The sequence below is a fragment of the Pseudopipra pipra genome, chromosome 3 (genome assembly GCF_036250125.1).
Source record: "Pseudopipra pipra isolate bDixPip1 chromosome 3, bDixPip1.hap1, whole genome shotgun sequence".
In the NCBI taxonomy this organism is placed as follows: Eukaryota; Metazoa; Chordata; class Aves; order Passeriformes; family Pipridae; genus Pseudopipra; species Pseudopipra pipra.
In genome coordinates this window covers 16505246-16567952 of record NC_087551.1, presented here as the reverse complement: position 1 = coordinate 16567952, position 62707 = coordinate 16505246, and the positions used below count along the sequence as shown (strand labels likewise).

At 43.7% G+C, this 62707-nt stretch overlaps 2 protein-coding genes and 1 long non-coding RNA gene across 7 annotated transcripts; 1 reads left to right on the top strand and 2 right to left on the bottom strand.

Moving 5' to 3' along the window:
- Window positions 1–4201: 4201 nt before the first annotated feature.
- Window positions 4202–55537, bottom strand: LOC135410984 (uncharacterized). 2 transcript variants are annotated; one of them, XR_010428956.1, is made up of 3 exons: window positions 55210–55537; window positions 5552–5822; window positions 4202–5270 (listed from the first exon to the last, which is right to left on the bottom strand). It is a non-coding gene; the product is annotated as an uncharacterized LOC135410984 (long non-coding RNA). The 2 variants fall into 2 exon arrangements; XR_010428955.1 differs by having other exon boundaries at window positions 4202–5822.
- On the top strand, window positions 10357–61101 carry CAPN13 (calpain 13). Of its 4 annotated transcripts, none has more exons than XM_064648029.1 (22): window positions 10358–10674; window positions 15266–15514; window positions 25100–25169; window positions 26047–26165; window positions 29933–30066; window positions 31893–32067; window positions 32953–33024; window positions 34763–34848; window positions 36204–36278; window positions 37690–37856; window positions 39356–39501; window positions 42548–42708; window positions 44309–44345; window positions 45916–45978; window positions 47018–47075; window positions 47633–47700; window positions 49283–49351; window positions 50444–50522; window positions 53305–53421; window positions 56366–56421; window positions 57437–57482; window positions 59372–61097. In XM_064648029.1, the coding sequence occupies exons 2-21, from the start codon at window positions 15278–15280 to the stop codon at window positions 57461–57463; spliced, it is 2016 nt and encodes a 671-aa protein (XP_064504099.1). In that variant the 5' UTR covers window positions 10358–10674; window positions 15266–15277; the 3' UTR covers window positions 57464–57482; window positions 59372–61097. The 4 variants fall into 4 exon arrangements, 3 of the variants coding, with proteins under 3 accessions (XP_064504099.1, XP_064504098.1, XP_064504100.1); XM_064648028.1 differs by having other exon boundaries at window positions 10359–10674; window positions 39353–39501; XR_010428954.1 differs by lacking the exon at window positions 50444–50522 and having other exon boundaries at window positions 10357–10674; window positions 39353–39501; window positions 59372–61101.
- Window positions 15509–17430, bottom strand: LOC135412455 (heat shock transcription factor, Y-linked-like; the record flags this gene model as incomplete). The annotated part of the gene is made up of 3 exons (XM_064651253.1): window positions 15509–16952; window positions 17132–17151; window positions 17292–17430. Coding segments are annotated over 3 exons (1002 nt in total), but the record flags the coding sequence as incomplete, so codon positions are not given.
- Window positions 61102–62707: the final 1606 nt, after the last annotated feature.

Here is a 62707-nt window from a genome sequence, read left to right as displayed (position 1 = left end):
GCCAGTGAAAGGAAACAGGAAAAGGTTCAGGCATATGGGCTTTTCTTCAGGTTTGAAACTAACTGAAAAAGATTGGTTTTGCTGGCTAGCAAAGAAGCACTATTATTTACCAGATGGCAGTTTGCATATGCTGATCTCTTGCCAGCCTGGATCTGACTGCCTTCTTTAGGGCAGAAAGTAAGTTCCTGGTAGGGGCAAATGCCTCTTGGCCCTAATGCCAGACTTAGGCCATTGGCACCTCCTGTGGTATTTAAGAGTAGGAATGTGTTTGTGGCTCATTCATGATGTGGCCATTGACCCCAGGCAGGGCTAGGGTGCTGCTGTCTTGTCCCAAAAGATGTGCTCCAAGATACATTGAAGTTGTTAAATTGTTCTATCAAAGTCAGTGGCCTTTGGGTTAGACTGTGAAGCCAGCAAGCACTTCTGCATGGTTTTATTTGGAAATCTAGGTTTTGAGCTAGTCCCTGGTTAGAGAAACAAGATTTTCAGGTATATTTCTGAGATAGGCTCTTGATTTATAAATAGGAATTAATTTTCCAACTAAATGGTTTCTGATTTTGCTTTAGATTGTCTCTCTGTGAATGTTTCATCAGTAAAATTTTCTCTCTGGAATTGAGAAAAACAAAGAGGGGTATAAAGCACATAGCTCAAAATCCTTGCAGTGCCAGGGTGACAAATGGTGGGGCACAGTCCTGGCAGTCCCAGACACTAACTACAGCCCTGTCCACTGTGAGTAGTGGTAAGAGGGTGTTGATCTCTTGCTCTTCTCTTACTGCTCAGTGTTGAAGGGGCAAGGTCCAACCTGCCTCTAAACTGCCACCAGTGGTAGTGGCAAAAATGGTGCAGGGTATGTATTTGAAAGGAGGGTGAGTTAAAAGTGACGGTGTATCCTCACTGGAGCTCTGTGGCCTGTGTTGCAAGCCTAGTAACACAGCAAGTAGGACAAAGGCATAGAAATCTTCATAAAACTTAATTTTTATTATAATCACTTGGCTTTTCCACAGCTCATAACTGTATTCATTAACAAAATGTCCAGAGATTTATGAAGTCAGATAAAAATAAAAATTGAAGATTAACTATTCTGAAACTTCCTTGTGTTTTTATATACCCAACTGTTAAAACACAGTAAAATGTTTTTAATCATTCATCATTCTGACATGAAGTAATTGTTTGTTCTTACTGTTTGGATTACAGAGGTCTTCGAAGATCCAGTCAGGGATCAAAGTCTTACCATATGAGGCACTGTACACATATAATAAATCTGTGGCCCTAAAGAAGCAGGGGTATTTTGTCTCCCAGCAATGCAGTGATCTCTTTTCCCTCTCCCTCTCTCTCTGACAGCCCAGTTATTTAGTACGAAACCCATCTTTGTGATTTCCTCCTACGATGCTGCAATGCTCTCTGTAGCCCATAGTTAATAGGACCATCCCCAGTGGTGTGGCAGGAGGATATAAAGGGAGTGGAGAAGAGGAAGGTAATTCTTTGTCCTAGGAATCTGATCCATCACAACCTGCAGAATTTCTTCCTCAATACCATTCTCTGTCACTCACTAGGGCATATATTGGGTCAAACACATTACAGTGTGATTCTCCAGCTAATGGCTACTGAGGCCTGGTCTCAGTACGCTGCAACAAGCACAGTAATTGAAATTCAGACTGCAGGAGAGAAAAAGCTTAGTCTTCATTTCAGCACATCACCCACTTGCTTATACAAAGTTTTCTTCTCCTGGATGCAGTAAACAAGGGACTTGATTCAGTAATGCCTTGAAGTCTTACCTCATATTAGTGAAAAAAAAAAAAAATGACAGTGCATAGAGGCCCCAGCACTTTGTTTTTAAGTTCAAGGTGCCTCATCTTCTTCCTTCAGAGAGCAAACTTTTGATGGTTCACCGTGGCAGTCAAAATTCCTGATTTGTTCTTGGGAGTTGCTAGATTCGTGTTGCCTTTTCTTTTCCATTAGTGAGTCAGGAGAGCTGATTCACTGAGCTCTGCTCTATTCTCACTCCCTTTCTTCATCTCTGCATGGCTCACCAGCATCAGAGTAGCTGGAGGAAATCAGATGTCTGGGAGAGGGATGAAATCTTTCTCATCAGGGCTGAGTGGGATGTGAGAGCTTCTCATCCAGCTCTTGCTCAGTCTTAAACCCTCTCCTATACTAATTCTGGTATAGTGAGATTAGTGATTTGGTCTATGATTTTCTAATAAGCTCACCAGATTTAAAATTAACATGCTCTGTTTCAAAAATGTTAAAACTAATGCACCAGCAATGGAGGCAGTATCACATTGTTTTCCAGTTTATTTTCAGACTCTCCTGGGTGCTTCCCAGTCTGGTATTGTACCAGTTTTTCTCACCTCAGTGGGAAGCAACCGTTTCCAAGGCCATCTCACCCTGCAGCCAGTCTTGCTGAGCCTTGTCCACTCCTAGAGTTCCTCTTCCTTGTCAGGCATTACCTTGCATTTTACACTTTTTTACTGGATGGAATAATGTTCACAGAAGTCATCCTCTGTAAAGTACCTGAGACTTTGCCCTTCTATTTACAGTTTTGTTCTGTATTTTGGCCCTGTTTCTATCCTGGTTCATGACGTTACCCATAGCCTCCTGTGCTTGACTATAGAAGTTTTATAGTGTTTACTTCTTCCCTCCCTCCGCCCCCAAAAAGAAGGAAGTGTTTAGAAATATAGTGCAGTTTGGCTGTAAAAGTTAAAGGCAATATCTGATGTGCTTCCTTAATGCATTGTAGAATATAGATAATCAGGGAAGAACATTAGTTGAAATGTCAATGAAAAGTGACAGAAACATTCACTGGGGACCATATGCTGTCCTCTGTACTGGCATCTCGCTCTCCCTACGTGGCACTGAGCTCTAACCAAGTGCCTTATCTAGCTATTTAAGGTATTTAATTAATAGCTCAGATATAGTACCAATACTCATTTTTCCATGTACTGATAGAGCAGAGGCAAGAGAGCAGACCTGTGTTATCAAAGCATGCTGTGCAGCTCTGGGAGGAGCCTTTCATTCTGAAAAAAGAGCTCAGGGCTGGAGCTGCTCTGAAGCTGCTCATGCACGTAATAGGAGCCTGCTGCCAACACAGTGTGGGGAAAGAGGTTACAGTAAAGGGTCAGCCTAGGAAACGACGTGCCAGCCAGTGTGCCTGCGTAACACAGGCGTGTGGCAACAAGGTGGAAAATGAGAGCAGAACACATAAACTCTTTCTTTTCAAGGGTGCTGCTGCGACACGTGCTGGTCTACTTGTCCATGCAGGTCACAGCTGGCCCTTCGCAGTTCTTGGGAAGCAGAATTTGGGGAGGACAGTTTTCTCCATCGGGCATTTGTCTGTTTGAACCTAGGCTGAGTCCTGATGCTGCGCTGCTCAGGATGATGCCCAGGGAGGGCACCACTGGGCTCTGTGCCTTAAATTCTCCATTTGTTCTCTAGACCTTCACCACTTGGTTCTTGCTTCCCTTTCAGTGTGTCTTTCATGTGCCCTAGGGACTAGAGCACCCATCAGAGCCACACTGCAAAGGAACAAATATAGTACAGGTATTAAAAGTTCATCCAGGTAAATTCCTAAACTCTTTCTGTACAAAATCATCTTGTTGCTCCTTTCCTCCTCTCTTGACTGCAGGCATCAGCTGCAAGACTGTCTCTATTACCTGAGGAGCTCACTTCTGTTTGGAGCTTTTCTCTATGGATTTTGCCACCCTTCCTATGCCTTTCAAATAAGGTCATATTCTCATTTGGTTTGAGCTGAATAGGTGTAGCCTCAATATTAAGCTGAGCTGCCTTCTTTATGGGCAGTGTTTTGCTTTTTACTTGCTGTCAGCCAGATCAGCAAGCTGTAATGTATCTGGCATTAGGGCTTGCATTTTTCTCACCAGGATGAGGAAACTCAGGCTGGTAATGTTTTAGGTTGTTGTGTTTTTTTTTTAACTCTCCAACCCTGTGATGTTGGCAAATGCTGATGTTGTTACAAAACCTGTGAGATGACTCTTCTCTTGGCCAAAATAATACTTAGAGAGAGACCAAATGGGTCTCTAGTGAGTGGGGTACAAAGTGTGGACTGCTTTTTTTCGGAGAAGGCTCTAGCAGCAGCTTAATGCAGGGCAATGTCAGAAGCCACATTCCATCCTGTGCTGTGGTTCATCTTAGTTGAGCAGGAGACACTGTGGAATGGGAGTGAGTGTGGTCTCAGCATAGGTGAGAGGAAGTGTGGAGTGTTGGTTATCGAGCGCACTGGATGATAACTCCAGGCTGCAGTGGGGCATTTATCCACATGCTATGAACACCTGTTTTAGGCACCCTGTGTATTCCAGGGAAGCACAGCATGATCCTGAGAGCCTTACACCCATGTTCCCTGGGACTGGAAGGAGAGCTGTCTGCTGTCTCGTCCTGAAGGCAGGAAGACCTGTACCTCTCTTGCCTAGCATGGTAACTGAGATGAACATTATTTTTTACCATCAGGTTTCTGCCTTTAGGCATGCTCACCATCCTCTTTCAAGATAGTCTTTCTTTCTAAACTGCTATGTATGTATTTTTGGGTATTATTGCTTCAGATGAGGTCACTTGAGTTGGATCAAGGGAAGATGAACCCAGAGTTACCCAAAGTATCTGATGGCTGTTTTTTTAAGTCTTTTAAATTTCCAGGAATTTGATGATGGGATTGTTAGTGTGAGAAATTAATTCAATAATTTCTCCTTCTATCCCATTATTTGCTTTTCATGGAACCAATATATTCGAACAATGACCAACACTATCAGCACCCTTACTGCGTGGTGGAGAAGCTACATAAGCACTTCTCAGAGGACAAGTCTAGAAGTTATGTCTGTGACTTCCAGCCACCTCATGGTCTTAATTCCACTGTGACATCTTTAGGGTTTGCCATAATTAGCTTCAAATCCCTCTTCTGCCCTTGGCCTGATTTGGATAGTGACTCCATTTTCAGGTTTTGAGTATATGCTGAAGAACATGGAGTACCAGAACAGCTATCTGGCTTGCCTCAGGTTGCAGCCCTTCCTCTCTCTAGGTGTTAGATGTCTTGTGGGAGCAAGGAGGAAAGGTGGAGAGCAAGTTGCCTATCTGACTGGAATACCAGCAGTGTACCCTTGTTGGCACCTTACAAATGGCAAGATGTCAAGGAAGAAGAAGCTGTACTGTGCAGTATGTGCCACTAGTCAGCAAAGGCTGAGGTGAGGACTGTGGACTGCAAATGTTTTTACTACTGAATGATCTGCAGGCCAAGGATTCTTCATCAGAGGATGGCGGGAATGTTTCTGGAAAACAAACTAATGTGAGGCTGTTGCAATCTGTTCGCACCGAGACAAAAACAAAACAAAAAAGCGTGAAATAAATTTTGTCATACCCACAGGGCATTGACAAGGCTGGACGCAGAAATGCCAAACAGGGACTAATGTGCTGGTGAAAACAAGAATTTCATTTTGATGTGCCCTCCACAAAGGTCTGTCTCTGGCATTTCATGGTGCCCAGTAACTGTTCATGAAGAGGTAGATAAGGGACACCGAGAGAGGGGTAAAAGTGCTCCTTCCTTACTTACCTTTCTGAGCAGTTGCTAGCAAAGTTTGGTAAAGCAAAACAGCAGTGCTATGACCAGATGAAATGGTGTCCATGTCACTTGCCAGGACAATGTTGTGACAGCTCTGTTTAAAATATGCTTTGGTGTTACTCTTGATGATGGGATGGACTCATTCTCAAAGAGAGTTTCAGTGCTATCTGCTGTGGGGACAAACTTTTGTAGAGGTTGAGTACATTCAAAATGCTTTCATATTCTGTCCCTCATTCAAATGAAAAACAAAGTCCAGAATTTCCTGGGAAACCACATTAGGAAAAATAATGTCAGACCAAATGCAGTGAGCTATTGCAATAACACTTGAAATCTTTTTTACATTGAAATGTTAAACCTTTTGGATAATACAGAGAGGATCCTGAAGTGACAGGTTTTTCATAAGCAAAAAATGCAACTGTTGCAAAATCGGAATGGAGCCCAGTGGCATTATTGAAATGTATTGTGTCTTTCTCATGGTGAAAATTCATTGTTAGTGGCTTTCATGTTTGACAGAATTGCATTTTTCTGAAGGAAAAATATTCCACTGGGAAATGCTAGTGCTAATATGGGTGTCAGTAACAGGCTGCCTGTTTTTTTATTTTTATTTTTATTCTTGAAGAAATCCCACTGTAGTTCTGAAGTCGGTGGATATTTCTTCTGAAAATAGGGCTCTGGAGAGATTTATTTTTCACACCAAATCCCCCCTCCCTCAAGTGGCAGTAGGACCTAGCTATGTGGATTCATTATGTACTGTTAAGCAGCTGCCACATTTCACTCAGGCAACAGTTGTACTTCATTTATGAGCAAAATGATTCATATGTGAATACAGTGAAAGTGCTGCAGCTCATGGTGAATTTGCACTGAGGGGCAGCTCGTGGGTGAGGATTGGGAAAAAACAGATGCTGAAGAAGGACTTTGTTATTTGCCTGATAGTTTATACAATCATAAAAGTTGTGCTTTAGAAGAGCAGGTCCTGCCAGAAATAGGAGTGCATAAGCACAGAGAAAAGAAGATTGTTTATGAGTAATATATTTATAGCTTCCCTGCATCTTGTGTAAGAGAAGCAAATAAATGGTAATACTTGACCTATATACAAAATTCTGAATGAGAAAATGAAATGGATTGATAGTATTCTTCCATTAGTCAGATAATAAAAAACCAGTGGGACACCCAATTATTGCAGCAAATGTGACAATGACTGACGGAAGATTCCTCTTTTACACAAAATGTAGTTGTGTTCACTACCCTGGACATTTTCCCAGCCTATTACTTTTGTTTACCATGGTCTAAATTAGGAGTATTTCTACTAAAAAGAGTGTGATCTTCACAGGGGTAAAGGCAGCGGAAGTAAGAAATGAAGGCATATGTCTGAAACATTGTAAAAAATAACAGTCTTAATACTTCAGCACAGAAGCTCTGTGGGTGTAGTGAGGAGAGTCCCCTTTCTTAAGGCCAAGGCTTCCACTAGTATTTGGGCATAATTATGCAGTTCCTCCCCACACACCCTTGAAAGATGATACAAAATTCCTTGCTTCAGAGATGCTGCTGGCTACTGTGCTGGTTTTAGCTGGGGTAGAGTTAATTTTCTTTACAGTAGCTGGTATGGAGCTATGCTGGATTTGTGCTGAAGACAGGGTTGATAATACAGAGATGTTTTAGTCATTGCTGAGCAGTGCTTGCACAGAGTCAAGGCCTTTTCTGCTCCTCACCCCACCCCACCAGAGTGGGCTGGGGGTGCACAAGGAGTTGGGAGGGGACACGACCAGGCCAGCTGGCCCCCACTGACCAAAGGGACATTCCATACCATACAGCATCATGCTCAACATGGAAGAAGGAGGAAGGAAAGGACATTTGGAGTTACTGTTTTTCACAGTAATTATGTTGTGTGATAGAGCCCTATTTCCCTGAAAATGGTGGAACACCTGCCTGCCCATGGGAAGCAGAGGATTAATTCCTTGTTTTGCCTGGCTTGTGTACACAGCTTTTGCTTTACCTATTAAAGTGTCTTTATCTCAACCTAGGAGTTTTCTCACTTTTACTCTTCCTGATCCCAGTGGTGGGGGAGTGAGTGAGTGGCTATGTGCTGCCAGTTGGGGTTAAACTATGACAGTTATGCAGACCTAGAGTCTACCCTCAGGAAAGCTAGGAAAAGAGAAGATATATATGTTTAGCTTAAAGTCTCTTTTAAAAGAACCCCTGTGTTGTGCATTCTTTGGTGTATTTTTATTCCAGGGCAGAGAGGAATAAAGGTTCTTTAAATTCAAAAAATATGTGATGCCAAAAATCCGTGGTGCCAGCTGAGACCCCACAAGCCATTCTAACTTCACAGAAAACCTGGAATTAACAGCACTTCATGATATTTGCCCTTTGGTGCCAGTACCCTCTAGACCAGAGGGAGGAACACATTGCAGCTGTTGGTCCTAAGCATAGGGGCCCTCCTTTATTTGTGCTTTTAACAGCCCTGAGGTGGTAACTTACAGTGTAGAAGTAGTTTTGAGTTTCCAGTGATCCCTCAGCATCTTTTACTCATGAGTGGGTCAAACTGCACAGTTGCTCTAAGGTGGATTAATGTCCCTGCTCTGCAGAAGCAAACCTCAAGCCAGGGCAATGTTGCACCTGCCAAAATGTCACAGGGTACCACTGGCAGAAAACACCCCTGCTCTCCCCATGCACAGCCCTGTGTTTCTTACTGAAATTACTCTTTTTTTTTTTTTTTCTCACAGGATTCCACAGATACTTAGGATAGCAAATAATCCAAAGGCTCATTACTGCACATAAATCCCTCAGCCTTCTGGGTTTCCTTCTCTGGAGCCACTGTGAAAATGGACACATCAATACAGCCTTCTGCAGAAAAGCTGACAATCTCAAAATGGGTTCATGCTGCAATAACTGAAATCTCCTGCCAGGTTGGTGATGGTGCTTTCTAATCAACTTTGCAATGAATATTTCTTAAATCATGTTAATCCCCCATTTAAGCAGAGATATCTGTTCCAGACAATGAATCACCATACCTGGAGGGGAATATACCTGCCGTTTCCCCAGAGAGGAGGCGATTAACAGCACGCGTGCTGTCAGATGAGCCAGCAGCACTGGCATTTATCACCTCAGAGCTCCTTTCCTGCAATGAAGGAAATCTTTGCTCCCTGCTTCTGGTGCAATCAGCTTTTATTTATGTAGTGGTTATGGAAAACAGCTCTTAAAGAAAAACTGCACCTGTTTTGCTCTCTGGGGCAGGTTTTGCTCTAATTTACATGGATGTATTTCCTATTAGAGTTTGCTAAATGTTGGGATCTCATGAGGAAATGAAAGCCCTAAAATGTGAGCAGGCAGGGTGCAGTACACTGCTTTTAGACCCACAGAGCTATACTAAACATTGATGAAGAAGCTGAACTGTCTTTTTCATGAGCTCTTTTATGTTCTCATCTCCCATAGCTCCTAGGGAGCAGCTGCTATGCGAGCTGCTAGCATCTCAACTCAAAGAGACTGCAGCCCAAGTAGAAAGCCTTGTTCTGAGGAAATTCCTGAGCCTAGGTGATTGTATGATTACTTTGGGTAAGTAAAGAACTATGCTTTGGTAAGTTTTGTTGTGAATCCCCAAGATAAACTTCACAAACCTTCCCTGCAGAGTGACTTTTCTTTTGATGAACAAGCTGTGATAGCTTGAAAAAGAGAGGGTAGTTTCTTGGGTCTTTGAGTCACGCTCAAAGCAGGTTGACTTCTGAGTTAGGTGATGTTGCTTATATCCTTGTCCAAGTGAGTGTCTCCAAGGGTGGAGGTGCTCCAGGCTCTCTGGGCATTTGTGCCTGGGCTGAACCACTCTAAAGAATTTTTTTCTCTCCAACCCCATGTAATTTTCATTGCTGCTCCTCATGCCTGTTGGCTCTGCCCATCTTGCTGTGCACCTTCAAGAAGAGTCTGGCTTCACCCTCTCTGTAACTGCCTTTTGGATAGTGGGAGACTGCAATTAGGTCTCCCTCCCGACTGAGTGGACAAACTCTCTCAGTCTCCTCTCTCACACTATATCCTCCAGCCCCCTGACCTTCCTGGTGGGTTTCTACTGAACTTGCTGCACTTTCAGTGCCCCTCTTACACTGGGCAGCCCAAAACTGGATACAGGACTGCAGATACCATCTCAGAAGTACTGTGCAAAGAAGATGGATTCCCTGCCTTGACCTGCTGCCAGTGCTGCAGCTTGTGCAGCCCAGGATGCTGTTGATTTGCTTTATTGCAAGGGTGCACAGTTGTCTCTTGTTCAGGTTGCTGCCCACCAGAACACCAAGGGTCTTTTCTTCAAACACACATTTACAGGCTATAGGAATACACTTAGGATTGCTGCCAGGAAATGTGTCCCTGAGAATGTGCTGCACACATTCCCTTGAATTTTGGCCTCTTCAGGCTATCTCAGTTCGGTTTCCCGAAAATGAATATTCCCATATTTTTGCTAGATACTTTTTTTATTCTTTGGCTTTGGGCTTTAGGATAATGGAGACCAGTCCCCTTCTAAATATGTGGATGACCCCTGCTTCCACAGGCAGTCCTGGAGGAAATGATTTGCCCAAGTAAGTGAACTGATGTGGAATTTAAGTAAGAGCCCGGTGTAAATGCTAACAGGCATTGGCCTGAAAAGTACCTGCTGCTTTTAGTGCTGCAGAAAGAATGACACGCACCACTGATAACTTACGTAGTGAGTCCTGCCATGCTGTGCCTGGATCCAGGATGATTGCTGCATTTCCTGGTGATAGGGGGAGGAAAAGATTATATGAAAGGGTGGGAGGTACAAAGAAACCTATTTCTTTTATAAGAATTACTGCAACTGAAGCCCCAATTAGCCACAGGAAACTGCCAACAAACATAGGTCTACAGACAATTCATTGTGCATGACTAATAGAAGTCTGTGTGTGTATAGATCTATCTATATATATACTGTGTGGTACCTGTATGAAACTATTACGCCCAAGCCAGAGTGGTTGCTTTTGGCCTTGAACTTGACTTCAACTTGGCTATGTTTACTTAAGGCGTGGCAAAAGTTGCCCTATAAAGGAGAACAGGCATAGTTCCAGCCTGCCTGTTTCTCTGTTGGTGTTGGCTGGAGAGTTACACCGGAGGCACTGCAGGTAAAACATCCCTTTGCTGTTTTATTTAGTACAAAATGAAGCAGGTGAAATATAAGTAATATAAGTAATAGGGCTGGAAAAGCACCACAGACACATTGAGAGGGGTTTGCCTTGGAGAGACAGAATAAATGAGAGTCCCTGTCCTTAATGTTACCTGGAGGGAAAGAAAAGACAAATTTGCCATCCTAGAAAGAGCCTCATAGTAAAATGGTAAGTTGTCAAAAGTAATTGGATCAAGTGGGAGTAGAGATTCTAAGATGAGGAGGACTCTATAGTTACTGTAGGCTGCTGTTAAATGAGGTAGAAAAAAGGTATCTGGAACTGTCCAATGCTATGTATGCAAAACAAGGAGAAAATTGACTTAATAAATAGCCAAGAGGGAGTACTTCACAGACTGTTTGGATCAGAAGGTTGTGCAAGATGCCACTGGGAAAGTAATCTCCTGGAGGGTTGCCAGAGTGCCTGGCTTTGGTTTTGATTTTCTGTGGTACTCAAGGCTTTCACACATTGTATGTACAAGGAGCTGTTGTCCATCTGGGGTTTGGGATGCCCGTGTTCTGGTCCCTGCTCTGCCTCTTGTGCTTTCCAGCACTGCAGGAAGCTACTGAAAAGCAACACTCTTGTTTGTTTTTAATTTGAATGCAAGGAGAGCTAATAAACTCACACTTTCCTTCATTATAAAATAATTCTGGAACTGAGTTTCTGAAGTTTTTACAATACTTCAAATATGTGAATGAGGGGATCTTAGAGGAAAGAATACTTGTGTAACTGTAGCATATATTGAGTATTATAGGGAGATGAAACATAGCTTAGGAGTTGAGTGTTTGAGAGGAAACAGGGGTAGAAAGGCTGCTGGCTTATTGACTTTTCCGGTATTCTTTGTAGGGTTTGAGAAAATTCAGTTGCTCTTTCTGAAGTACAGAAACTCAGCTAAGCCAACATATAATGGAAATGTTTTGATAAAATCAGTGGAGAGAAGGTTTGGCTATGAAGTAGACACATTTTCTAATTGCTTATTTCTACTTTCTCCACAGTGAAAAATATCAGAAGCTATTGAAGGAAATTATGTCTGTACCCTGACATAAATCTTTATGCAAAGTGTAATTAGCTGTCAGTAGCATTTGCCACCATTGAGTACCTGATTACAGTAGTGGCTTGACATCTTTTGTGAATGACTGCTGGAGGGAGACACAACCCTTCACTGCTGCCTTTTAAGCTGTTCAATGCAGAAAATGGTCTGTTTGGTGTTCCCCCAATAATTGCTGCAGGAGTCACCAATCTTTTTTGCTCTGCTATCCTCAGAGACTCGTCTTTCTTTCTCATCCTTTCCAACTGTCACACCTGACCTCTTTTGATCCTTCTCTCCCTCTCTCCCACTGCTTACCTTCTCTCCCTCCTTCTTTGTTCTTTTCTCTGGGAAAGAATTTCTCCCTCTGCCCAGAAGGAAGAGGAACCAAAAAAGAGCAGCAGATACAAAGTTGGGCGTGATTCCCTTCTCTATTTCAGATAAGTAAATATGTTGAAGGAGATTCCAGGACTAAGTAAATGTTTGTTTAACCCCTTCTGAATAATAATTTCCTTGCTTAGTTGAGAGGCAGACTCTTTTTTTTTCTTTAGAGTCTGACAGTATGTATGAACGAACTTTTGTGAGTGTTTGAAATCCCTCCCTCTCTCATTGCATCTTGTGGCAGGGAACAGTCCAAGGGCAATGCCTCCAATACCCATTCCATTATAACTCTGTCCCTTGAAAGTCTTTCTGACATGTGGGTTCAGCAACAGGTAAGAAGCTCCCCAACCAAGCAGGCAATATTCTGCTTTAACAGCTGTTGTGATCTTTTCTGTTGCTGATGAACCCATGACAGCTGAGCAGCAGAGCTGGGGCCAGGGTTCAGGATGCTGCTCCAAAAGAAGTGGCCCTCAGAGTTTGTTGGTGCTGGCAGAACAGTGCTAGCCAGGTATACCTGACCCCATGGCCTACCTGCACAGGGGCATGGATGGTTATAGTACTTGTGTGCCCCCAGACACAATGCTGATGAAGTTATTCCTGCAAGGGAAGAGTAGTTAAGTGTATTATTTTCTTCAGTCTGGTTGCTAATTTAATCCTGATATGTTAAACAACGTAATTAAACACACACACACACATGCTAAAAACTCTTGTTCTCTGTCAGAAGAGAGGGAATGCGTGTCAGACCCGGCCTTCAAGCTCTGTTAATTTTAATTTGAGTTTTGGAATTAGTAATCAGTTTTGCTGGAACACCGTTGCAAGAAATAGATCTTAGCATGCATGGGGTCTGGGCACAGTTTCAAATGAGTATTTCTTAAGAAGAAGCCATTCCCTTGTCGTGTTATGGTACATTACATGAGATTTATTTCCATTGTATCAAAAACTGCAAGCCCAAGGGGAGTGTTCTCTCTTCTTGTTGGCCGAGGGTGGTTTGTGAATTCCACCCGATGTTTTTGTAGGGCTTTTAATTAAAACAATGAGATGCAAAACTACTTATTTGTTTAGGCTGTTGTTACAATGCCAGGAGGTTAAGTGACTTGAAGCAGCAAGAAAGGTGATGAGACTAAGTAAAAAGTGTGTAGGGCTGGGAGTGGGGGGGCTGTATCACACCTTCATTGTGGCTGAGCTGTGTTTTTCACATGCGTGAAGAATTAACAATACAAATCTGAGGCTCTGCTCTTACTGGAGCAGTCTGCTGTCTTTGTGCCGCAGCAGGAACATCTCAGATCTACAGGTAAGTTTGTTTGGTAGAAAAGAGCCCTTTCATCTACTGAAGTAAAAAAAATAAAAAAAGAGTTGTGGCATCCGGTGCTTGAAAGTGAAACTAAGTGACTTCAAGCTACAAGTTAGCACAGTGAAGTTAATTAACTGTGGGAGTGGCTTGCCCAGGGCTGTGGTGGATTTTCAATGCTAATTTGTGAGAAGGTGCATCCTATGCAGATGCCAGGACCTAGGGGCAGGAATCACTGGATTAAGTGCAGTGGCATCCATCATGCGAGATGCCAGAGGAAGCGATCACGGTGATCCTTCTTGCCCTTGAAAGTCTATTAATAAAGGGCTTCACCAGAGCCTTCTCTTTTCATAAAGAAAGAGGCAAAAGGGAAATTATAGCTCAGGCCAGTTAATATTTTGGTTTTGTGAGGGCAAGTGTGAATGAAGAGTGAAAACTGGTGTGTATCCTAAGTCATATTTTGATCCAGCAACAGGTAATTTTGTGTGACAAAAGGAGCTGAAGGAACCAGGAAGCAAGGCAGGCTGCACAACCTTTTTGCTACTTCTCTGTACCCTGAAACTCACAACAGAACTTTTCAGCTGAAGAAAGATCCCCAGGAGGTGGTGCACATGTGTACATCCCTCTCTACATCCACGTGTCTCTGGGGAGCACACCTGAAAGCTTGTACTCTGCTTGGACAGAACAAATTGCTCTTTTTAAGCTCCGGTATCACTGGCCCCTACAAATGTGCAAGTTTTCTGCTTTCTTGAGCCCTTCTCCTTCCCCTGTCCCAAAAGCCCTCCCATGCCGCAGTCCAGTGTCTCCATGGAAGATGCACTACCTCCCTTTGGAACAAAAGTAGATTTTTGATGACAGTTGTCCTGCTTTTTGATGACTGTAAAGGGGACAAAGTCCTCAACAGAAGATTTTGGCTCCCACATCCATATGTAGCTGTGCCAGGAGGTGTATTAGCAGCTCTGTTCAGCCTAGGGTTTCACTGCATGTGTTAAATGTTCTTTTCTGTTAAGTGAAGTGCCCCTTTTCTTTAGACACATTAACAAAGAGGGGATCTATCATGCTCCAGACTGGAATTCCTATAGATGCCATGCAATGACTGCCCAGTTTAAATACGAATTTGAAATTCAGGACTGTTTCAACACTGGCTTCTGAATGAACTACTGAGTCCAAAAACCTCGGATCCTGGTGCACACTCACATGAATGTGTAGTGTAGGTGGGATCCGGGTCTGGATCTCAGCACTGTAGTTGTAGAGAATCTGATAGAATACCTGTGTAGGCTGGTAGGACGTCACCCCCTAATATGCCCAAGCTTCTTTGGAGCAGATCCAGGTAAGGAAAGTCTCTGTCATCTTTATGTCTCACAGAGAGTGACCATCAAATGCTCACATGTGGAAATGAAAAAAAAAAAAATAACCGGAAAATTCCCTGGGCACAGGCACGATACATGATACATGGCCAGCAGAGTCCTGGGTACCTCTGAGCAGTCTCTCTGCTCGCACTCACTCTCCCCTGCATCTGCAGCAACTGTTCCATCCCCTGTGCTGCAGATGTACCTCAATGCTCACACAGCGGCTCACTAACAGCTTTGCTCTCTGTCCTCAGGGAAGACTCAAAATTGAATTTGTAGCAGTGACAGCACTGGTTTAAGATAAACCAGTTGGGATTTGATGACTACTCTTTCCCCGTGCATTTCCGGCTAATAAGGATTTTTTTCACTGCTGCTGCCCTCAGCTTTGAAAGCTGCTGCTCCACAATCCTCTTGGCAGGAGGAGGGGGGCTGTTTGATTTCCCACACGCTTCTAATACACTGCTTTGGATCAGGAAACTAATGGCACCCCATGTCTCTCCTTCACAGGAAAGGGGCACAATGCTCGCCCCCAGCTCCACTCTGATGCTGGAGCGGGGCCGGCAAACCACAGGAGCAACAGGAAGCCTCCAGAACCTGAAGAGGTTTAATAGCCAGGACTTCAAAAACCTACGAGCCTTGTGTCTGAGCCAAGGGCTGCTCTTTGAGGATGACACCTTCCCTGCTCACATCAGCTCCATTGGTCCCAACCTGCTCCCAGAGGATGAGCTGCGACGAGTACAATGGAAGAGGCCAACTGTGAGTTCCACCAGCTGGGGTGTTTCATAACCCTGCTGCTGAATAGAAGCACTGATGGCCAGTGGTTAAAGGCCTTCATCTTGGGGAAGGGAATCTGTGTTAGCAGGAAAGTAGACTTTAAGGGGAACACTGGAAGCACAACACTGCAAGGAGGGATCCTTGCTGTGGGATGTTTGGAGGGAAGATAACCTCTGTAATGTTAACGATTTCACCAGGTACATTTTTGTAGGAAGTTTGCTTCCGCCTGTGAACCTGACTAAAACTAGTGTTCCCACTTTGATATGCTTCTAGAGAACTTTGTGCAAACCTGAAAAGCTGTCAAATTCTATTAAAGATCTCTGATTTCTGTAATCCAAGCAACTGACTCAGCAATACCTATTTTAAAGTAACTGGGACAAGGCATGAGATGAAGTACATTTGTGTGCTGATTCCCAGTTGCAATTTAATAGGCAGTTATCATCTGGCATATGGATGTTTAAAATAGGAGGTGGAATCACATGCTCAGCTCTTTTATCCTAGGACCTAATTTAAGAAATCTTTCCATGGTCAGACTGCTCAGTATAGCACTGCTCTGTACCATTTGCTACTGGCACAGCTACTGGATTAGCCACGTGCTGCCCTTTTTCTGGGTCTTGCTGAGCACACCACCAGTGCCTGGAGACTTTGACTTCCCTGGACTGGGAAAAACCAGCTCATCTCCCTGAAGGCAGTGCCTCAGGATGTAGAGACAGTAACTGTGAGATTGTAAAGATGGGACAAGACAACTGGAAAAGATTTGTTTGGATGGCAGATGCATTAGGGCAGTGAGGGTGTGCTGGAGCTTGGCAGTGTGGTGGCCTTGGCGCTGCAGCGGCAGAGGCTGCAGCCAGCATGTTGAAAACCATGGGTCCCAGAAGGGAAGCAGTCTAGCCAAGAGAGCCTGCAGAGCTGCTAAATGTGGATGCCCGAATGGAAAGGTGGGAAGCGCCAGCCCTGATGTCAAAGGAGTGTGATGCGGTGAAGTATCAGATGGAGTAGAAGCTGCAGCCTGGACACCAGCAGGGCTGTGGCTGCAGTGTTGTGGTAATAGGGATGGGGCCTGAGGCTTGGACATCCCCCTACCTGCTGCTGCAGCAGGGTCTGGAAGTGTCAGAGAAATTGTGTGTGCAGGGGTACAGGCGCTTCCAGTCTGGATGGATGCTTTATGGTGTGGTAGTTGTGGAGGTGCTGAGTGCAGATGTTTAGGTGTCCTCTGTGGAGGTGCTATGAAGGGATCATTCTCTTCTGCAGAAGCAGCTCCTACCACAGGCTGAATGTCTGGGCTTCTCCTTTGGCAGCCTTCCTTCAAATTTGGGTCCAGTGAGAGTGCAGCTGGTGCTGTGTTCTTTACACCAGCACTCTGCTTACAGAGCAGGTGGGGATAAGCTCTCTTGAAACAGGGGTTGTAGTAGGAAAGTGACTAAAAAATGCAAAGGAGAGGAGTTAGTTGCCACTATTTCCAGTCTGAGAAAGACAAAGGTATGATAACTAAGCCTTAGACTCACAAAAGACAAACATGGATATTAGAAAGGACTCTCAGGGGCATTTTAAAGATGAATAAACTGGAATAAGATGTTATGATACAGTTCTGTTAAGTACTAACACCCTGGTGCTTTTGCCTTTTGAGAGCAGTAGAGAAGCATAGAATTTCAAAAGCATACAAAGTGACTTAGAAACCCAAATACCATTGATTTTGAGGCCCCGCACCATGGGATGAACATCTCTCCTATTCTAATATCCTGATAGTTATTTCATGTGCAAAGGGACTGTTGTACCTTGTCAAAAACAGAATCTGCTGCTGGTAGTGCTTGAAGTTTGTCAGGGGAGGCAGGTATTGGAGAATTCCCTTCTATTTTGCAGAATCCATGAATACTAAGCTTATGAATAAAAACTTTTGTGGAATTGGTTTAAAAATTTTGCATATGTCTTCTCCATCCCAGCACTTCCATTTTGAAGATTTTTTTTTTTCGGCAATCACTATGCACTTTCCAGCATTATCACACCAAACTGTCTGAGACCAATTGCTTCCATCAATTTTCCAGAGGTTTGTGGGTTTTTTTAAAAAAAGAGTCAGGATCAGAAGTCATTGGCTTTGCCAGAGCTCTCCTTCAGAAAATGAAACCATATACTCATGGCCCAGGGTTCATGATGTGAACACTGAAGAGCCTTTTGTTGTTTTACAAAGGCTAAAGCAGCATCACCTGGTACTCTTCTACAATATGCTCGAAGGACAAAAGCTGAGACCTCCAACTCAGCTGGCTCTTGTGGAACAGAAACACTGGATGTCAGTGCTGAAGAAGGCTCCATTTTAATTTTTTTGTTTTCTCAGTTTGACCAAAATTTTCACCTGTAGCCATTTTGCACCAAGCCAGGCTTCGCCCTGCTAGACAAGATGCAAGATAAAGGGCAATGGCATCAGCTGCCAGGGGAGACCAACCAGAAGTTCTCAAACATCACCACAACACCCCTGCTGTGTCACTGTGACATCAAACTGTGGCCTCAATTTCCTGACAGAATGAATGAGGGGCAGAAGAAGTTGCTGAACAGCAGTGGTTTCTTTTCATTTACAGAGCTGCAAATCTTTTGAGTGAAGAGTCAGGAAGTAAATAAAACTGTGTTTGCATTTCTTAAATTCTGAAAGGCCAGTGCTGTGTCCAATTGCCTATGGGAGTTGGTTCCCCGGGAGGAAGAGGAAAAGCTTCCGTGTCAGGAGTAGCAATGCTCCAAATCTGAAGTTGTTCAGTTGGGCATTTCATCCAGGTGGAAATGTTCATAAACTCTGTTCTTAGGTTACTGCAATGCTAAATGTAAGGATACAGGATCCCAGGTATTAAAGCCACCTAAAATACTTGGCAAAGAGATACCTATAATTTTCCCAAGACTGTTTCCTACCTGAATACATCTCCCAGAGGATGAGTGTAGTTGTATCCTGCTGACAGAGCATGGCCAATTTAAACTATGTCTATATTTTTCTCAGCCTCCACCATTAGCTACCTCTGACATTAAAAAAATTTGTCTGGAAATGTACCTGTGACTGGCATCTTGGTCCTAATAATCTCTTAGCCTCCATTTACTGAGTCATGCAATGTCTGGTTATTTAAGTGGTAGATAGCAATTATAACTGCTGTCTTTGTTCCAGATCCAATTGAGCAATCGAGCAACATACCTGCTTCTATTTTACCTTGTACATTGTCAAGAGAATTGCCAATTACACTCAGAGTTTGGAGTCTTCATATCTGGGAGTAATGTATAAAAGGGAGGGAAAACAGCTTGGTTTCCGACAGTGATAGTCAGAAGTGACAGTCAGAAACAACATATTTTGACTTGTAAACTGATCTGATTTAGTAGGCATGTCCCTGAAGAGGGGGAGAGGGTGGATCAGGAGCACCAAGACAACATTCAAAATGTTGCTTTTCCTAATTCTGAGGTAGATGCACTTTTCCATCAGGTGGGGACTGCTCCAGGCTGCGTTTTCATCCCCAGGCCCTCAGTCTATGTCCACTGAAACATGAGAAATTTTTAAAAGAGATTTTGCATATGGTACTTCAAGTATTAATAGAGGTGGAGTTGAAGGTACCAAATACAGCCGGACTTCTGCAATCAACTGGTCTTTTGGCTAACCTACAATTCTGAGAGAAAGAGAAATTCTATTTTAGACTGATAAAGTATTTCTATAGCTGGGCTTTTCTAAAGATCAAAGGGAAATTCTCCACGAAGAATTATGTCAGATTTAAAAAATTGAGATGCTCATTTTACAATGTTCAGAACAATTCTTTTTCATTGTTTGCTGCTTTTCCTTCACAGAAGAAATTGAGTGGAACAGAGGAAGTCATGAAATGATTTGCTGTTGTGGAATATGCATTTTTAACCAATTACTGTTTAGGCTAAAGATTTCACTCTGTTCTGATCATACTATACAGATGGAAAAAGAAACTGAATTAGGATGGTCCAGACAATGTGAATTGTGGTGATGGTAAATGCTTTATTTTTACTGACATTGGTTATATTTCAAGCATGGTATGTGTGAGGTGAGAGAGGTTGACATCTATGCAGCAGTGCCTTGGCCCTGCACCAGGGATAGCCCACCGCTGTGCTCAATATGATGCTCATTATAAATTTTAAAGACAGTCTCTGATCTGCAGTGCTTATGCTTTAAAAAAAGGTTAAAATGGGCACAGGGTGAAGTTGCTGGAGATTATTCTGAAGGGTCTTCAAGGTCACAGACTACTGCTCCTGCACTGCTTACCCTGAGTCTCTCGGGGACCCTGTAGCTCCCTTAGGAGAGAGGGGATGCTGGGCAAGAGCTGACCTAATCCTCTGATTAACACAGACTGTGGTTGTGTGGGCAGCCAGAAGAGAGGGAAAAGCTGCAATGTGGCCAATGGGGGTTTGAGGATCAGCATGAGAGAAATCCCTGAGAGCCTCTGATGTGACTTGTAGGAGGGATGCATGGTGAAAGGACTGTCTGAAACAGCCAACACGGGTTTTGTCTGCACCTTCAGTCTGTTTGTAGTACCAGGGCATGGACTACTTGAGTATTTGTCTTGTGTGTCTGGTGTCAGATGAGGAGAAGGGTAAGAACGAATTCCTTGGGTGGAAGTCACAGGAAGAGGCAGCTTTAGTGTGAACTCCAGCAAGTGATGTACCTTGTTCCTAAGGCAGAGTCTGGTGCTATGGCACTTAGCATACAAAAAGCATTGGGGAAAATGGTGCCCTTTGAGTCAATGCTTGTTTGCTGGGAAAAGTGATCCATCGTTTGATTCAATAATTTTGCAAAAGATCTTGCTCACATTTTCTCTTCCCTTTCTCTGTCCCTTCCCAAAGAAAATGTAACCTTCTTTCAGGAACAGAGTGCCTATTGTGGTTCTACATAGCCTTTGGTGATTATTTGCTTATTGGCATTTTATTTATTTCCCAGAAATTTCCAGGAATTAGCATCAACATTAAGGATTTTCAATCCCAGCAGATGAATAAATCAAACCAGACCCGCTAAAAAAAGTAATTTTGAAGTTAGAATCTTTCTAGACAGATAAGCTGAGCTGGATTTCCTACTGCATCAGCCTTGGTCTGTGAGTAGCCGGAGGGGAGAAAAAACCAGATTTTATTCAGGCAAGAATTTAGACAACAGTTTGAAGTTAACCTAAAAACTTATCTCTAATAGAACAGGGAGAAAATGAAGAAAAACCTTCCAAAAAGAAAAAAAAAAAAAAAAATAAAAAATAAAAAAGAGGAAAAAGAAATGAGGAGTGTCACATGAGCTGCTTTAATGAGGAAAGTTAAGGAAATGTGGAAATGTGTGGCAGTGAGGGATAATGCTGTCCTTCACTGCCTGCAGGTCTGTCACCTTGGGACTATTTCCTGGCATGAGCCAAAGCTGCTCACCAGCTGTTTGTGGTGGAGTTCATGGCTTCAGACTTTCCCAGGGGCCACAAGGCCCTTGGATCCTGTTCAGTATTTCTCCGTGATGAAAATCAAAATCAATTCCTCTTATTTTGGAGTGTGCATGTGCAATCAGTGTAATTGAACAGGAGCAGCATCTCCAGGCTGCCATTGTCTCAGCCCTTGCCTACTCAGCTGATTGCATCTGACCTCAACTTGGAAGTTCATATTTTTGGGCCAAGGAAGCTGCAGTGCATCATCATTTATTACATCTGTCTTTCTGCACAGGCTTTAGATGAAAAGGGTTTATTTGCATCGTATTCTCTGGCTCCATTCATCTTCGAGAGGGGCTGACTGTGAGGGGGAATTTGCACATCCTGGGTTGATGGGAAAGCTGTGCTCCTATGATGGTCTGCTGACTCCCCTGCTTCCCTGTTTCTCAGGCCAGGGAGTCATCTGGCACACATATGGTTGTGATGGCCAGAGGGTAGTTGGTAACACTGTGGCACTTTGAAAACTTCAGCTTGTACTGTATGGTTCAAGTGGGAGGTTTCAAGACCTCTAAGGAAACCACCTCTCGAAAGCTCCGGGTACACAGGCTACCTCCCTTGTTTACATCCTTTGTATTTGCTTCCTCTGTTTGCAATTATTGTTTTTTTAACACTGAGCCACACAAAACAAACAGGTTTCAGTTAAAATCTGAGCTGGTTTCTGGTCATCAGTCCATCCTCCAACAGGACTTTGTTTCTTCATTTGTGGGCTCCCCACCCATACAGAGTCTGAGGACCTCATTCTTCCCTTGCAATAGGGAAGTGGAGCAGAGCAGGGTTTTTAAGCAACCAAGGCATTTGTATTGAAATCAGGCAATTAAGGATTGAGCCATTCTTCTGTAAAGCAGGGAATTGAGTTCTGTCAGTGTGAGCAAACCCCTTGAGAGTAGTCTGATTTTTCCTATTAGTTTTGGCTTGCTCAGTTATCGTCTCCCTCTCCAAGCTGTCTTCAAGTTATTGTAAGTCAGATCTTTGGTGTGACCAGCATAGCTTATAGAATCACAGAATTGTGTAGGTTGGAAAAGACTTTTAAGATCATCAATTCCAACTGTTAACCCAGTGCTGGTAAGCCACACTAAACCATGTCCCCAAGTGCCACATCTGCATGCCTGTTAAACATCTCCAGGGATGGTGACTCCACCACATCACGGGCAGCCTGTTCTAGTGCTTTGCAACCTTTCGGAGAAGAAATTTTTCCCAATATCCAACATAAGCCTGTTCTGGCGCAACTTGAGGCCATTTCCTTCTGTCACTTGTTACCTGGGAGAAGAGACCAACTCCCACCTGGCTACAACCTCCTTTCCGGTAGTTGTAGAGAGTGAAAGAACCCCCCTGAGCCTCCTTTTCTCCCAGCTAAACAATGCCAGCTCCCTCAGCCTCTTCTCATAAGACTTATGCTCCAGATCCTTCACCAGCTTTGTCCTTTGTTCTGCCCTCCCTCATTACTTCAACGGTCTTATTTCTGTGGAGGTTTCCTGTGGTCTTGGGATATATGCCAGTGGTGTCACATATGCCTGACCCCTCCTCAGTGCACTGCTAAGTCAGTGCCTTCAGCCCAGGGAACTGTAGTAACATATTTGCTTCTTAATCCAGAGCAACACTATTACAGACACAGCAGTGATGCTGAATTAACATTTGTCCAGCTGAGAACAATTTGGCTTTCAATCAATAGCAGCCTTTTTATTTGTCGTAATTGGTGTGTGTTGAACAGGGAGCACCATGACTCATGATGGCAGTGCATGTCAGGATGGCAGAGCTGGAGCCAGGGGGAGCAAAACAAGTGGAGCTGAAGGGAAAGATGTGGCCAGAACAGAAGCGGGGCTGGGATTTTACTTTAGGGTTAAGGTAAACTGACCAGGAGGTGGTTATGCAAAGAGTCAGCTTCTGCCCCTTAACTCTCAGTGGCCTTATGTCTGCTGGATCATGCTGGGCCAGTGGGGAAATCTGTGGGAAAGTGGCCAGGGCCCAACCACCATATTGAGCATCATCCTGCACCCTGACTGGCTTATGCTGCCTATGAAATCCCACCTCAGGCTTCCAATTTTTCACAAAAATGTTTGACTGTGTGCTTTGCATGTCTGCATGTGGCCTACATCTATGCAACTCACCTCCACCTCCTTCTGGGGAGTTGTTCTTCTTTAAATATTTCAAGCAATTATAAAAAGAAATTTGGAGATGAATACATGTACAGGACACTTACCTTCCACCTCTCAAATTAATTCTCCATTTTGTCCTTTAGATGAACAGTAGTTCTGTGGCAAGATCATTCTCTAGAGGATGAACTGGTTTGAACTTGAACTTCTCTTTTCCTTTGAATACATAATGAAATCTTCAGTGGGTCAGGGAAAGCGAGTGATGATAGCTTTGTCCTAGGGGGATGAGCTCAGGCAGAGTGCTTGACTTGCAGCCCGTATGGTTGCCTTCACTGCTGGACTCATAGATACTCTGGGAAGAGACCACGTGCCTCCCTGAGCTGCCTCTTCCTTCCCCCTCCAGCTAAAACTGAAAAGTCTTCGTGAAAATGCCACAAAGCCTCATTGTAATTACTCAGTGAAACAGGGCACTGCTTCTGGACAGACTTATGGTTAAATCTGTGGTTTCTTTCTTTGTCATGCAGTTGGAGCACTAGCTAATGATGAGGCTTGCACATTATGTGTAGCTGTAACTCTCTGTTTAGCTGTGATTTGCAATAATAAATGATACAGTGTTTTATGACTGCTGTATTCTTGCCTTTGAAGGAAGAGGAGCTAATTGGAGACTTCCTTTCCTCCGGGTTGAGAAGGTCTAGATTTCCAAAGTGTTGCACCCATCATAATGATGCCCTCTCTAAGCTCTTTCAGAAACCCTCTGAGAAGGGCTGAGTGCGCTGTACAGTGAGCAACCACTGCTGCTGGTGACCACTTAGGCCTGCTCCCATGCCGTGGGTAAATCTCTTATCACAAATCCCTGAAGTCCTGGGATAGGTGTGGATGGCTGCATGAAAGCATCTGTCAAGGAATATGCCTGCTTAGGCTGCTTTTCCCCACGTCAGCAGTGCTTATGGGAGCACGATGTGTCCGCCAGCCTGGAGCAGTGATGTTGTGTTGCATCCTCTCCTGACAGTGAAACTTCTTAGAGGGGTTTGATCACTGTGAAGCCATTTCAGAAAACTGACAGCATTTGCTAATGCTGAGCTCACACAACCATGCAAGTCATGAGTCACGTTGTGAGCTGGTCTCATTTTCGTGCAGCATGGCAAATCAACTGGGGAGAAAAAATGCCAGGACCTGTTTAAGGAAGAGCTACTGTATTATTTTCCTACTCAGATTTTTTTTCCTTTTATCTCTTTGTTTTCTTAGGTGTGCGGTCACTTGCCTATTTCAGGCTGATTGCTCTTTCAAAACAGAGCCTTACCCAGCTGGAGTGTACCAAGGGTTACTCATGGGGGATGCTCAGGGCATTCCTTTCTGATATCCCAGATATCAGAAAGGCCAATAGCAGATGCAGCTGGGAGAATGGTTCACATTTCTGTGTGCAAAGCCAAGCTCTGAAATGTTTCCCCCTTCACTGCCCAAGCAAGACTCTCAAGGAATGCAAAGAAAATTTTCCTTGAATCAAAAATGTCAGCCAGGCCTGTGGGATTTTCCAGACAGAGATTAAGCTCTCCTTCTATATCTTCCTCACCAGAGTGATGAAAAGCAGCCAGGCTGACCTGCATTAGACCTGAATCGAAACGCAAAAGGCTTACAGTATGAAACACTCCCAGACCCAGTGCTGAGCTGGGTATAGACCCTGCTCCCCTTTTCTTGGAGACCTGTGTGTCTCTGCCCTACTGTCCTCCAGGAAACTGTGTGATTTTGCAGCCAGGCTCAGAGCCTCAACTCTGAAAGGTGTTGGTAGCATTAGAGAAACCCAAATGAAAACTCAGTGAGCACCCACCCACCAGTGCCCATCCCTAGGAATAGCCGAGCAGACTAAAGAAGAGATGCCTGGGTATTTCCTCGAGTTTTGTTGATGACAGGCAACAAAATATCAGTGCTCAATAGAAATAGTTTTCAGCTATGGAAAAGGTAGGCAAGCAAGGGTCTTCAAGGGGCAGGAATACACTGCTGGTAATGGCTGGGTACTCACACTGCTATTTGCATTTTATTTCCTCCAGGAGCTTCATAGAAATCCTCATTTGATCATGGATGGAGTTAGCAGATTTGATATCATGCAAGGAGAAATAGGTAAGGTTATATTCTTGTTTTGGAAAAGATAGGCACAAAGCAATAAGCCATGATTGCTTTGCTCTATTCTGAGTGCTTGGCGGGAAGACATGGACAATGGTAGCCACAGTAAACAATTAGTGTAGGTCAATCCAGACTCACACAAGTCCACACACAATTTATTGCAGCTACTTAAAAGGATTCCCAAATGCAGCAGCTCAAATCCTCATTCCTTATATACTGCACCTGCCTTCTATTTATACAAGGGCAAGCGTAAAAAGGGAGGACCAACTGAGATCAGGCAGATGCTTCAAGTACAAGGGTCAAACACAGTTAAGTGTAAGTAGTTAAATAGGCACAGCTCCAACATATGTAGGACTGAATTTTCTTTCCATCCTAACATCTTCATTTGACTGTCAGTGTTTTCTTTCCCATCAATATTTCTGATCATCTTCTCTGATACTTACCCAGTATCAGAGTACGTGTCTGTAGCCTGTGTCAGTTCCATTTTTAACTCCTGGTCCATAACCATGTTTATCTTTGGCAGCATCTCTGTTCCCTTATAGAAGGGTGTTTCTCACCCCACTGAGAAGTTTGAAGGTTTCCTAAACAAGATATTCTAGACTTTGAGTCTCAACCTGACTGCAAAAGATAGGAGGACATGAGAGCAGAAAAGTATGGCTGGGTGGCATCAGAGTTCCCAGTGGACATTGTTGGTGAATACTGGGTAGTGGTTCTGCACTTTGAAGGAGGAAAAGGAGACAGAAGAAATTGGTTTCTTTTAAAAAACTGATTCTTAGATGTCTCAGATGTTGCAGCCCATTCTTTCTAAAGAGTTAGCTGTGATCCACAACAGTGAGTAACTGACTAAGTGCACTGGATTCTTCCCTCCCCTGAGGTGACTGCTGGATGCTGGCTGCCCTGGGCTCCCTGACACTACGAAAACAATTTTTGGAAGATGTTTTACCAAAGGACCAAGGATTCCAGGACGATTATGCTGGGATTTTTCATTTCCGGGTATGTATTCTCTACACTATTGGTACCACTTGAGCTTGGATGGTTGGATTATATAGGAGTCCAAACTGCAGTCCCACATCTCGACATCCTTGAATGCTTTGGTTCTTCAGTGCTGACTCCTAGTTCAGAATTTTACAGAAAATCCCAAGTTTCCTAACAATTCCTGTGCTCCAGGTGGTGAAATTACACTTCAGGGAATTTGATGCCCTTTTCTGAAAGTTATGACTCCAGAGGTACAGGTGCCAGCTGTTCAGATAGATTTGTGTACATATATGTTTTAGATGGAATTCTGGTGTCTGCTTTGATTTGAACAGTCTGTTATGGCTGTCAGCTCACCTGCACTATCTATTTGGACTCATTTTCTGTTTCCCCACTCACCTTGCCCTTTGAGCTTGTTGAAATGGCTTGAAATTACAGATCCTTAGAGACAGATCAGAGGAACAGGCTTTTGATATTTTGAAAAGAGAATTGTTTCAGAGAGAGGAACAAGGCTTTTTAGTAAATCTCACTTTCAACCAACTCCCAGAATTCTCTGAATCTCCCAGGAGGTTGACTGGGATAGCAAAGTGCAGGCCCTGCCTGCTTGCATCTGAGTCAAACAAATATCTTGTGGGATTAGAGGAGCTTGCAGTACCATTAAGCTCCAGAAACTAAACTGGATGTAGAGAGTCAATATATACTCAGGCATTCATCATCCCACTTTTTTCACAAGTCTGTTTTGTTATATGCCATTCAGTAGCAAGCAAAGAGCTCCGGCAGTGAGACTTCTTTGACCTCCTGGAGCTCTTGAGGAGCAGCACCAGGAGGATTACTTTGTGGACAGTCTAAATTTTGCTCTGTTCCTTTGCTCCTCGGAATACCAGATGTTTCTATCTTGGCCCACTTCCAGCATACAGAGCTACACTGTATGAGATAAACCAGCTGAAGGGACACCAGTCTGGTTAAAACAAATTAAAAGGATGCAAGCTAGATTGTCTTTCATGGGAGCTTTGAAAAGATTAGTTAGGCACAGTCCTTAAATCTTAAGCAGTATAAATACCTCACAGTATTTGAAAATATTTTCCCTGTCATCTCATCTGCAAATCAATGCAACTGTTTTTGGCTTTCCTTGAGCAATAAACCCCTGAGAAAGCTACTCTGAATGGAAATGCTTCTCTGCAATGCCTTTCAATTATTCCATCAAAGATATTTTACTGCCATCCACAGGCTAAGCCACCAGTCCTCAGTTCAGTGAAGAATCCCAAACAAGGCATATCATATGCTAATATAAAAATTCTAGCTTATAACTTTTTTTCACCTTTTTGGATCTGGACCATGTTGTCTCTCAGGAATACAAAGGGCTGCTCCAGTATTCCTACCCAGCACTGGCTGTTAGGCTGCAAGAGTCAAAGGTGTTAAGCACTTCATCACCTCTAGTTAAGATGGATGATGTTGTTATCTAGGGAATAATTACAGTGACACTATTTCCTCAGGAATTAAGTTAGTCCCGTGTTTGTATAGGAATCACTTTCTCTGTCACAGAAGCTCTGATGCCTGTGAGGCAGAGTGTGCCACTCTTTGTGACAGTGAGCAGCAGCAGAAGCTTAGCCTGGGAAAAAAACAAATATCCTCCAAGGACTACAGGGGATTATGGCACAGTGCATCAACTCACAACCAAAGGGATCTGCCCTGAGTGTTAATGTCTCTGCTCTCAGGAAGAAACTGATGAAACCCCTAAAGACCATAAGTGGTCAAGACTTCGGTTTCAGGAATCATCCAAAAGGTGCCTTTTAACACCACACAAAAGAGAGTGGTTGACAAGCATGGGATTTTCTCCTTGCTCAGTTCCAGAACTGGATTTCTCTAAAATCCCTGTCAAGTAAGAGAAAAAAGGAGGCAAAATGACCACACAGCATCCCCCCTTTGACCAGCAGAACCCTAAATGTGTTGCTGTCATCTTACAACTGTTCGCTTCTTTTTCTTCCTATTAAGCACAGGAAAATAAAGTCCTGATTTAAAAGGCTCACCACAAATGTGGAAGCGAAGAATTTCCCCTCTTTGCATCCTGCCTAAATAGCGATTCTTGCTTTTGTTTACTACCATAGTCACAGCTGCAGTATTTAAATCCCGAAGGTATAAAGAAATTTCATGAGGCTGGAATCAAGCCAAAAATTGAAGGCATTTACCCTCTTTGAAGGCATATGGAGAAGAATGGCTTCTTCTGTACCTCTCTTGCACTCCCAGAGTATCTTAGAGCTTTCCATGAGGTTTCTCATTCCTGCTGTAGCTTTTCCTGTCCTTGTGAGCTCAGATGAGACCACGATCTGAAAGTCTGTGACAATCAGAACAAAGCAGCTCTCTTCATCCAGCTGAAGAAAAATAGTGTTGTGTTCAGAGGGCCTCCAAGCTTGAGCTGCCTGCGAAAGATCGCCAAAGAACTTGGCTTTTGGAAAAATGTCACTCAGTGGGTTTGGACTGCAGTAATCCCCACAGCCAGTTCTGTATGTTCTCCTTGTTTACCTGTTGTGTTTGCACATGAAGCACCGTGGGGAGGTGTGGCTGGATGTCACACCTTTTCTCCATACAGACCTGCTTCCACATGTTGACTGGTGACAGAAGAGCATGTTAGGTGACTGAAAAGACACCTCCTTTTGGACAGTCCTTTCACCTCTCTCTATTTTGGGCAGAGGACAGCCAGTCAAAGGCTTTTCCTTAAACCCCATCCTGCCAAAATCAAGCAGAAGCCTCAAATCACTCATGGAGCTCAAGTTCCAAAAGCCCAACCCTGCCACCTCCTGCTGCCACTAATGTAGGAAGTGAGAGGCCTGGGTGAGGCAGAATGTAAGTAGGATCAAACCTGCTTTCAGCTTAGCAGACTGTAAGCTGCTTTGCTGCTGGGCAGATCTGGTCTTGTGCTTTTCTAACAGAACAGCTCATTTCTGGGTTTTTCATTGACCAAAGCTGTTGAAATAAAATCATGCTAGACTAAATCTATTGCTGGCATACTTCCACTGGAGTCCTTAGCATTACCACAAATAAGAGCTTGGCCTCTTATGATTGCGAATCATGCTAAGCTACATTAATCTGCTAATGACTCTGGAAATGGCTCCTTTAGTTCATCCCCACAGATCTCTTTTCCTATCTTCTCCCTTGAAAGGTTTCATCAGCTGGATCAGCTGGAGAAACACCTGCTCTGTCCACATGTTGGAGAGACCGCCTGTGTCCTTCTCATCCATCAAGGAGACGGATAACACCTTAAAACAGTCTTTAGTCACTACACTGTCTCTGTCCCTGACAGCACGTCAGAGTCTTAATTGAAACACAGAGCAAAGAAAATCTAGAGGCTGGATCTTGACAGAGGCTCTCTGGCCAAAAGCTGTGCTGCAGGGGAAAATCCAAGTGCAGCTGAGGAGTGAGGCTTATGGAACCATCTGCATGATCATTCTTTATCATCTTGAATGCTTCTATCTCCCAAGAATATTAGCATATTCCCCATGTTGAATCTTTTCTCCCACTGATTGCAGGACTATTTATATTCCCAAATGACTTGCCCTGCCACTGGGAAATCCAGCCAATTGGTAGCTTGTTTAACAATGTGGACTCTTGGCCTGAAGCAGTTCAGGAGAGAACTTGCACATAGTCACGCTTTAGATTAATTCCTGTATTAGTTTAGGAGGCTGTTGCTTGGCATGAACATTAGCTCCTAAAAGAGGCTCATTATTTTCTCTCTCCCTTTTTTTTTTTTTTAAATTTTATTTATTTTATTTTATTATTTTATTTATTTCCAGTTCTGGCAATATGGAGACTGGGTGGATGTAGTGATAGATGACCGACTGCCAGTCATAAATGGAAGATACCTGTTTGTGCACCCTCGAACTTCAAATGAATTCTGGCCATCTTTGCTGGAAAAAGCATATGCCAAGTAAATATATCTGGTCTATTCTTCCACCCAGTGCTGAATGCTTTCTGTGGGTGGTTTCACCCTCTGCCTTATGCAAATCACACAGGGAGGAGTTCAGGCTGACAGCTGTGTATGTTGTGTTGTGCTCATGCAAAGATCCATGGCTGCCTGCAAATATAGAACCAACAAAACCTGGAGATGTTGATCTTGGGTTAGACCTAAATGTACCAAGTTCAACTCTGGGACATTCATGCCTGAGAAGTAGAACAAACAGGGCAATAGCTAGTGACACAAAAGGGGCTGAGATCTCCTACTTACTTTAAAAAAACTTTTTTGCCTCTGTTTTTCTTTCCATATTGTTCTCTGTTTAAAACTGCAGACTCTAAGCAGGGATTATCTCTGTTTATAGTCACTAATCAGAGATCATGTGGATATTTGGGGCAGGCAGTGAGAAGAAGCATGAGTGAAGAACATGCCCAGGCACAACACATGCACTCTTGTGAGTCTCTGGTCAGCTCTCACTCCACACCTCTTAGCTGAGGTCCCCAGAGTACTTCAGGGTAAATAATGCTCAATGAAGAGACAATAATTTTAAAAAGTCCTCTGGGGAGTGAAGGAATCAGAGTGCAGTCCCTTAGTATTTGCCCATTGCCCATTATTAAATATGCTGAAGAAAAATTCCTGTGCTAGGGGTAATATGATGGGATGGAACTTGGTACCTGAAGCTGGTGTAACATTTGCAATGAAATAAAGAGGATCTGAAGAAAACAGATAATAATTTTGGCAGATTTGGTCAGGAATAAGCAAATGTTAAAGAAGCATCAGACTGACTCAGGAATAGGATGCATTTTGCCCTGAGATATCTTGGAAAAGTTGACTCAGGATTTAGTATCAATTTGCCGCATAAGATTTTAATTACAATGCATACCAAACCTCTATTAAATTAAAGTTGCAAGCAATGCTGTTTATGAGATTCCCATTTGAGAAGTTATTCCCCAGTGCCCAAGACAAATTCTTTTCATCAGTGTAGGACAAGGACAACTCTTCAAAATACAATTAGCCGCAGACTTCATTTGATTACATTCATTAAATACAGTGTGTATGGTGGGGTTTAACAGCGTGCTCTACCTGCTCTAAGTACGGCATGTTCCAGCTTATTTGCTGTCTCAATAAAAACCATGCGATAAAATCAACAAGGACTGTGTTGGCAGTATTAAATTATTATCCTATTATTGCTCTCTAGCAGAGTGAACTGGGAGCAGTGCTGAAAACTTGTTTCTGTCTTGCCTTGGGAGCGTGGGCAAATACCTTCACCTCTCTCTTTTTCCTGTTTCTCTTTAGCAAAAGGGATACTGGACAATTTTGTGAAGAGTCATGACAAAAATACGGTGTAGAAACTAACAGTTCAGCTCCATTTGATCTGAAACATCCATTTGAACTAGTCGCCCTTGGCCTCCTGTTCAGAAACTGAATGCTTCAAGATCAGATGCAGCTCATCTCCCTAAAATGGCTGTGTTGGCATGAGATGCACCTTATTATTTTCCACTGTCTGTAAATGACTCTAGACAGCTGCCTCAGATGTGGATGAATACCTAGGAAAAGCTCCCCCTTTGTCTCATTCACTCCACAGGGTGTGTGTTGTGTCTGGTCATGTGTTTCGATCACATTTCCTTTCATTACCTGGCCACAATGTCTACAAACCCAGGATCCCTACCTGCTGACCACCTCGATGCACATATCTATTTTGGAAGCGAGCACTGTACATTGTTTATAAAACACAGTGTAAGGACCTTTCGTTTTCCTTCTTATTTTTTTTTTTTTTGTTCTTTTTTTTTCTTTTTCTCCAGGCTGCGGGGCTCCTACCAAAACTTGAATGGAGGCTACCTTTCTGATGCTTTAGTAGACTTCACAGGTGGAATTCAAGTGCAGTTTTCATTGAAGGATCCACCTCCTGATCTGGAGGAGATACTGAAAGCAGCTGACAAATCTCGGTGTCTCATGGGGTGTAGCACCCCAGGCCAGGTGAGTTACAGGGCCAGTAACATCCCTCTCTTGGTTTACTGTGTTTGCTCTTTTAAGTTGTAGAGGAAGTCTATAATCACTCCATGCAATAGTTACAGTTTATGGATGCCTGAAGGGATCTTGGCAGCAGAAAGTAGATAAGGTTATTCGGTTAGGAATGTAAAGGCATTTTGGCAGATGCAAATGGATTGGTCTGTCAGAGAGGGAGCTGTGGCTTCTCTCCTGGCTAATTCCACTGCAGTAGTGGGGTATCCTCTTGCAGCAGGACTGATTTTGGCCTCACAGGTTTGTGATCAATTCTAGCAAGGCCAAAATGCACCTTTCTTCTGTGAGAGGATGCTATTATCACATTGTGATTTGCAGGTTACTGGTATTAATTCTGGGAAGGTGCAAAAGGCTTTGTGATGCTCAGTGAGTATCTTGATAAAATGTCTCCAAGGCTTCCCTCACAGCATGTAAGGGAAGACTGCAAAGTGTGTGGCACTGCTTCTGTAGTGCCTGCTTCACCAGGACATGAAGCTTGGCTGTTGCAAACAAGCCAAGGACTAGCACCTGAGCTCAGGTGGCTTATGATGGGCTCTGAGTGGCAGAGAAGTTCTGCAGACCCCCAGTCCTGACTGCTAGTCACCCAGTGCAGCTCATTCTGCAGTTGCCACAGCTCTGGACCATTGAAGGACTTGCAAATAAGTGAAGACCCATAGTTTTGTTAAATTTACTGGCTTGCTTATGTCTGAGAACAACAGTCACGTTCCTCTGGAGTGAGTGTCTCAGTATCTGAAATACTGCTGTAGTCAAAACCAGGTTTTTTTAGTGCTGTTCTGGAGCTATGGCTGTACCTTCACAGTGTGGCAGAAAGCTAAAAGCTGTGCTTTCTCCCTTCTGCAGGCAAACAGGAACATAGAGCTGAGGAATGGGATTGTACAGGGCCATGCCTACACTATCACAGGAGCTGTGAAGGTAAGATCAGGGACTTGTTCCTGCCTGGAGGTCTTGTACTGATGATCCACTACAGGGCAGTTGCACTGCTGTTCCATTCAGAGAATTTTAATTAGCGTCACACTTAGGAGGGATTGTTGAAAGCACATAGTTCAAATTCCAGGAGGTGGAAGGATTCTGGCACAACAAGAAGAGGGAGGGTATTCAAATCTATAATTTTTTGTAATGGAAAAATGCAACTTATATTCAGTTTTGTTTTGGGACACTTCATCAGCAAATAAAGCATTTCTGGAGATTTTCATTCCATGCTGACTCTTAAAAAATTTGCTTTTCTGTTTCAAATTGAAATAGAAGCACTGAATGAAATTTTGGGATTTGTCACATGTTGCAAATCTACATTTGTTCAGCTCAGTCACAAGCTGCCAAAAATCACTGTGTGAAAAGTAAATTGCTGGTTCAAGAACAGCATTTCTGCATCTTTTAAAACTGTTCTACTCATGCAGAACTCCGCCTGGCTGGATATTAATACTGATGATCTGAAAACAGAACAAATTTATCGCATGGATCAAAAGAAATGAAGGATTTTTTGCAACCAGAAGTTAGAACTTGGCTTACCCCAGTAAGCTGTAGTGCACACAGGGAGAGTTAACAGTGAGCAAGGCCAAGAAGGAAACAAAACAATAGCTGTGCTGTCAAGCAAGGTAGCTACAAAACATTTGAGTCTCAGCACCTAAAGTACTTTGGAAAGGGATATTGTTTTCCCTTAGCTGTTTTCTCCCTTCTCTCTCTCTCTGATGGTTTCCTGTATGAGCTTGGCTTTGGTTCATATCCACTCATGCCATGGCATGCTTGGTACCATCATCATAGCATGCTGCTTCTTGGAGGACACTTACATGTAGTCAAGAGGCTACAAAATGGCTCCAGAGAAGGCCCCAGCTGGGGCATGGGCCTCTCTCCAGGTCAGGGGCAGAAAGATCCCCAAATCTATTGGAGAAGAAGCAGAGTGTTCCAGCCTCCTGCTGCTCATGGTATGCGCAGAGAGGAGAAACACTCTTTGCCCCACATTATAGAAGTGCCAAGGCATCCAGGGGCTGTCCTGTGGGGAAATGATTAGAGGCTGGGCCTTTGCCTGGGAAGAGTCTGCCATGGCATTTGTTTCCAACACTGCCTGTGTGCATAAGGAGAGACAGAAACAAAAGGTTTGTTTCTCTTTTCCACTTCCACCATTTTGGCTTTATTGGAAAAAGTGAGTTGCTTCTGACTTAAATCAGTGGCAGCAAGAGGAGAAAAGCGCCAGAAACGTCAGCTGTTGGAAACCACAGTACTGTAGATATAGAGCCACAGATTCTGTTTGTCATCTCTCAGTGCTGACTGTTGGCTTTCACTCCAGGCAGTCTGGTGACCTCGTTCCTCAAAGTCTCTGCCTCTGCTGACTCACAGGATCAGATGTGCGGAATTAGGCACTGGAATTTCCCAAGGCTGTTGAATTCATGTGGTGTGGCAGGAATGCTGCTGATTCTCTCTGTGTCAGCTATTCATTATCCTCAGGAAAGCAAAATGGGTGCAGTTTTCTCTCACACATCATTCCTTTGCAATGTAGTGAAAGGCCCTGCTTTTTAGCTTCAGTCAAATGAGATCAGAGGTTAAACCAGGTCCCTAAGGTATAGAGGAAGATCCATTTTATTACCCATCTCTTCACTGAATATCATGATTGTGAAAAGCTGTGATTGAATTTGTTTGTTTTTTTTCCTCTTTACAGATCCGCTACAAGAACGGCTGGAAACATATCATCAGGATTTGGAATCCATGGGGCCACGGGGAGTGGAAGGGGCCCTGGAGTGACGAGTATGGTCTTAAAGCTTTAATGTCATAGAAAATCAATCTTTTATAGGCTTATTGTAAAGAACCTCTGCCTTGAACACATTTTAACAAAACAGATCAATAAATTATAAGTGTTATTTCCATCTGCAAAGCAACTGCCCACGGAAATCCAATCCAGAGGAAACTAATGTAGCCTCACTAGGCTCAGGTATCCCTTCTTGTCTGGATGTACATTTTACCCAGTGCATGATTCCAGATAAGTCTTGGATGAAAGGGTTGTTAATTCCTGGGGTTAGCTCTGACCATGTCCCTAGGTGCTGACTGGCTGCTTCCATTGAATTCCCCTGCAGCAATCATGCATCCAACTTCCTCCTTTTTCTTCCCCTGCCCTGAGTCTAAATCTAGGAAGAGGATGGTTAGACAAATCCATGGAGTATGGCAGTATTGAACACAGAGGGATAAAAAGGGTCCTTGGTTATTGCAAAGGCAAAGATCCAGAGAATGCCTTGAACTGACCTTTAGGATCCCGGATGCAGCTTTGGGGATGCAAAGACCACTTTGCTGCTGTGTGTATAATCTACTATCTCTTTTGTAAAGAAAGGAATTATATAGAGGAAGACTGCAACAGTGTTTTGTAAATAAATAGATGTTAGTTTTCCTGTTGGAATAGCATCAGTGTTTTCATGACTGGAGAGATGTTCTTGCGTCACTCTTAGGTTATCCCACCTCTCCTTGTTGCTAGGATCACTCACAACTTCCCTGCTGAGAAAAGTCAGGCTAGCATGATGCATCTGGATGGTCGGGGTGGTGGGTTGTGCAGACATGTTTAAGGCTGGGATAATATCTATCTGCTCAGGCAGCATCCTCCCATTTTTTGGAAGAGTGAATACAATCCTAGCTGTAATTGACATGTCAGTAGCGCATTCACAGGTAAGCAGCATAAATCAATAAATTATTGATTCACGCTCTGTTTAGTTATCTTAAACTCTGCAGAAAGTACAATTATCACTTAATTATAAACATGCAGCTTGGAAACAACACATTTGACTGGTTAATGTGCTCTCAACATGTGAATGAAATATCAGCGCTTCAGAATGCTATGCCTTGGTACCTCACTAACCTCTCCACCATGGGGCTTAGAGGGCAGAGGCAGGATTCCCCATCCCAGGGTGGGCAACTCAGACAGGCACAGCAAAGGTGCAGAGCTCCGTTTGCTGGCCTTGGCTATGAAGGTATCAAGCACAGTCCTGTTCCCAGTGTGCTGTTTGCTCACCCTCTCTGATCCCTCATGTCTGGACAGGCTGGTTAGAGACATAGGCTGGCCAGAGAGATGAAAAATTGTGCCTCACATCTTCTTGTTGATTTGTTCCTTTTTGCAGGTCTCCTCAGTGGGATTATGTTGAGCCTAAATACAGAGAAGCCCTCCTCAGAGATAAGGATGATGGAGAATTCTGGTATTTTCCTATTGATCCTTTGTCTACCAGGTTTTCTGTTTGTCTTCACTATGAAAAAAAGAGTCATTTTGGCAGTACTCTGCTCTTAGTGATGGCTCAAGACACCCTGTGTTAACTGTGTGCAAACAGCAAATTGGAGGTTGTCCTGAACTTGGGGTTTCAGAAGAAACAAGACCTGAAAAAGTGGAGCTGGCAAATCTTAAGTAACAAGCTGGTGAAAAAAATGAAAAGTGACAGAAGTAAAAACCCATCCCCCTGAGACCTGTCACACTGCCATTTCCCATAAAGTACCTGGCTTGAACCTTGGACTGACAGATGCTTGAAGGGGACAGGTGGCTAAGCAGGTCATAGAGCTTGTGTGCTTGGCTGCTCTGCAGGTGTTTGTGGTTTTTCACTGCCTCTGATTACTCTCAGATACAGTTTAGCCATGTATGAGCCATCCTTTAGAAAAACTATTATTATTCAGAAAATGCACACTTGCCCTGTGAGGCTCTGAGGAAATCAGGGCAACAGCAAGTTGGTCTGAAATAGACACTTGAGGCTTAAGCAAAAGATGAATGTGGGACAGGACGCTGTGGAGGGAAAAAGCAAGGGGCAGAGATGTGCTGGAGATTTCAGGGCTCCACCTAGGGACTCCTGAACATGCCCTGTGATTTACCTGAGGCATTAGGGGCAGCTAGGGCAGCCCAAAGGCATTGAGAGCTGACCTCTTCTGCAAGGTATCAGCCAGTGCAGCTACAGTCACCTGCAATGTTCTCAGTAATCCCTCTCTAGAGACATGGATGGTGAATGTGAACACCTAACTAGTGTCATCACAGAACGGGTCAGGTTGGAAGGGACCACAGTGAGTCATCTGGTCCAACCTCCCTGGCCCAGCAGGGTCGTCCCAGAGCACATGGCACAGAATTGTGTCCAGACAGTTCTTGAACATCTTCAGTGAGGGAGATGCTACACCCTCTCTGGTTGATCTGTTCCAGTGCTCGGTCACCCGCATAGTAAAGAAGTTCTCCCTCATATTCAGCAGAAACTTTCTGTGCATCAGTTTCTGCCTGTTGCCTCTTGTCCTACTGCTTGGTGCCACTGAGCAGAGCCTGGCTCCATCCTCTTGGCACCTTTGCTTCAGATACTTGTAGGCATTGATGAGGTCCCCTTTCAGTTCTCTCTTTTCAAGGCTGAACAGGCCCAGCTCCCTCAGCCTTTCCCCATAAAGGAGTTGCTCCCTTAATCATCTTTGTTGCCCTCCACTGGACCTGCTCCAGGAGTTCCATGTCTCTCTCGTACTGAGGAGCCCAGAACTGGACACAGCACTCCAGAAGTGCCTCACCAGGGCTGAGTAGAGGGGCAGGATCACCTCCCTTGACCTGCTGGCAATGCTTTTCCATCTTAAACTGCTTTTCCTCCTTCTCTATAGGATGTCCTGTGAACACTTCCAAGAGCAGTTTTCATGGGTATATATATGTAACAACACCCCATCGTTTTTGGACTTTGGAGATCAGCACTGCACAACATGGTCTCTGGAAAGGCACATCAACCTGTGGAGTCCAGACCCTGCCACAAGAAGGAACTACTATTCCTCAGGTAATGAACAGTCACCGCAGTCACCCAGTCCTCTCCACTGATGCCTATGGTGAAACATTCACTCTGAGCACCAAACTGCAGAAATATTGATTGCCAGTTGTTAATGCCTGCCATTTCCCATTACAGCACTTACCAGCTAAACAGGCAGAAACAAAGCAAGAGCACTGGCTGCTGAGTTAAAACAGGAGACTTGTGATTTAGCAACCCTGGACTCTTTAAATCAAAATGAGCTTGTATATCTTCTTGCAGCCAGGTGCAGTAGGTGTTACTGGGGACCTCATCAGAAAGTCTAGTTTGGCAAATATGTGGTTGATTTTACAGAGCAAGAAATACTCTGAAATTAAATGGATACGAAATTAAAAAATTATGCTACAAAGCTCTATTTTTTAAGGTAAAAAGGTCTTTGAGCAGATAATATCCATTGGTTTTACTGCCTGTGCAAGGACTCTTCTGGCATTGCAAGCTCCAATCATAAGAAGTAATTTTTTTTTTTTACATTTTTATCTTAATTTATCTCATTTATTTTACAGCTGCATCACTATTTGGGCTCTGTCTTTTTAATCTAAGATGCTAGCATGTGATCAGTGAAGGGGCTTCTTTTTTTCTGCAATGCTGATCCCTGACTTAGCAGCAAATGGGTTTTGGCTTACAGGCTTCAGGCTCTTCCTCATAGCCAGCTCACCATGTCTCAAGGTGGGATAACAAAGCAATGCCTGTGCTGCTGCACACCATGGGCATGGCGACTGAGTGAAGAGTTGCAGGGCCCGAACTGAGAGTGTGTGGGCAGAGGCAGTTTCCTTGGAGCTATGTTTTCTACCAGCACTCTAGTAAAGTTCCTGTCCAAGCACAGTCATGCTAATTTGCAGCTTTCAAGGCCACCCAAAGCAGGTATCTTAGAAGTTCAGACTGGCTTAAGGTCTAGACTGCTTTAAGCAGATGCTGCCATCTCAGTCCTTTTCCTCCAGTTTTGGCATTTCACTGCTTTTTTATGAGATATGCTTCCTGTTAACCAAAACCTTGGCCAAAAAGAAGCCTTTTCCCTCTGTTGCTCAACATTCTGTCTGTCCACCACAAACACTAACATAAAGGAAGGAGAGGATAGCCTTGCACCATTTTGTTCTTTTCTATGTGCTTATGATCTCCAAGCCACATTCCTTTAACTCAACCGCTGGGTCAAGGCACCTGATTAAGAGTCACTGCTTTTCTGCCACAGGACGGTGTGCCATGTAGGTGAAGCAGATGTTAGGAGTGTTGAGAAATCTGCATGACTTTCTTGACTTTGCCAGAGATTTCTAGAATGATTAATGTGCAATTAGTTTAACTCCAGCTGCCTCAGCTTCTAGAGCTAATGTGTAGACTACAGTGCTCTGTTGTATTGAAAGGATCTGGGAGCAGTAACTACCTATTGCTCTGTTTCCATATAAGTAAGATCTTACACAATAGGCTACTACTGGGACATCTCTGTGCCTACTATTAATCTATTAACACTTTCTCAGCAGGTGCAGTTTCAACAAACCCTCAATATTTTTTCAAAGTGCCAGATTATGATCCCAAAACCTATAATGTAGTAATTTCACTCATGCAAAAACACGCTGAGCATGTGCAGGATGCAAAAAACCTGAAGATTGGCTTTTTCATCACCATGGTAAGCGCCGTCAGATATCATGTAGGCACTGTTGTTCTCTGTGTGGTTTATTATACCTGTATGTGGAAGTGAAAGACTGAATTGCCTTTTGGTCTGTAAAAAGAGCGCAGTCAGTATGTTGTGTGAATTTCTGAATGCCTTCTATTGTAAAACTTCACAGGAAAAGTAGAGTTAGGCAGGCTTCGCTTCCTTTATTCATGTCTTAGGGAACAAAGGTTAAACTTTTAGTTTTGTAGCATCCCAAAATAGCCCTAGGAAACTCAGGGAGTCCCCAGGCTATGGGATGTGCCAGGGCAGTATCCTCTGTACCCACCAACAGTACTGGTGACATGCCTTGCTGGCCTGGCACAGTGCATGCCAGCCGGCACTAACTACAGCCCTCGAGCAGTATTCCAGGTATAGTAGAGAAGCAAATGGTCTTTGTTCTCCCAAGTGGGTTTCTCTTACTCATCTCCCTCTTTTCTATCACTGAAATGACATGTAAAAAAAAGTAATTTACAAAATACATGGAAGCCTTTGCTTGAGTCCAGTGCAGAGATAACCCACTCAGATATCTGGGACCTCCCCTACAGTTTCTCTGGTTTTCTTTCTTGGTTACTGTCCAAGGAGGTGCCTTTTCAAGGGCAGTTGTTGTCAGAGCATTACCAGGCTTACTGAAAGCACAATTGCTAATGTAGATGAATGCTAGCCTTTTCCAGGGTGTTTTTGTTCTCTGAGGAGGATGGGAGGGGATTGGTCTTAACCCAGAGAATAAAAGGAAGCAGAGATTGCTGTGACCCCAGCTTCACATTCTCCTCATCGTTGGAGAGGTTTGCCCTAGTCCCAGACTTTGAATAACTGATGCTGTAAGTCTAACTGCTCCTCATAAAGAAAAGGCATGGCTTTGTAGCTTATAAAAAACGGGGTCTGAGAAATAAAAGATGTCATAAAAAGGGCACCCCTCCAGCAAGTGGAATTCACTATCCCTCTGCAAGGAGATCCTCTGCCCTGTGCAGATATCAAGCCTGCAGGACTCCGTGGGGCTAGCTGTGCCACTCAGGAAGAGCTGTAGCTCCTGGTAAGTGAGGAATTCACTCCTTACAGCATCCCCAACACTCACCAGGCACATATGCTCTTGCATGGTGCATGTCCATGTTGGTTAGTTACCCAGCTTAACAGAAATGACCTTCACTCGAAGGTGATGCCATAGGTCTTGGCTCCCTCAAAAAGAGGTTGTTTAATCAGGAAGCAGATTAAGGGGCATATATTCCCTATTCTTGCTTTATATTTAAATTTATTCCCCTCCAGTTGATGCTCAGGTATGTTTTCTGTCTCTTGGTATGTTCCCTTGGATGGATGAAACTCAATGAGTTTGTCAAGTCTGGATGACATGGCCTCTCTGGGTTGTCAGCTCATAGCTCACCTCAGGCTCAGTTTGGGCTTCTGAGCCTAAGTGACTTCCTACATAGAGCTGAAGGGCAAGGCCAGAACAGACTGTTACTAGAGGCACCACCATTACTGTGGAGCACCTGGTCAGTGAGGGAAAGGCAGTAGTTATGCTGCTGTCACACCACAGCTTTTAGTAATATAATGGTATTGGTACAAATTTGCACAGAGATTATACAGAAAATATTCCCTCGTGGACTCAGACTAAATATTTTGACATGAGAGCTGGTCTGCATCTCCTCACAGCCAGCCCAGTGTCCTGCCCTGGTAGCAGCAAAAGCCAAGTCCAGGAGCTAAAACTGGGTGGGTGTAAGTGCCACTCCCTTGCTTTATTTCCTCAGTGACTGAGAGCAATCAGAGGTGGCATCTTTGAGTAAAAGTTTACAAGGGGTTTTCTTTGCACAAAGAGAGTGCAATTGGCAAGATTCATGTGGCTTCATTCTTCCTCCCTGACCTGCTTTCACTGCCATTATTCATTAGCAGCATTGTTCATTGTTCGGTACCTTTTGAGATGCATTAAATGGTTACTGTGAAGTAAAAAGAGTATTATCACTTAGCAGGATGAGAGGGGAATGCAGTGCAGGCAAGGATGCAAACCAGCATGGACATATCTGATAGCTTTAGGAAGCCTTTGATTAAATATAGACGTGGAACACTAATACATATCTGTGAGGGAAGTTTAATGTTGTGTGATGGAGCTGAGAAATGTATAGAGGCTGATTCTTATCTCACACTAGTTTTGGTTCCATTGAGATATTAATCTGCTTCTGCTTTTTACCAGAAGGAATGTGGAATGAGACTCAAAAGTGAAAAAAAAAAAGGATTACACCATTTATTTCTTTGCAGCACTGCCCATTTCTATCTGCTCAAGATCTGACCCATAATACTTGGCAGTCTGTGTACCTCCCAGCCGTCTGTAACAGTAGTCATCCTTTTTTTTTTTCCTTTCAAAATAGCAGTTTTATGTTATTGTCTCCCAAAGGCATGGCTCATAAATAACTCTGCCACGCTGTATAACCATTCTAAATGGAATTTATACACGCTGATATATTTTGGGGAATATGTTTAGGAAGGGTTTTTTATTATGCTATCTTTACATGTCATCATAGTAATAGCTGTTGCATTATATTTGTTTCATCTCAGCAAAAATACTGGAATAACAGATGAAAGATCAGAATGCTCAGAATGCTCAGTTTTCTTGTGACACTTACTGGTTTGGATTGTAATTCTTGAAGCATTGCCATCTGGGTGACACACTTAGAGGGCTCTCTGACCCCTCTGAGTCACAAAAGATCTCGGGAAGTTATAGTAAGAGTATTCATCCTTGATTCCTTCATGAACTCCAGTCTGCTTAGTGTTAATTGAAGTTCTCTTCAAATCCACTTACATTCCTTTTGCCTTCTGTTTCTTTCAGTTCCTTCATGCTTGTGCAATTTTGATGTGTCCTTGAAAACAGTCCATCCAGGTGATGGGCTTTTCAGGCCGTTGGGGAGGTTAAGGCATGTTAGATGCAGTGAGTATTTAGAGAGCTGTGGGAACACAAGGCTGCTGTGAGTGTGCTTGCTGATTTACTTTGGTTCCTGATATGGAGGGAAAATAGCCAGCTATATTTTTCTTGCAGGAGAACTCCAAAGTTCTGAAACAAGTTTTTTCTCCAATTCGAGATGTGACCAACTACTTTATCTTGAGCCCAGGAACCTATGCCGTTTATCCTGCTACAACAGAGAATCAAGAATTTGAATTTCTCTTGCGAATTTTCATAAAGAATCAAGACTACAAAGAGTAAGATAATCTACACTCCTTAAAGGCCCCAGACTTGCAGTGTGCCAGGAATTAACTATTTAATGTCAAGATAATTAATGTGGCAATTTGCTTTTAATGTATCCTTGAAGCGTGTTGGGAAGGCACAGAAGAGTGTTAAGCACACAGCGCTGAGGGGGATCCAATGTACAGTCAGATGCACAAGGATGGCCACTGCAGAGCAGGGCAGTAGCTCATCTGCAGCCACAGGGGTCTCAGCTTTGGTACACAAGGGAGCAATAATTGTGAGATATGTCCTCCACCCCGATTGTGGAGAAAATTCTCTTTACTGAAAGGAGGACTGGGATCTTGTTTTTCTTAATTCTTGGCAGCTGTTATGCAGTTTCTTATGTTCTGCTGGCTGGATGCCAGATGGATCATGTCCCATTCTGCACAGAGTGGGACCTAGAGAAGCAAAGAGCAGTGAAAGGCCTTGATTCTTTCATTCAGCCACCTCATAGACAGGCTGGCAGGGCTCCCTGTAGGTATGAGACGGGCCTTGAAGATAAATTTGTTGGAAAAATGCTATCTTAGTTCATGCAAAGGCAGCTATTACCACATGCACATATTCACATTATCACATGAATATCTGGGTGTGATTTACTTTACATAAGCAAACCCCAGTATTCAGCCTTTACCAATTGACCTCCAAGCATCAGATGTGCAGTGGCTTCCCTTCAGCAAGTTTTATAGTGGAAATGATTTCAGCTCTTGCCTCATTGGCCTGTATTTTAATAATGACATTGCTTTCTAGGCTTTGGCCCCTGACAAAAATAGCCCAGAACCAACTAAGGCAACTCCTTAGTTATGGAAAACAAGCATAAGAAGTCTGTGCTGTGGGCTGGACTGCCTTCAGCACGATGAGTCATGCACGAGATGGCTCAGCCCTGAAAGAAGCACTTTTCAAGAGAGTCTCTGACTCTCATAGAACTTTCTGAGCTAGGCCAAGCATGGAGATGCCCTTCCCATGGGTATCTGCAGCACTCACCTATATAATAGCACTGATGTTATAAAAATAGAATCTGGCTTGTCTAATTTCTCTACCAAAGCAAAATTCATGTATTGAATGTTGCTACTAAGTGTGTCTCAGAAGGAAGGGTGACCCTGGCTCAATTTCAGGCAGTCTGCAGACATTTAGAAGGTGTTGCCTTTTAATAGCCCAGATGCTAATTTTATTCCTGACTGTTAAGCTAGGCAAAGAGAAAGCAGGTGAAAAATTTATGTGGCTCAAGGCAGAGCAGCCCTGTCTTCTGTGTGGTAAATTTAGTCCTGGCATGCTTGGAGTAAAACAAGTTACCCTTTGTCTGCTGCTCATGCCAACAGAGCTAGCTTGGGGACGGCAGTAGCCCCAGAGCAGCTGGAGACTTGGATCTGTTTGTGACTGTTTGCACAGAGAGACCCAGGACTGGTGCAACAGGCTTGACTGAACTGGGACAGGCTGGGCGGTGTGGGTGCTGAGCATCTTGTGGGGCCGTGGGCTGGGCAAGGCCTACTCTTGGTGCCTGCCTTCTGCCAGGTCTGCAAATCAGTGCTCTGAAAAGGCCTGTTTTCTCCCAGTTTGACTCTTGTAACTCTTTTCTAGGAACTCAAACTCCCTGACCAACCCAGTGTTGCCGATGGTAAGAGTCTGAGAAGATGCAGATACTGGTGGTGGTTCCCAGAGACCTGACTGTTCAGTAGTCACCTCTACTGCCTCCTCTTCATCTGCTCTTTTCTACCTTTACCAGCCATTACCTGTTCCAGAGTTCGACTCTGGCATCCTGCGACCTTGCTGGGAGAGCAGGGTACCTCTCTGGAGAGATGGAAGTGACAACAAAGCCCTTCCTCTTCATGTCTTATTCAGAGCCTGATTTTTAAGGAAACAAATCTTATACTGTCCCTTTCTCTGTCTGTCTTTTTCACCTCACCATCTTTAACACTTTGACCAACTAAATATAGCAGAGGAGAGAGCAGTTGAAAGATACTAAATTCTCACAATGTCTGTAAAATGTATATCTACAGAGTAGAGAGGGGGAAACTTTGACTAATTCCTGAGAGTGGCATTATACATGCCTTCCTCATGGGAATGGCTTAATTTAGTTGCTTGTACCCTATAAAGCACAGAAATCCATAGAGGTAAAGCCCAAAGCAGATTTCTTCTGATTTTCTTCAGGATATCTTCACAGACGTAGGGCAAGTTACACTTCAAAACTGGCTGCATCTCTAGTTCAACCCACATTTCAGCCTGTCTAGCCCAGCTACGATCTGTTGCTTGACTTCCTTGCTCTGAACTGTGCACACGTTGCCAGAGCTGGTCCTCTGCTACTCTCTCACCAGCAAAACCCTGCTGCAAACCAGTGCAAACACAGTGCAGGTCTTCGAAGCCACAGGTGTGAAGCTGCTTCAGGAGAACAGAAAACAGTCTTTTGCTTGTGACTCATTTTCCAGCATGAAATTAAAACCCATTAGAGGAATAGTGTAAATGGTGGCTTGTTATCTCGTTCCACTGACAAGCTGTCAGTTTACTTGGCTGTTGTCCTCAGCCAATGTTTAGACTTTGATGAATTATGGTACCCACACTTTCTGCTCTTGTTCAGGTGTTTGGGCTTCACTGGTGTGAATTATCTTGCACAGAGCTGAAGGCATTAGGCCTTGGGCTTAGATTTTTTTGGAAAACTTTGTATAATGTCAAGTTCCCCTTAGTGCTTGGTGGATCTTCTCAATGGAAAGTTGAAAAAAATCACTTAACCATTGAATTGCAATTGTTCAGGTAAAGTCAAGCTTGCCTTGGGACTGAGAAGGTACAGGAGAAAGGAAAAGTCAACTCCTGTTCTGTTTTCTTTGTTCACATGAATCTTCACATGCCCTGAGCCAGTGATACCAACTAGGGGCCATCAGTAAGGATCAGGCTTTTTATCTCTTTATTCATGTATTGGCTTGTTAAATTCCACCCTGGATGTGATCTGTCATCTTCCTTAGGCCTTGAGCTGCTCCTTTCTAGTTGCACTAAATGCTAACACCCAAACTATGCCTCTTCCTTCATTGCAGTAGCTGTTCCTCACTCCTAGCCCACTTCACTTTTGGGATGTTAAAACTCAGCTTGTACTGTACATTCCCTGTTCCTCTTGAGTGCTGTTTGGATTGGCAGACTTTTCCCTCCAGTTGTTTTGTAACTGAATTATTTATGTCTGTACTTTGTCTTTGATGCAGGATGTACCGACACAGAACCAGGACAGCTCATATAAGGCTCTTTTCCTAAGATACGCTAAGCAGGTATCCTATCTAAAACTTCTTGCTGAATAAATAAATAAATAAATAAAGACATGTGGACTTGCAAAAAGAAAAACTGAACTATGATGTTGATACAAATCCGTCTAAATTTGTTTTTTTAAATGTAGCTTGATCCTCAAGTGGACACCCTGAAAACAGTATTGATTGACTTGCCAAAACCCACAGAAAAATGGGACATTCAGCTGGGATAGATTGGCTAGTGCCATATATCAGTCGAATATCAGAGATTTGTAGTTGCTCTGGTGATGGGCTTGCATGTGTACTTTTTTTTTTGGCTCTGGTTTGTTTATTTGCTGAAAGCAATTAGAAAGTCTTGGGTATTCCCCCCCTCTCATCAGCATCATTTTCCATTTGCCTTCTCAGCACTTGGAAACCAGACATCAGTCAGCGTTTGAGTAATTGATTCCTGCTCTTTCAGAGCCAAGCTCTGTGTTCACAGGAGAAGCTTTTAATGGTTTAATAAACTGCTATAAAGAACTCCTTGACTTACTCAAGAGGAAAAAAATCACTGTTAAAAGTCTCTGCACAATGGACCTCTTGCTGTTAATAGTTATATCAGTGCATGAAGGTGAAAATGAACATGACCTGCCACACTGGGTGCCCCAGGGGTGTCTCAGGAGGGAGGCAGCCAGGTTTGCTGATGGACAGCTCTGAGGGAAGCAGGCAGCAGTGCCTGTGCTCCCAGTCCACTCACACAGCTGCCTGCTGTGCCTGCCCATCGACAAGTCCCTAGCTAGGGGCTGGTGAAGTCAGTAGGTGGCCCCATCACTGCTGAAAATACCCCATGGTGAAGGCAGTGCCTGTAACTGCCCTGCAGACTCCTGTAGGGGAGGATGAAGATTTGCCCAGCACTGTGGAGGGCTTTATTATGCTCCTGAGGGGGGTGCTGATGCTCCTCTGATATATAAGCAGAGGTTCTTCTTGGTTGCCACAGAGCATGAGAAAAGGAGTTTTGGGCAAAAGTGACACGGAAGACAGCTTTATGCTCACAGACCTCTCTTTGCATTTTATTCTGCATTAGGGCTCAGCTGTTGATGCCTCGCAGCTGCAACAACTGCTTAATGAAGTGATCCTGCAAGGTAAAGCTTTTACAACCCTGCTGATGTCTTTGGTGCTTCCTTATCCTGAGACTAGTGTAAATTAGACAGAGGATTTAGTGGTGTCCTGATAGTCCTCAAAAAATCCTCATTGTGGCTTATTGCGCTGTTGGATCAAACACGAGATGGGCACAGCCCGAGGGCTTGAACCAGCTCAGCCATGCACAAGGCTCAAAGCGCTCTTAGGACTTGTTAGCGCAGCATAAGTGGACTTTCTTATCACAGACATTTCCCTTTCCCTTTTTTCAAGAGGGAAGAGTTTCCATCAGGGCAGGTAGGTGGGCAGAGACTGTGAACCTGAGCAGAGCAACTATCCTTGGGGAAGGGAGCAGTAGAGATGTCTGAGACGTGTCAGAGTCCCTCAGTAGAGCTCAGCTTGGCACAGAGCCCTTGCTACTGTTTGAGAATCTGAGCCAGATGTGGGGCTTTTCAGCTGTGTGAGCCTTCAGACTGGTGTCCTCCTTCCCACTGAACGGTGTCCTGATGCCAGTCACACCCCTCGTTCTCTCTAATTCCTTCTGTTTTGTCAATCCTTGCAGATGAAATGACCAGCCTGGGAGGAAAATTCAGCTTCGATTCATGCAGAGGCATTTTAGCTCTGATGGATGTATCCTTTCAGCAGAAGCAATAAACTTCCCCAGTGCTGCCTATCCTTGCCTTGAGTTATGGGTGAGCTGAGCATCCCCATGTGAGAACCTGCAAGTGTGCAATTAGCCACAATCCTCAATAAATAACTGTCCCAGAGTCTATGCAGGACTTTGCTGTGCATGCCCTGGCTCTGGTGTGTCTGGTGAAAGGTGAGGGTCTTCTAAAGCCAACTCTTGGCTCTCATTTTCCCTTCTGCAGGGCCTGGGGCTTGGCTAAGGTTTGCCCTCAGGCAGAGCCTGAGACAAGAGTCAGCACAGAGCTTAGACACAGCTTTGCTCTCCCATCCCAGCTGCACCACTCTGGCCTGTGGTGGCACTTGAGCAGGCTGCCAGCACTGCCAGCAAAGCTGGTGTCAGGGGCAGAAGCAGTGTCACCACTGAATCACAGACACTTGCCTGGCAGGCCATTCAGCCTTTCCAGTGTATCTTTCCTATTTAGATGGATCACAGAGTCTTTTTGCTGTTAACAAGACAACACAAGAAATACATTTCTGGCTGCTGTAGAACAAGAGGGCTCTGTAATGAAAACATACATTCTTCCCTGTGTGTTTTCTCCCCCTTGTTTGCTCACTGTCTCTTTTCCTCCATGCCTTGAAATAACTTTGAAACATTTTCAGACCTTTACAACTGCCACAAAATGAATAAAAATGACCAGAAGTCCCTCTCTCTTTCATGCTTTCTGTGCCTAGCCAGCAAAAGAGACTTTTCTCCCTTTCCAAAGCCCATCCTGGGATAAGTGGGCTCTGTGAATGCATGGCACATGCAAGGAGCTGACAAAGCCACTGCTCTGCTTTAATTCAGGATGGACTTTTCATAGTCTGGGCTGCATACAACCCATGTACAGTGTGACTTATCCTGGCCTGCAAAGTCAGGATCAGTTTTTTTCTCTCAGGTTTCATGGCAGTGGCACTTGCCTCCTCATATTTCACTGGTGATGAGTTTTGCTTTCAGGGAGTTTTCACCATTCCAGCTGCATTAGGTGGGGTGCTTCGTGTCTGCCGAGGACTCCTGGATGGAGTATGGAGGGGTGCAGTTCCACTGACACGGTCCTTCATGCATCCCTGCAGGATGTCTGCTGACGTTCCTGGGCTCCTATGGCTCAAAGGCTGTTTCTGCCTTCTGACAGAAGGCATCAGGATTGTCTCCTCACCTCTTACTCCATCAGTGCCTGTTCCTCCAGGAGGATCCAGCCAGAGCTGATAATGTGAAGCCTCCTGCACAGAGGCAAGACCACAGGGCCATGTTCATTCACAGGGGCATCCGTGCTCCGTGACTAAATGTCACTGCAGGTTGCTTTGTGGTTAAAGGCACTATATAAATAGAACCCTTTTGTTGTTTGTGAGCACAGATATGAGCAGCTGTACGATGTGTCAAAGACGGTGAATTTAACTTTAAGCATAATTGAGAGCAGAAAAGCTTTTGGCTTTCTCAACAGACCGAGGAGGCTGCATCTTATGTCTTTATGTGAAGGCAGCATCCTCGGGAACAAAGACAGCCAGGTTTAGCTCTCATTAACTGCTCGATTCTTAACTAAATGCACAGCTCAACTCGAACGGACGACTCACGCTGCAGGAGTTCGGGAGCCTCTGGCGAAGTCTCACTAAGTACATGGTATGCGGGGGCTGCTCTCTCTTCTCCGCGGATACTGTACCCTAGGGCTTTTCATCAGCGGGGAGCAGATGCTCTGTGATATCAAAGCACTGCGGGGGGGAGCGTTACAAAGGTTGCTTGCTTAGTGGGTCAGAGTTCCATCCTCTCACGCAAAGGTTGAGAGCTCAGGAAGCAGTGGTGTGTGTAAAGTGCTCCAAATGAGCAGTCGAGGCTTTTCTAGCACAGAGAATATTGAGGGAAATCTGGATGAAGATAGGAAGCCCAATTAGGCTCAGAATTTGATGGAAATCTTTGTGTCTGTGCCACCACTGGTATTTTTTTAAAAAAAGCTTTCTAAGCTGAAACGAGTTCTTGAACAGAGTCACCTGAAAAATGTCACTTCCTCAGTGCTGAAGTTCCTAGTAAAAATGTGTAGGATCCAATGAAAGCCTGTCTGGGAAAAATGTCTCTGCTCCGGGATAAACATTAGGTCTGGAAGCAGTGAAAACAGTAGCACGGTATTTAGGGTCCCACCTAAATTCCCAGTCGGGACATGCATGGCAGCTTCTCTGTGTCAGGTCCTTCTCTTTCAGTCTTGGTGCAGGACAGGAAGGTTTCCTGAAGCCTGAGTTGGGCTCTAATTGTTTCATCCCTCTTGAGATAATCTGAGCCTCTTTGGACATGGGGTGCCAGTTCCCCATCTAGCAACAGCGCTCCTCCCACTGGCAGCACATCAAGTGTGGCTTGTCGTGTGTTAGAAAAGATGACCCCACACCATTCTGGGACTCAGGGACTCCTGGCTTATTTCACATGTTATGGACAATGCTTTTTTGTCAGTGAAGTTGAGTATCCCCATTGCTTGCTTGCACACATAAGACAGGGAGAGTGAGGAAAAAGGCTTCCACCTGCACAAAACTGTGGGGTTTCTTACAAAGTAACTTTCTGTCAGAGACTTCTGGAAATGGGTCTCCCGTGTCATGGCCACTCCATCTCATCTGTTAAACTTCCTTGCAGCCTATTTATGAAGGAAGAAAAGCATACATAATTAAGTGTGGTAGTAAATTTGGGTAATGGTGTTAAGGGCTTGAATTCTGCCTTTACACTGTTTTTTAGGATATCTTCAGGAAGGAAGACAGAAACCATTCTGGATTTCTTGATGCTGCTGAACTGAAGGGTGCGATACATACAGCAGGTACACCCGTAGGTGTTGAACAGCTCCCTTTCTCGTCCCTGTGCCAGTGAAGGAAAGGATGAAAAAGAAAGAGGAAAGAAAAAAGAGATTCAGGGAGAAAGTGGTTTGGATTTCACAGAGGTGCCAGTTAGATCACAGCTCTGCCCAGAGGTCTGTGTTGAGGAGCCAGCAGAGATGCAGAGAAGTGCAGCATTGGCCAGACTAGGTTATCTATAGTCTCTCTAGGTCATGGGTGAAAGGAGCAAGGAACAGTGGATGCTTGCACTTGCCCCAATTCCTGCAGTTTCTCTCCATGGCAGTGACTAAGTCTAGAAGGAAAATCACAGTGACAGGCATTTATTTAGTTTGCACTGACCTCTGTTGGCTACTGAGTGCTGAAACTTGCAGTGAGTGCAGGGGATGCTGTTACATGAGTGAAGCAGTTTAGCTGGGTCGTCCCTCTGGTGACTTTGTGTATGAAATGCATCTCTGACACAGCAATCCTCTTATTAGAGAAGTTCCCATTTGGCTTCTTTGAGCTTGGAGGGATGTTGTCCCCAGGAGGAAGCTGGTGCAGGATTGCTATCCATGGAACACAGCAGCTCGGGGAATGTTATATGTAAATTATTTGTGGCTGAGAGGTGGGCAGAGTATTAGCATGTGCCTGAGGAGTGCAGCACTGACTTGCCAAATGTCAAAGGAGAAGCTGCCAGGTCCATTCTGTAAGAAAGATGCTAAAGTGTAAAACTGGGAGAAAAACTGTACATTGAGAAGTCCTGTCAGCCAAAGCAGTGCAGCTATTTGAAGAGATAAAAAGACACTATTAAATGGCAAATTCAATACATATTTGGCAGTTTTGAGTGGGGAAGAAGAAGAAAATTATAAGCTCATTATTGCTGTCTTCTGAGCCAGACAGCTACATTTGAATCTGGCTTGGCAAAAGGATGATCCCAGTCCTGGCTTTTAAGCAGGAAGGAGCAGCTGACCCCAGAAGGTGTTTGGGAGCTTGGTGCTGCCTCTGGGAATAGTGTTAATGTATCTAAATACAGTTCTTTGCCAGCTGTTCCCTGAAGTGTTTGGTGCTTTTCCCAGCAAAACACTGAAGTGTGTGTGTAATTTTCACTGTTTTGCTAATGCTTCCAAGCATGATAAGGATGGGGCAGAGTAAAGCAGGCCAGCTGTAATAACAGCATTGCTGCCCTGAAATGCAGGGGCACTGGCCTGATGTATTTACACACTCCTCACTGACTATAGTAAATGCATCAAAATAACTTTTAAAAATAGGGAAACTAAATCTGTATTTTAAAGCTTGGCTAAAAGCAGAGCGGGGAGTAGCCTTTTAAATAAGGAGCTGCACATATCTGTCTTGGGAACAGAGAGGACTTGTTGATGAGGTTAATTGAGAGACGTTGCCAGGTGTGCAGATTTCAGAGCAATTATATCCCAGACTGACCAGGACAAATTGTTGGTGTTTTACTAGTGTAAGACGTGATTATAGCATCTCATAGGCAGCACTACAATGTTTGCTGGAATCTGCTCTCCAGAGAGAGCTTGATTGAATTCCCACTCTCTTCAAAAGGTTAAAAATAGATAGAATTCATTACTTACTGCCTCAGTGGTTCTTGGCAATGGTTAAAAAACAGAATAAAACCAGACATTTCATTAAATAGATTTATTTTTAATTACTAACTTTTTCTCCTGAGAAAAGAATCTAAAATCAGGTTTACCTTAATTTGAAATGTATCTTAAGCCCAAATGTGTTTAGATTCTTTAAATATTCAGCTTCGTGTATCTGCTTCCTGCTGGAGACCTCCACCTAGGCTCATGCAACTAGAGTTTGCCAGTGGTGGTACTAAACCACCTCCATCAGCTCTATCTCTCCCTACACAGGTGTAGAGAAGCTATTTCTTTTATTTCTGCTTGTTCAACTAATTTAGCTCCACGATGAGTTCATTTAAAACTGAAAAGTTTAGAGCTGGTTGAAAAGCCAGGAAAGTTACTTCTCATCCAGCTGAGCCACTAAAACTGGGAGTGAGCAAATGAGACTTTTCTGAAGTCTCAGAGAAGGCATTAAACCAAAGCTATCAGTCCAGCTCTGTGCAGAAAATTTCCCTTTTGTTTCGCAAATCAGCTTTTAGTGCAAAATATATTTAAATCATTCCTCTTATATAGCCAGTACATTTAGGGTAGCTTTATTTAACTAATAAAAGAATCATTCTAAAAGGCAATTTTTGTTCACTCAATTGAATACCAATTTCCATCCAAACAGACTGTGACACAAATACTGAATAATCAGCTAATAAAAAAGAAATGCACTCTTTGCCATTTTCTAATAGAAGAGAAAATGTAAAAATTAAGAATCCCAGGCATGCTGTACTGCATAATAGCATGAGCATGCGGCATCTCCCTGTTTAGCAGAAAGTGCCAGTGCTATTGTAAATGCTTCACTCAGACTTTAACAGCTATGAGCCAAAGAAAACCACCCTTTCTTACAGAAAATAAAAGCTAAAAAGGCAAAGCAAGATAATACTAGATTAGTTAGCTCAGTGTTTCCTGCTTGCTGACTTAAGCCACGATCTGAGAAAGTGAGTAAGACAACTTTGATTTTCCATTACCCTACTGTGACTCTTAGGCACAAAACTGTGGAAAGACAGGCTGCTGTCCAGGGGTGCAGAGAGCTGGCATGACAAGGTGGGGGGCTGAGGGAGAGCCCCAGCTTCTTTGCAGGGTGCACAAGGCCATCAGAGCCCATCCATCATCTTGCAGTGTCTTTCCAGTGCTGTCATTCCTATTCCCTCCACAGGCCTGGCCACTAACGACCAGCTCCTGCGTCTGCTGCTCTTGCGCTACGGCGATGCCGAGGGGAGAATTGGCTTCTCTGACTTTGTGTGCTGCATGATGCGCCTCGAAACCATGACCTGTGAGTCTCAGCACCGGGGCCTGGGCACAGGCAGGGGACGTGGCAGCAGGGGAGTTTGCAAAGCCAGATGGAGGGCAGCAGCAGGAGGGAAGGGACACGACACTACACGTGATAATACATGTCTAACAGCATAGTTTGGAAGTAACAGACTTGCCCAAAGTCCAGGTATGGTCCAGGAATCCCTTGGGGCAGCCTGTTTGTCAAAAGCCAGATTTGTCTCCTGCCCACAAGAGCAACCAGCGGGTAGAGGGCAGTTTAGTGTTGAGAGAAAGCAGCAGCTGGGAATCCAGTGATATGCCCTCACTGACAGAGGCCAGAAGGAAGGTGGGCCCCCAGATTCCCATCAGAGCTCATTGAGTGCCTGTGGGCTGCAGTGACACTCAGATGCCCTGTGCTTTTCCCTGCTGAGGAGCAATGACAATGTATATCCAAAGCTTCTTCAGCTGTCAGTCTTTTTCTGCTGCAAGAATTTAACCTGGCCCCTGCAGGCTTGTCCTTAAAGCCCCTATGCAATAAGACTTCTTTTCCAAAAACAAGATGTGTCCTGTGCTGGTGCTCTTCCACAGAAGCTTGAGCATCATGGTCCACAGCAGAGCTTCCTCCAGGGTGGTGTGAAGCATTGCTGGTACCACTGAGAGGACATTGCCTTCAGTGATGCTCAGTGAACAGGAGTGAAGTGCCTCATCTCAAGTGGAAGGCAGTTTTCTCTTTCTGTTAAAACACAGAGAAGTCTGAATTACAGCTAGGGAGGGGCCTTTTTTTCTTTTTTAAACTAGAGAGATATATGTTTCCCACCAACTTCAGTGAAGTTCTCTCAGTTTTCTGGTAAGGAGAAGGTCTGAGATCTTTCTCAGTGGATAACGAACCCATGCTCTGTGTTGCATCCAGCTATTGTCTGGCAGTTGCAAGGAGGAATAAATAAGCCTTTGCTTAAATGTGAATGCAATTCTGTTTTACGAAAGCATAATTTTTGCTACTCTAATAATAAGTGTTTTGACTGGAAATACTGGTAGTTAAACAAAGCGAGCAATTGTGACCCTGGTGCTAGAACATCATTACAGCAATTTATCTCATCTTTGAAATGAACAGGGTTTCAACAGTGCATGGAAATGAGTGTTCATTTTGTCCCATGTGTTTTTGCCACTTGTGTTTAATGGGCCAATAGTGGTCAGCAGATCCGCTCGGATGACACTGCCTAAAATCCCATTTCAAGGGAGTACAGCAGAAGCAGCTCAGAAAGTCAGAGCATGTCCTGATTTTAATGCTTTCATTAAAAAAAAAAAAAAGAAGAAGAAGAAGATAGCTTGTAAACACTCATTTTTTTGTTATTATACATGTCACTTGCAGTAGATGAAAGTTCTTATGCCTAAATTAGTACCATGGTATTTTTTTTCATCTAAAAAGGATCCTCTTACATTGTAAGTGCGAATATAAAGACAAAACATCTACATCCTCTAAAAGTTTCATTGCTATTTATAATGAGAATCTTAAAATGCTCTCAACTCTTTCAGTTATCATTTTACAGAGGGTTTAACATGGAATACATTTCTCAGACTTTTCAAATCATTGTGAATAAGTCAGTTACAGGAGAGGATAAGGGTGCCAAGTGGGAATAAAAGGCAGTAAACCTTTATGATGATGTGAATGCAGCAGGGAAGACAAAATCTGTCCCATTAAATCATTACTCATCCTTTCAAGATAGCCAGAGATGAGACCCAAACCAAAAGCAGCAGCTCCTTTGCAAATTCTATTTAACTGGAGTTAATGAAGCAGTAAAGAGGCACTTACCTCTGCCCAGAGGAGGTAATTTCAGCGCTGCCATTTTTTCCTAAAAAGATTGCTGGGTGCAAACCTAGCCCTGCAAATACAACCTTGTCAAGGGATGGAGTGCAATATGGGGATTTCCTTGTTCTATGCCTTTCTTCAGAGCAGTGTAGGCTGGATGTGTTTCACTGTGTTAGCTTTCCTCTTCACTCTGGACCATATGAATAGCTCTGGTTGCTTCCTAAGGGGCAGAGGAGCAATGAGCCTTTGTACCCTGTTCCTACCCTCTCCCAGCAGCCTTGTACTTTTTTCTAAGGCTGGGCAGGTTCCAAAACATGCATGATATTACAAGTCCTTTTCATTCAGGCTGGGAAACAGGCTCCTGGAGAAACATGTCATTCAAGGATAGACAGACTTAAATTTGTTTCAACTTTTTATTACTGTTTATAACAGCACATTTCTAGGAGAAAAGTAATTTCAAAATAAATAAAAAAACCTCAAAGTGGTGTGGTTCGAGTTTATCCAAACACTTGGGTTTGAAGGTTTCTCCTAGACAAATTGCAATATAAATGTGCACATAGAATATCAATATTCGAATGGATTTAAATTTTCTGATGGCAAAGTGTTCAGTCAAAAAACTTTCAGCAATGTTAATTTCAAACTCTAGCTGAATAACAGCAGCATCTGCATTTATATTCCCTGGAAAAAGCTTGCAAGGCATACTAATGACTTCAAGAGAATCACTTTCTTTAGGGCACACTGTGATCACTCACTGCCAGGGAGGATGGAAAAGGACCAACAGAAAGTTTCCCTGTGGGAAGATGTGTTTCATTAGTTCACCATTCTACTGTCAGTCTTCAGGCAGGAAAACAATCGAAACAAATTATGAGAGGAGATGAAAGCAGCCACATTGAGCACTCCCTGTCCCTACACTTCTTCCAAATTCCAGCCCTGAAATTGGGATGCCTTCCCAGGCTGTGACCCCAGGGCCAAGGCAGAGGGGGTACCAAGCACAGAAATGAGATTTGGCCAGGCAGGACAGTGTGGGTAGGCACCTGAGCCAGGCAGAGCATCCCAGAACAGGGATTGCAGCTCTGCTCCTCAGCTGCCACTGCCTTATGTCTGCTTTGCATTCCTGCTTCCTCGTCATGAAATAAGATTTTCTTTGTACTGCCCTTAGATGCATTTCAAAACTTAGCAGAGGGCGGATCAAAAATGTCGATGACGGCAATGGAGGTAAGAATGCTCCCTCTCCCCTCCTCCCCTCCTTTCCCCTCCCCTCCAGAGGGCTTTTGCCTCTGACACCAAACATTCACCAGTGGTGAATGTTTTGCCTGGCAGGAGGTGCATAATATGTGGAGATATTTCCCTGGGGTTCCCTGGCCCCAGTCACAAAGCCTCGCGAGGGCAAGCACAGCTCAGGAGTGGCCATGCATGGCCAAAGCCCAGAGGCTTCCTTTACTGATGCCAGCCTGTCATTGCTGGAAACATTGCTCAAAGTGACTTTGAGGAAGTGACAAAAAAAATAATAAAATCCATGCCCTCATTTCTTACTGCCCCATCTGTTAATCCTGAATTGCAAAACATCTTGGTTTTAAGAAAGAAATAGCAGACAAATGTTTGCTGCTGCTGTTTGTCTTAAAAGCACAGCCTGAAGGATAGCAAGCTGAATGGGGATACATCAAGCTTTTTATCAGTTAGTCTGAAGCAAAAATCCTGCTGTGCTCCATAGTGATATGCCTGAGTGCTGCATTTTATCAGTCTGGGGACTGTTATTTGACAACTTAGTGTTTAAAAAGATTTTTTTAAAAAACCTTTTACGATCTTGCCAGCTCCTGTTTACACTCTGTGGTTAGTGCAGTAGCTCACAGTTCATTAAATCTATTTTGCACCAGGGGCAGAGCACAGTTTGCAAGCAGAAGACCTGAACCTGTTTTTTAGGGTAGTCTGTAGGATAAGCAGATTCCCAGAGGTTGCTGTCCTTTCCACTTGCAATCAGGCAGGTACCGTCCTTTCCAAGCAATTGCTCCTGCTGCAGCTGCTGCAATAATTTATCATGGAAAGCAACATATGGAAAGTGTTTCTGGGTCTGAATTGTAATAAGGGGAAAAGGCAATTCCAAAACTCCTTAACTGTCCTGTGCAGGACAAAAGGACCATAGTCATTGGGTCAGAGCCTGAAGGCACCAAGACACGTCTGAAGACTCAGTGTAACCACTATCTAAATGTATCTTTTCTTGTCCTTTTTGCAGTGGCTGACTCTTGTCATGTACACCTAAAGGAATGTCAGAGCTCATGGTAAGAAATCTCAGTACTATACAAACTGAGAAGAGGGGGTGGGTGCCCTTACAGTGGACACAGGGAATGTGAGTAGGGGCCTTACAGAAAGCTCACCCTGGGATTATATTAGAGAAAGATGAGAGCTGTGGCATGAGCAGGGCTGGAGAGGGGCTGCCAAGGGATTTGGATTTAGAGCTATTTTTTCTAGGGAATTGGTGATTGCCTTATCAGTTACACAGACACCAATGGCTCAGCTAGCCACTTGCCCCTGGTTCCCACCTGAGGTAATAGATTTTCAACAGATCAGCAAGCAGAACTTCTTTTTTTTTTGTCTTCTTCTGAGAGGTACAATTAGCCCTGCATATCTTACATAGCTGCAGCAAATGTAAAGTCAAGTAGAGGGTGGGTATGTGAAGTTACTTAGATTTCTTAGTCAGTGTGATTCCACACTTTTAACTGAATTATGTGATTTAGTTTACCTTTGAACAACAGTCCCCATCTTGTGCTTCACTTCATGTTTGGTCCCTGCATGTCAGGCCTAGAGAGGGGCTTTTTTCCTCTGAAGTTTACCTGGACTTTCCAATTTTGCTACTTAGTTTTCATGAAGGATTCTGCCTTTTCCTGCAAAACGTGCTCTGTTTATACATCCATAAACCATCTCAGCCATCGTGCCTCTACTGACCCTCTGGGATGTAACTGTTCGCAGTTGCACTGGTTAAAGTGTTAGTGCTGGTCCCAGACATTTGTCACTGAGGAGCAAACAGGGAAGAAATTAGAGAAAATGTGCAGTGCAGAGCCAGTAGCCTCCTGCCATTGTTGACCCCAGGAATTCATGGAGCATCCTTGGGCAAAGTCACACACATTCCTTATCAAGCCGGTTCAAAAATGGAGTGAAAAAACTCAAAACCCCCACAAAAAAAAACCCCAAACCAAACCCAGGACATCTATTGAAATCCAGGAAATGCATTCAGATGAGCCTTCCGATAGACAGGAATTACAATAATAAATAATACATGAACAGCATCTCTGGTGTTTCACACCCTATTTCTGAAGGCAGTTGACACTGGATGCCAGCTTTGGTGAGAAGTTGTAAGGGGAAATGTATAACTAGGGTGTAAATTACACTCCCCCAGGGAGAAAGCATGGCAGGTTCAGGCCCAAAGCAGGCATGTCTCCATGTCTTTCACCCTTGGCTCCAGGACAGCGTTCTTGCCCAACTGCTCTTCTATCTTGTCTCCTAGTTACATCCAGTGGGTCCATCTGCAGCAGGAGCTGGGCTTTATCACTCAACACTGTGATGCTTTCACCTTCTGATCTCTGTTTGCACACAGTTGTTTGTTCAAAAAGTTTGCCCTCTGCATTTGGAGAGCTTTGGACAGTGCAAACCTGCATTTTGATGTGTTGATGTGTGGAAACAGAATATTCACAATGCAGCACTTGCAGTGCAGACTATCATTAGGTAAATATGAGGCTAGAAGGACTTCACTTTTGGAGATGAAGTTGCTTAAATTGTTACTTGCAAATTATATTCATAGTGCATTTAGTCTTCTTTTTTTTTCCCTTTCATGAATCATTCATAAACTGATCATAACTTCTGGGAATATATAATTAATCATAATTTTCACTTACCGGTTTGGAATGAAATCCTGCCTGTAGGGTGTTTGTAAGCAGTTCACTTGAGCAATTTAGCAGACACTTGCAGCCAGAGACTGGGCAGTCATGGCACACGACCCCTTGGAGGACTGAGACTGTTTAAACTAGAGCCTAATGAACTATGAGTGATGTGGAAAAACACGCTTGACGTCCGCTGAAAAAATTCCCTTGGAAAAAATATTCTCATTAGTGATTCCTAAAGACTGACCCGAAGCTGTCTGTGTTTTGAGTGAGTGTTTTTACCTCTGTTTTAGGTGGCTTCTCTGCTCCTTTGTAGAACACTGCCCAAGGCCATCCCATACAAAAGCCATCCATGGGGTTCTTGAAAAACCACTGCGAAGGAGTGAAGCCATGGGCAATTTGGTTGGTTACACTGGATAGTACTCAGATGTTGGGATAAAGAGTCCTTTTCAGGCAAACTGGAGTTGCATTGGAGAGAGAAGAGGAGCTAATGAGAGTGATCTCTAGGCAAGCTGGTAGTATTTAGTGGTCTGGGCAAGCAATCTCCTCTCCTCTTCCCGTAAATAGTACGGCTGGTTCTCCTGATCAGGAGAACCTGCACAGAAGTCAGGAACAGCTCCATTAACCCAATTGCAAATAAGAATAACAACATGCCTTTTGTGTGGAAGGACTGTGTATTGTGTAGGTTACAAAAACAATTCAGACAGAGTTTTATTTGAATTATTTCTTAATTTGCTTGTGTGCCATTTCTAAATGCCAGAAAAAGATTAAAGAAATTAGTCATAACTCATAAATAACACCAGAAGATTTTTGATTTTATTTATACTTTTAATGAATAAATTATTTTCAAAAAAAGTCTTGAGCATATTTGAGTTCATCTATAGGGATTCCATTTTATTTGCTACAGCAATAAGGAGGCATATTAAAGATGTTGAACAGATTGTTCAGTGTTTTTTCCTGACTTCCAACATCTATATCAGGACTGTCTGGGAAAAGACAAGTTTATCTGAACCGCATTTTCTTCCTCTGTCCTGATGTTTTAAAAAATATAGAGCTTCTTCAGACATAATTCACGCTCACGAATTTAACTTAAATCTGCAAAATAACTGTAACCTTTCTGTGCCCACAGTGAACTTCATTTTCATACCTTTTTATCATGGTGATAACAGCAAATTTAGTGATCTATTCTAATCAACTATTGAAAAAACTAATCTTTGAAGACTCTGTGAAAATGCCAAAAAAGAAGGATGCAAATGTCAATGGATGAAAGAAATTCAGGGTTGCCATGGCAATATAATTCACACTGTGCCTCACCCAGACCCTTGGTACAAGTTTCCATTGAGGCATCTGCACACTAACAACGTATTTACCCATTTGGCAGTGAGATGTTACACACTGGAGCAATAAGTACATCACAAGGTAAAGAAGAGACTTTGTTATCATTAGGTGAATCTGCATCACTGTCTCATTTAGCAGTGATGCTCTTGGAGAGCTTTACTCATGCATGTTAAGCTCTGTGCAAGAGGGGCCACTGAACCCACTTTTCCACTGAAAATGAAGTGAAAGTGAGATCAGTAAAATGAGACTATTCTAATATTTTTCAGTAACTTTTAAACAAACTGATTCCTTTGAAAATGTGATTACACATCCCACCTGAAATCATTAATCAGTGATTAAGTTCTCTGAAATTGTTGGCAAAGAGAGAAGATGAATAAAAAATGTGGCCACGGAAAAAAAATATGCTTTGCTAAAAAAGGCATATCAGTAGATCCATTTCAGATAAGTATACATGTTTAGTTTAGCCTGGGAATCCAAAAAAGGTAAGTAGAAATCTTGAAGTACTTCTGGATGATGTCCACCACAGAGGTCAGGGATGCTCAAAACAGCTCAGAACTGCTGGGAATAAGCTGACACGGAAGTCACCTCTGTTAAAATTGAAAAATTCAGCTCAAGTCAACTGGTTCAAATACATTCTTGTTGTGTGAAAGTCCTATCTATAAAAATACCAAGCTATTAAGATCAATCTTAAAAATCTTAATTTGCAGACAATGTATTACTTCTTTTGTTACAATGCGTAATTGCTTTTCTGCAGAAGGTAATTCTGCTTGTCATGAGACAGAGATCCTTGTCTCATAACTTAGTCTGGCCAGAGACTGAAATGTCTCTTCTTCATTAAAAGGCTAGCACAGACACCAGACATCCCAGGTGAGAGACATCACCAATGCAGGAGTTGTCTCCCTGTGAGCAGGCGCTGGGGATGATGCCCTTCCCATGCAAAGGCGCGCGTGTGTGCCCGCGCACAGAGCCTCTGCAGCCAGTGCCCTGCAGACACTGCCAGCCAGAGCCCACCTTCACCTGCATCCCACCAACCTTCTCTCAGGCGTGTGTGGCCTCTGTGGTCTGTGCACACCAGTGGTCTCAGGGACAAACATGCAGCCCCTTTTTGTTTGCGGGCTGGCGCCTGCGTGCTGATCCTGCACTGGGGCAGAGAGTAATAACTCACTGCTGTCAAGCTGAGCGTGGCTGCCTGTCTGTGGCATTGGAAGAATTGGTATTCCACTTGATTTATACCTCCAACCAAGCTAATTAAGCAACAATTCAGGAGGAATCCATCATTGTGACAGACTTGTTGATTAACCATCCCACAAGCAAAGTCAAGGGTGTTTGGTAGCCTGAAAAGAAAAAAAAAAAAAAGAGGGTCAATAGGGAGAAAAACAATGATTTGGCCATAATACAGCAGTGACTGTTATTTCCAAAAGCAACAAAAAGCTTAATACATTTCAAAAACACAGGGGCCAACATTGAAAACAAAGGCAGCTCAGATCAGTGGGGTGTTAGATAAAGAGGGAAAACTTCTACATATCATCTTTGTGTGATTAAGCTTTGAAGGCCAACTTTATGGGGATGGTGCCCCTATTAAAATCTTCAGTGCCCCTTCATCTGTGTTTGCCAGCTCTAAAATGTCAGTGTGATCCCCATGAGGTTTCTGGCATTTGTGAAAGCTCTGAGATTCATCCAATTATGATAATATCATCTCTAATTTTTTTGATTAAAATCAGTTTCCAGTCCTCAGGGACACAAGTCTGAAAAGCCTTAAGAGAATCTGCTGTTAGAAATTGAAGAGCAGGACCTCAAACAAATGCTCTATTTTTAAATCTTCATGAGGCTAAAACCCTCAAGAGAGTAAGAAGCAGGCAATGTGAAGAAGGAGAAGCTGAAGCAGATGAGATTAGTGATGCTGAGCTCCCTAGCACTGAAGATGGGATATAGAGCTGATGAAATTAGGTAGGATCTAAGCCAACCATTAGCATTAGAAGGACTTTGGTGCAGAAGTGGTGACAGCTGACCCTGCAAGCATAATCTCTGGATGTAGATCTCAAAGCCCTGCTGTTAACTGCCCTTCTTCTGAGACTCAGAGGCCCATGTCTCACATCTGCCTGGCAGAGGCCGTGCCCAAGTCATCTCAGGATGGACAGAGGAGGAAGCTCTTGCATGTCTTGCCTGCTTCTGAAGGTGTTTCCAGAACATGCAGCTTGGATCGAGGCTTTCCCAGATGCCCTAGAGGCCATGCTTTTGATATCCCTGTCTCAGTGAACACATCCTGCTGTTGTGGTATAGGAGTCTCCATG

What these genes read in the sequence shown, in the direction of transcription:
- CAPN13 (XM_064648028.1), top strand. Translation starts at nt 15,278, where the DNA reads ATGCTCGCCCCCAGCTCCACTCTGATGCTGGAGCGGGGCCGGCAAACC. An exon ending in TCCTAAGATACGCTAAGCAG is followed by an intron (nt 45,979 to 47,017) that starts GTATCCTATCTA and finishes ATTCTGCATTAG; the next exon opens with GGCTCAGCTGTTGATGCCTC. An exon ending in GAAGTCTCACTAAGTACATG is followed by an intron (nt 49,352 to 50,443) that starts GTATGCGGGGGC and finishes ACTGTTTTTTAG; the next exon opens with GATATCTTCAGGAAGGAAGA.